We start from the raw sequence: 72,089 nt of genomic DNA, 5'->3' as shown, positions 1-72,089 counted from the left end.
TGGTATTTTTCAATATTTTTATAATATTTCATGAAGTCAAAATTTACATTGGATACAAAATACATGACATTGGCCTCCGGCCTCATCTCATACATGTCAAATACAATATAAAAGGTGTACTTATGTACATATTACATACATGGAATCAAATATATAAGTTTGACATAAAAAGCTACAATAAGGCATTTCATGCTAACATTTGCATGAAATGGAAACTTATAAGCTACTAGTCATCCACGGAATAATGAGCATCACGAATCAAGTCTTCATACCTGAACAAAACCCCCAGTAACTTCCGGGTGAGTAAACAAGTTTACTCGTAGAGAATGAACATGCATAGACTCGATTTCTTTAAAGATTTTTACATTAACTTGAAACAATTCAAAAGGATCATGCCACCTAACATCTATGTCAAAGGTGAGACTCAGGGAGCATCCTAAGCTACCTTAGATCATTCCTAGCATAATTCACATCCCTCATGCAATTCAAACAACATAGAAGCATGTTATACGAAGCAACAAGGTGTGATACCCTTCGGATCCGAGACACGGGTTGATCAGGCCCAGGCCCAAACCCGAGGGAATATCAAACAATTAATATTTTATAATGAACACGGAATACAAAATAAATTAAGAAATGAAATTAAAGCTGGAAGGAACTAAAAATAGAATCCGCAAAATATTATAATTATTAAAATTCATTAAACCCAAACTCCAAAACTCCATCAGTTTACAACTTGGGAATCCATCTCTAGTGGACCCCTATTAAACATCCAAACGGAAAATAGAACAACTGTAATAAACGTCCAGAAATAAAACTATAGAGAGAGCCCTACATCGTCGGAAGAGTGAATAGAGACCTCTGCTCAACACGAACACGTCTAAGCCTGGAACTGTCGTGTACCTGAAAAATAGAAGTGGATCAGGCCCACGCGTAAGTTATATACTACTACAATCCAAACAGAGGCCCGATACGCATGTACATCCTAAACAATTCAACAACAGCTAATAGTCCGTAAATATATATATAGTCACACTAAAGGACTCTCACTGGACTACAGGCCGGTCTCAACCTGAATAGAGGTAACATGCTAAAATGCACACGAAGTGGGCATATGTACCTATACCTAAACAGGGTACACCTCCAACCATCATAGCCAGCTACACATCCCGATGCATATACGCTCCCTAGCCATCGGTCCTGAGGCTCAAGCTTATACCGAGGCACCATAACCGTACATATATAAAATCCATCCAAAATCCCTGGTATTGCCGCTCAACAAGTAGTTGCCATGACAATACAAATCCACGGGACTTAACTTTTAGTTAATCCCATCCTTATTTCAAGTAGGTGGGTAATGGTATTGTTTTAAAAACCAAACCCATCCTTAGTATGCCACCGTCCCATACCGGTGCCTACTTTCCAATCCTCCAGTAGTCAATAATACCAATAAATCAAGTATATATCAACTAAATTCCAACATCCAACATTCAATGTTAGTAGTGATAAAATAAGCATTGATAAACAGGGTCACAACAACAACATATACATGCCCAATTTAAGTTGTTCCCTTTAGTCTGATATAAAGACAGAATTAATTAAAACTTCCATTTAACACCTTACAAATGACATACAGATATGTAGGGTATGTATCACAAAATCCTAACCTCCACAGTTGATACTAACTGTGATAATGTAAGCATCAAAATAATATTCACAGTATGTATGTAGACATGCTCAAATTATAGTGTTCCACAAAACCGATCTAGTGTTAAACTCAAATCCTCCTAGTATTTAAGTTCCAACAGTTGCTATTACAGAAGTTAAGATAGCTATCATTTAGACCCATCCTTCCAATAATTTATACTAGCAGTGGTAAGGAAAAACGTGAACCACAGAACCATAATGCATCCACAAACATGCTTAGTCTAGGTTAAACAAGCATACAACACTACTGTAACTACCAGTTTCATAGCAAAACAGATATCATTTTAGTTTGGTTTAATCTTCATTAATCCTGGAATCATTTAAGAGTGCAAAGAGTATGAAGCCTAAGGGAAAGAGTAAGGATAGAATCTTGCCTCAGAAACTTTTGTTCAAAGTTTCAACGTCGTCTTCTTAAAAAATCCCGGCGAGTTCCAAAACCTGGTTACTGTTCATGGGTACGAAACACTATTCCCAAACTCAAAATCTAATCTTCACCGTTCAGATTGTGCGACACTGAGTCATGAACCTATCCTCCAATTTTCAGCTCGATCGGACCACGGACGAAGCAGAATCAGATGTTTGATGAAATCTGGGCAGAATGGAAAAAAAACCTGTGCAACCCATTTACTGTTCACGAGTACGAATCACTGTTCCCGAGGTCAAACTCTGATCTACACCGTTCAGATTGTGCGTCACTGAGTCATGAACCTCTACTCCAAAATTCAGCTCGATCGGACCACGGACGAAGCAGAATCGGATGTTTGATGAAATCTGGGCAGAATGGAAAAAAACCTGTGCGACCCAGTTACTGTTCATGAGTACGAATCACTGTTCCCGAGGTCAAACTCTGATCTCCACCGTTTAGATTGTGCGTCACTGAGTCATGAACCTCACCTCCAAAATTCAGCTCGATCGGACAACGGACGAAGCGGGATCGGAGCTTTGATCAAAACTTGGCAGAATGTGAAAAACTGCGTTTTTCCTTCTCCACTTCCACAAAACGTGTGCTTTGTTTAAAAAAACCCTACACAGACGTCTACCTTATACTTATAGAGTTTTCCTAAACCCTAGGTTCATTTAAGTCCAACTCACAATCCTAACCGGCCCATCCAATTAACGTAGAAACCTACGACGGTAATAATATAAAACCCTAATTTATACTGTAATTAGAACCCTAGTTAGATGTATTTACCTAATTACCCTATTCACCATTAAATACTTAACAAATAATCTAATTGAACAAAATAATAATTAGTAAACCCAATTAAACCAAATAAGACACACATAAAATAAGACACACATAGAATAATTAAACCAATTACACTTAAACTATTAATGCCAATTAAATAATTAAAACACTAATAAGTAATTCCAATCAAATAACTAAACCAATTACACTTAAACCATTAATGCCAATTAAATAATTAAAACACTAACAAGTAATTTCAATCAAATAACTAAAAATAAATATCATTTAAATAAATTAAATCACCACAAAAGAAAACAATTAAGCACCTAATAAAAAAAATAATGACACATAATCAAATAAAATGCACTTAAATAATAAATTAAATACCATTAAATACCAGGAATATCCTTTTTAAAATTAGGGGTATTACACAAGGTATAAATTCTCAAAGCCATCCACTTGAAATCTAAAATACAAAAACAACAAAGTGGGTCATGCCACCTATCGTCTATGTTCCAAATGAATCTATAGGTTCATTCCTAAGTTATATTTGAACATTTAAAACACAATTCATCATATCGATGCAATTTAACCAACATTGGAACTTCCAACACAATGCATCAAGCACAAATTCTCAAAGTTAACATCTTGTAACTTAAAATGGGAAATCAAATAAGGAACAACAAGTTACAACATCATATAGTTATCAACTTGAAATGAAATGCGAAATCAAACAAGGTGGATACTTGGACATCACGCCGGATCAGACCGACACCAAAGTTACTTTAGGGTTACTAGCCCACGGGTAACCGCCTTATGTGCGCACTAGACTATAGGAGGACATTCCCCCATACTAGAACCATGTCCTAGCCGTAGTCAAACAACGACATCCCCAAGTTTCTAAAATCAACAAGTTGTGCAACAACGTATATAGCAACATGTATATATAAGATAATCAACTATCTACCATGCACAACCAAATTTGGAAACACATATAATACATGCTCTAAGTTCACAACTACTATGGCATGAAAAATGTCAAATGCAAGGTGTGCAACTCATTACACAAGGCAACAATATATCCCATAAAGAAAACATGCTCTCATGAATATAATAATAACAACAATGTTATCCTTTGCTCAAAACATAACCAAGTGAATATACAACAAGTCCAAGTCCGTGATTTGAATATAGAAACAATTTCTAAAATACAATTAGATCCATGGAGCCAATAGATACAATTTAATTAAACAACATAATTAAATTCTCTAGATTTCAAATCACTTTCAAATAACCTCAAATTATTATATATGTTAAACAACATATCATGCTCATTACATATATCAAATCAAAAGAGCAAAATGAGCAAGACATCATCATGTAGAATTTAAATAATTTAAATTAATTAAATCTCTAATTTTCAAAAGTTGTTCAAATGATCCCAATTTAATATATAGCAAGCAATAAGTCATGATCATACCATATCTCAAGTCTAAAATGGAATACAAGCAAAACACAATTAATTAGAATTTAAATCAAATTAAATCCATTTAATCTCTAGATTTGAAAACTCATTTAAAAGGTTCCAAATAATTATATAACAAAGATCAAGTCATGGCCATGCCATATACCAAGTCTAAAGTGAGTTACAAGCAAGCCATTATTAATCATTAATTTCTCAAATTGATATTAAACATGCATACAACTTGTATTTCATACAAAAGCAAGTAAAATCACTTGGAAAAATAAATTATAACACCCCCTACCTCACTAGAGAAGTGTCTCTCTAGAATCCAAGGCAAATCAACACAAAATGGTAAACCCTTCTAGGGTTATGAAGAGGAGGATAGGGGGAACAAAAAGTATTCCAAGCTTTATGGTCTAAGGTAAGTGGAAGGGCCTCAAAAGTTAATTTCAAAGCCTAAGCATCAAGCTCCTCTAATGGTGGCTAGGGTTTGTGGTGAGGAAGAGAATGAAACAATGATATGAAGTGTGAGTGGAGGAAATAGAAATCATCCACTCACTATGTGATCCTACACCTTGGTCAACACACACAATTCTTGGTGAATTGCACAAAAACCCCTCTTTAAAACCATAATCTCAAAATGGCCCAAAAATAATTGCAAGACTTAATTTGGAGCATACACTTGTCACTCATCTAAGCATCCATTGTAGGCTTAATCCTAAGCCTACACTTGTTAACTATCCAAGCCAACAAGTGCACTTATCCTAGGTCAACAAGTGGTTGAATCTCCACCCTCCACATGTCATCATCCAAGGCATCAAAGTGTTTCCACACAAATGTCAACAAGTGGACCAATGAGAGTGTGACACTTGTCACACTTTCCAAAAATTACAAAAAGGTCCTTTATGAAAATATCTTTCAAATTAAATTACAAAATAGTCCCTAAGATGAAAAATAATTACTTTACAGTAATTACACAAATGACCCAAACGAAAGAGAAATTCCAAAGAAGTATGCATCCACACCCCTAAGGAAGAAAGTACACAACTAGCATGCTTTTCTACAAAAGTAAAAACACACATAGCATGGAATTTAAATATCGTGGATGCATGTAAAAACTGGAATCAAATCTGAACATGAAAAGTGAGGTTGTGCCAACAATGTGACAAACGAAAAAAAGACGAAAAGTGAATAGTGTCGAAAAAGTGAAAATGCGGAAATGACTGAATCCTCAAAGGAAGTTGTCAATCCGAACAAAAGAGTCTCGGAAACCATTTCCAAGCACTTAGGATGACACCCAGTGATGAGAAACAGAACTCAGAAAGGAAAAGACAACGGAAAAAATTTATCCGTAAAATTTAAGAAAAAATGAAATGAAGGAAAATGACCGGGTCATTACATGCTAAAATATGCAACATTTGAGCACTTATCGAAGGGAATGAGAAAGAACTAGAGAGAGTGGAAGTGGCCAAAAAATGGAGGAAGAAGGCAAAGGGGGTTTGGTCTTGCAATTGGGTGTGTGGCTCTCCTGTGCCACTTATCACCATCCTATGGTTACTATCTTTAAGCAAGTTTACCATATTGCCCTCCCTCTTCTATCACAACACCATGCAAATCCCATAAAATATCTCCTCTAATATATAGATACATGTATATGTATATGTGGGTGAAATGCCAATAATGCCCCTCAATAAAAATGGCAAAACCAGGAACAGTTCCCGAGTCCGAAAGTTGTCCCGACTCCCGAAAATTCTAAAATCAATCATGTCACCTCTAACTAACTTAAAATAATTAAAATACACTTCTAGAACTCTCGGCTCAATAAAATGACCAAAATAACCCTCAAGACCCATGTGGCACGCAAAATAAATAAAGTAAAAATTTCAAAAAATTTCAAAAAAATCTGGGAAATCACAAACACCCTTACCTGTTGGGACAAGGGAACGTCATCCTAATCTATGTCACTGCTCATTTCATATCAGTGCCTTTTTGCTTGTGCCCTCTCCTGGGCAGATTCCCGAGCAGGTGGGGGGTTAGCATGAACAGTAGCTACAGCAAGATCAACCCTTTGGGAGCTCATGCTCCTTTCGAATAAGGGTATCTATAGCTCATTCATGCAGAGCCCTAAAAAGGAAATACTGTTGAGAGTTTCTACAGTAAGTAACCCGGGGGATGAAGGGATCTTATTTCACACTTTCTCCTCAAAGGTACGAAGCTTAGCCCTGCAAGTGCTGTAATCCAGCAATTCATATGGGATTTTAAGAAAATGGCAAAGGAAAGTACAAAGCGCGGAAGGCAAATCTTACATATACACTCACTCTTGTGGTGTTTATTCTAAACATACAGAGGGACTGAACATTCACCAAACGCGGTAAGGATGGGATAGTCCCTAGAAGCAGCGACATGCCATGCACTAACCGCTATGAAGTTCTTCTTCCAACCCCTTTCAGAATCGGGGTTATCAGTACAGATTGACTGATCGGTCAGGGGGAAGAGATGGTAATATCCAGCGTTCTACCTTATCCTATAGATCCTATAACAAATGAGAAGGTCCAGGATGTCCAATTCCAGATCCCTCTCTTGATTTAGGATTAGAAAAACTGACATAATCCTAAAGAAATTGGGATTCACTTGCAGTGAGGAAAGGTTCAACTTGTTAAGGACGAAGTGATAAAAGAGGTGTATGTAACGACCCGATCATTTGCCTTCCTTTCCTTTTTCCTGAAATTTTACGAATGAATTTTTTTCGTTTAATTTTCTTTTCTGAGCTCTGTTTCGTGTCGCTTAGTGTCATCTCGAGTGCTCAGAATTGGTTTCTGAGACTCTTTCATGTGAATTGACAACTTCCTTTGAGGACCGAGTTATTTTCGCATTTTTCGTTTTTGGACACTATGCGTCTTTCGTCCTTTTCCCTGTTTCGTCTTCTTCCTTATTCTGTCTTTTCCCCATTTGTCACGTTGTTGGCACAACCTCACTTCTCATGCTTGGAGTTGGTTTTTGACTTCACGTGCCTTCATCTTGAGTGGTTTCCTCGAAATACGAATCTTTACTTTTGCAAGAAAGTACTCTGGTTGCTCCCGGTGTCCATAGGGGCATGGATGCAAAGTTCTTTAAAATTATTTTCTTTTCTTGGGGTGATTTTCATAAATATATTTTGAAGATATTTTATTTCAGGGGTTTTTAAGAAAATATTTTTGGAAGATATTTTCATTCTGGGTCATAAGTGCAATTTTCACTTTTTGGAGGGGCCATTGTGCAATTAATGAAAGTTATTACAAAATGTCTTATTTTGAGCCTGGATCCTCGTATAGGATTCATTTTCATATTTCGTCGAGTTGTGTAGTCTTGGAATTTCCTCCTGGTCGATGTTTTCCAGTTTCAGGGTTTCTAGCCCCGGTTTGCGCCAAACTTGTTTTGGGCATAACTTTCTACTCGGGACTCAGTTTTCAACGCTGTTTCTTCTGTTGTTCATATTTTATCATTTTGAATCTTTTTCGTTCACAAAGGTTTGCCATTTGAGCGCGTCTGCTCAAATTTTACTTTTTCGGACCCGGCGGGACCCTTTCGGGGCACTTTTTGAGATTTCTATAAAAGGGGGGTGAGATATTTCATTTTTCATCTTCTCCCCTCTTCATGCACGACCTGGAGCTCCCATGGCAGCCCAAGAGGTGCTGCTATCTTCTCTCTCCTCTTTTGGTTCACTTTTCCTTGATGGAAAGTCTTCGGCCTTAACGTTTGTTGTTCCCCTCGCCGTGCTCTACCTTTCCCCCTTATTAGAATTCAGTTTTGACCATTTCTTGAGTTTGGTTTTAAGGTCAAGTTATGATTTTGATGGGGCTTTGATGGGAGTTATGCTCACGGCGTTGTCCACGACAAAACCTAGTAGTTTCGTCGGCTTCGGAGCCGTTCCATTTTGATGGCTTTTGAGATTTTCATCTCAAATTGAGGTAGAAGATGTTCTAGGTTTAAATTCTTGTTATATAGCATGCTTGTGATGCTTATACTACTTGTTTGTATGATTAAATATAAAATCTAGAGATTTTATTATTTATTTTTCTTGTACAGGATCTAATTTTCCCGGTTGCTCATGACTTGGTTTAAACATGTAGTATGATTTTATATTGCCCCTTGATATGCTCATTGTCGTGTATTAAAATTAGAACATTTGAATAAGTATTAAAAATTTTATTTAATATTTATCTTAGGTGAAAGATTAATTCACATGGCCTTAACTAGCTTGAAATTAATATGTGTTAGCATATTATATTAGGCCTTAGCACGCTCTTCAACATATTTGAATTTGAAAGTAATTGGAGGTGTTTTGAAAGTTAGTAATTATTAATTAATTTGTCCCGAGTGCACTATTCACTCTATTTAAATTCCGACTTGATATTTGACGACGGCCGTTCCAATACGCCAAACTAAATGTAGTGAATGTGTGGTTCAAGAAAAACCTTTTATGTCAAATTTAAATTTATAAAAACCACTACCAAAACCACTACTAACGTAGCAAGAGTGAGTAGGGATCATCCCAAGGGATTATACGTGTTAGAATTTCAACTTCGACTCAAGCGTACCAAATGATTGCAAAAGAGAGTTGGGTTGGTTGATTACTTCTAGAAAAGAATTAATTAAAATGCAATAATATAAAGAGTAAGTAAGAAGGAAAGGTCTTGGGGTGTAGAGATCACCACCAAACAATACTATTCCAAACCATAATCAAGTGACTAATGAGGGAAATGAATGTGTTGCAACAATGTTGTGTGTGTAAAAAACATTCAATTGGTAAGGGTGACTCAACAAGTGCAAATTATCTCAATCAACATGTTGAGGCCACAATACATCTATTGGTAAAGGAATATATTGTTTAGACATCATGTGAAGAGAACAAAATATCAAATCAAGTCATTGAACCTTTCATTAAGCTCATAGTCCAAGCAATCCATAAGGATGACTTAGTTAAACATGCATTATCTAAACATCATGTGAGAGGTACAAAATATCTATTGGGAGAGGAATAAATTGTCTAAACACATGTGAAAGATACAACATATCATAACTAGTCATTAATCCTTCATTAAGCTCACAATCCACATACAACACAATATTAGAGGAATATGCCATTTGGACTCACAAGCATGGAACATCAAACATCAAGAGTAGATTGTCCTCCCATCTAACATTACACTACCACTACATTAAATCTACACTACTATCATGAAAATAAAGCTATCTAGACTAGGGGAGAGGCACAAACCATCAAGAATAGGCATAAACCATCAAATGAACCAAAATAGCATTCATTAAGCATATCATCTTGATAATCTCTAGATCTATAGCATCGATACACATAGACATGCATCAAAAACACTAAATCTAGAGATAAGCACATGAATATCCTACTCTAGCATACATAGACATATGGATAGAATATAACAGTCAATTGGAAGCATTAAACCATACAAACCATGAAATAATCAAGATTTATATATACATGAATATCAAGATGTATCATACAACACTAATCCTTCAATAATACACAAGATTAGAGTATAGAAAGCATACTTGGGGCTAACTCTAGCCCCAAGAGGATGTCTAGCCACTCATGGTAGTGATGATCCAACCCTCAAGGGCTAACTCCATGGCTGCTCCTTGTTGGTGAAGATCTCCTCCAATGGTGCTCTAGCTTCCCTCCTTCCTCCTCTCTAAGAAGAGCCTCCAAGATGATTTTCAATGTGTGACAAGAGACTCTAGAGCCCTCTCCAAAAAGTGTATCATATTCCTTATATAGGTAGGTCAAATTCACCCTATGATGAGCTGTGGTCGTGCAAGGCATATTCTCCAATGATTGGATGAAGGACGGAATAAATGAGCTGGACTTTAACTTTTTCTCGCTGGAGGAAGTTCGATCGATCGAACCTTAACTTGGATCGATCGAAGATGGGTTCGATCGATCGAACTGCATCTTGGATCTATCGAAGTGGTCTGACTCTTCCGGATAAGGACAAGGCTGAGATATTTCGAAGATATTTATGGGGAAAAGGACAAAAGTGGTTGGTAGGCGTACAGCTGTGGATAAGATCAATCATTTGAATAGGACAAAATAGGGTTCGATCGATCGAAGGTGATGTTGGATCGATCGGACTTGGAATTTCAGCAAAGGCCAAGGTTGGATCTATCGAGAAGTACTGTGATCGATCATAGATGTTCGATCGATCGAACTCTAAGTTGGATCGATCGAACTTTTTAGCTGCACAACTTGATTCCTTTTTGCTCCTTTCTTTCTCCACTTTGCTCCCTCCTTTGGTTTATATCAGGATTGCTTCAATTAAGCTCTTATTTGGCTGAGTTAGCTCAATTTTGGGATTAGTGCCTGAAAATATAAATAACACGTAATAAGTCTAAAGCGGCAAAGTAAGATAGATAAAGGTACTAGAATGCTTAAGCTTAACGGGTTTAAATGCGCACTTTTCAGTGCTCATCACACCCCCAAACTTAAATATTGCTAGTCCCTAGCAATGAACTAAGAAGTAAAGGAATGAAATGAACAACTAAACAAGTATAAACTGGAAAGTAAGTAAAATGATAACACCATTTTCGTAGGGAACACGATTGCATTTAGCATATGCAACAAGCCTTTTAAACCCCTAGGTTACCCCTAGTGGACGAGTAAAGTCTCGTGAGGGTTTCCAGAAATGGTACCCACAAACATTAAGCTCATTCTTTCAAAAGAGGCACCAATATTGCAAACAAGCATTGGGAGAAAACTACCTCAAGTATGCAATTTTTCAACCGTTTCTAAGCAATCTCCCAAAATTTCAATATCAAGCAAGCAAGCATGGTCCTCCACACATCAAGAAAATGATCATGAAAATCGAAACAAGTCTAGAATCCATGTGAGAGGTCCGGCATCAAGTGTGTTGCTATCTTAGCCAACTAAAGAAGTAATCACATCCTTACCCTCAAACTAGCACACAAATTTAGTCCCAATCATCAAGACAAAAAGTGAACCTTTTATTAAAACTTTATTGTTCTAGGTGCACTTATTCTTTTCACTCTATTTTTTTTTTCTTTTTTCTTCTTCTTTTTTTTTATTTATTTATTTTTATTGAGGATCAAAGATGGAAATATTGTGCAATGTGTTGATCTCTTAAGCTTTCTAGAAGATTTATGTAGCGAGCTTTAGGTCAATGACTCCCAAACCAGATGGCTTTAGGGCATTAGGTGTTAAGACACCCCTACGGACTTACAAACTCAAATCAACTAGGCTACAAATCAAGACAACAACCATCTAATCATTTCCTACTTCTCACCTTTTGGGAGAAGTCCTCACTTTTATTGCTTTTGCAACTTTTTTTTATTTTTTTTATTTTTTTATTTTTTATTAATCAATTATTAACCTAGAGTTTGGGCCCTCCACCTTTCGGCGCGAGAAGTTCACTGCTTAATGAGGCAAGAATCCCGGCTACTCAATGAAAAGGGGTTGTTATCCACCTTTATCAAGAATGAAAGCTTTCAATGCACTACTAGCCCAATTGGGATATAACCAATTCAATAATCAACAAAGCATGTACCCCACAATTGAATGCTAGCGTGCGCCGGTGCTAGTGTAGAATCCTAGAATGAATCTCAAAATAATCACAAATTCAGAATGATGTGGACCACAAATGCAAGCAAGATATCAATCTTTCGAAAAATTTACTCCTAAATGGCATCCTCAAGGCATACAAGGAGTATTGGACTCTCAAGTCAAGCAATTTTTAAATTTTAAGCAATATAGTCCTCAAAAGATCAAAATCATAACTAACATCAATCTCAAATCTCAATCATGCATTTAAAGCTCAAATTTTAAGTAGAATGCAACAAGACACCTTACCCCCAAACTTAAACCGCACATTATCCTCAATGTGCAATGAGAACAATGGAAAAAAAGTGGAAAGAGTATACAGTGGTGGTGTAGACATGAAGCCCGGTCATGATCCAATTCGAAAGACGTCTTCCCCAAACTTGGAATTAACAACCTACTTGAATAACCACGCTAGCAAACTCACATCAAATATCAAATGGGATAAGAATAATCAAATCAAGCATTCTAAGGCAATGTAACACATGATGCAAGAGAGATATAAGATCAAGCCCTAACTAAAGCATAAAGTATGTATGACTACACATAAGGGCACAATGATGAATCTTTTTATATTTTTCATTTAATGAAAGCAAGTATATACAAAATGCAAGAAAAACAAAGAATAAAATGCATGAACAAAATATAAAAAGAAAATTAAATAAGGCAAAATGTAATGAAAGAATATGTTCAATGTAAGAAATGAAAAACAATATATGCAATGCAAGAAATGAAAAGGAACATGTACAATGCAAAAAAAATGAAAAGAATATGTACAATGCAAGTATATACAAAATTTTCTTACTTTTTGTTTTTCATTTTTTTTTTAATATATATGTGAAAACATGCAAAGAAAAATGAAAAATGTAAGAAATATGCAAAATGGGTGCTAAGTTTAACGTCTCTAGCAAGACGGAATGCTTCTTTGAAAAATCGTCTTTTTTTTATTATTATTTTTTTTAGACAAAACAAATATGTACACAAATAAAAATAAAAAGGCAAGTAAATAAAAATGTAAGAAAATAAGGAATGCAAAGATTTTTTTTTTTTTTTTTTTGATAAGTTAGAAGAATTAAAAATTAAAGTTAAACAAAATATTTTTGGATTCTTGAAAATAAGATAAAAGGAAATAAAATAAAATAAAAGAAAAATGTTTTTGGGATTTGATTTTTTTTTTTTAATTTTAAATATTTGAAATAAAAATAAAAATAAAGCTTGGAAATAAAAGTAAAAATGAAAATAAAATAAAAATCTTTTTGGAATTTTTGAAAATAAAATTAACAAAAATATTTTTGTGTTTTTAACAAATTTCCAAAAACTTCTTTTTTTTTTTTTTTTTTAGTCAAGAGAGAGAGGTAACTAAATGAAATAAAATAAAATAAAATAAAATAAATAAAATAAAAATAGAAATAGGAAAAAGTCAAAAAGTGAAAGGGTCAAAGGGGCAAAGTTGTGATCGATCGAAGATTAAGTTCGATCGATCGAACATAGCTGTGATCGATCCGAGATAAAATTCGATCGATCGAACATGTAAAATTTTGGAGATCCCGAGAGCATGCATTTTTGAAAAATGGATGAGGCCTGAAAATTTTTCTAAGTGTTGGGACTCATGATCGATCGAACCACATGTTGGATCGATCGAAAGGTAGTTCGATCGATCGAACTTTCAAAAATTTGGAGATCCCGAGAGCATGCATTTCGGAATTTGGATGCAGGTCCAAAATTTTTCTAAGTGTTGGGTGCAAAATGAGAGCTGGATCGATCGAGTCCATAGTTGGATTGATCGAACCAATGTTCGATCGATCGAAGGTGCTCTTGTGATCGATCGAACTGGCACCAAAAGCCTAATTTTGAACTGAAAGTGCAGAAAATCCTATGCTAAGCCCCAATGATGGTAACAAGAATGAAAATTTGAAAAATAGATAGAAGAATGTACACAAGAATGAAAAATAAAAAGAAATGATGGAGGAATAGAGTTGTGAAACTCTACGAATACTAGTGTTTAATGTCTCTAGCAAGACGTTAGGTCAACTCACTAATCAAATGAAAAAAAAACTGGATATGAAACATCCTTATTGACCCTCTTTTCACTTTTCTCATTTAATGTCCCACTTATGACAATAAAATCATCCTCCAAAAGAATGACTTGAAAAGAAATAAAAGAGATGATATTGTTCCTTTCATCCACGGTCTTGAAAACAAATCAATCATGGTTAGGCTTGCCTCTTTGTTGTGTTCTTGAAACACATTCAAATGATCATCCATATTGATAATTGGTGAGGTATTGTCTTTCAAAGACTCATTTGGATTAATAAGAAACACCCTCTCTTCATCCCTCTTCTCCTCCTCATAAATTACCATTTCCTCACCTTCTAAGTAAGCTAAGGAGTCCATTAGAGAGTTTATTTCATTTTTAGAGCTTTTAAAGTCAAAACCACAATTTTTATACATTTCCAAAAGACACTCCTCAAGAGGGTCATTAGAGATAATAGAAGGAAGGCCCTCTTCAACAAGTTCCTCCTCCTTCTCTCCTACCTCAAGTGTGGTCAACATCTCCTCACTCTCTAGAGTAGCCATATCCGAGATAAAATCATAATCAAAACAAGGAAAGTCCTCATTAATCATGTTATGTTCTATTGGATTAGCCACTAACTCACTTGCCACTTCCTCCTTTATACAAGATAGAGTGCTAGGCATTAGCTCACTTGTTTCATTCTCCTCAGTCTCATCATCCTCATCTATATACATTGAAGTTCTTGCCATTTTTTCATTTGCCTCTTCCTCCTCCTTTTGATGAGAAAGAGTACTTGCAATTTGTTCAACTTGAGCTTCTAAGTTGGCTAAAGTTTGAGAATGAGAATTAATAAGTGAAGTGTGTGAAATATGCACATCAAGTAAAGCTAACACTTTTTCTTCAAATCCGGGTGAGTACTTAGAAGGTGGTGGAATTGATTCATCATAAAATGGTGGTGGAGGGCAATAGTCATAAGAAGGATTAAATGAGTGATCAAGTCTATAATAAGATGATGCATGAAATGAATTGGACTCAATCTCATAAGGATTAAAACATGATGGAGGAGCATAAGGTGAAGGGATGTAATTCCCCCCCAAACTTGGATCAAACAATTCCTCCATTCACAATTAAAACCCAAATGCAAGAAAAAATTGGCCTCAACAAGGGCCTATGCTTGGACAAAAATTTAGCAATAAAATGAGCCTCAACAAGGGCTATCACAAGCATACAAAGAAGTGAAACAATTAAAATACAAGAGTGCCAAGAATTGCTCACAATGGTCCTTTAGCACTTCAACTCCAAATTTAGCTTTTAAGCTCCAATGATTGCTTTAAGTTCCAAAGTTCGCCTTCCTTGTAGTCAAGTACCTAATTGAACAAATAAAAATGAGAATCAAGGGAAAAGAATATACAATGGAAAATAAAATAAAAATAGAAGCAATCTAATGAACACTATTGTCTAGTTTAATTCCAACAAAACCGTTAATCCCCGGCAACGGCGCCAAAATCTGACGACGGCCATTCCAATATGCCAAACTAAATGTAGTGAATGTGTGGTTCAAGAAAAGCCTTTTACGTCAAATTTTAATTTATAAAAACCACTACCAACACCACTACTAACGTAGCAAGAGTGAGTAGGGATCATCCCAAGGGATTATACGTGTTGGAATTTCAACTTCGACTCAAGCGTACCAAATGATTGCAAAAGAGAGTTGGGTTGGTTGATTACTTCTAGAAAAGAATTAATTAAAATGCAATAAGATAAAGAGTAAGTAAGAAGGAAAGGTCTTGGGGTGTAGAGATCACCACCAAACAATACTATTCCAAACCATAATCAAGTGACTAATGAGGGAAATGAATGTGTTGCAACAATGTTGTGTGTGTAAAAGACATTCAATTGGTAAGGGTGACTCAACAAGTGCAAATTGTCTCAATCAACATGTGTGAGGCCACAATACATCTATTGGTAGAGGAATATATTGTCTAGACATCATGTAAAGAGAACAAAATATCAAATCAAGTCATTGAACCTTTCATTAAGCTCATAGTCCAAGCAATCCATAAGGACGACTTAGTTAAACATGCATTATCTAAACATCATGTGAGAGGTACAAAATATCTATTGGGAGAGGAATAAATTGTCTAAACACGTGTGAAAGATACAACATATCATAACTAGTCATTAATCCTTCATTAAGCTCACAATCCACATACAACACAATATTAGAGGAATATGCCATTTGGACTCACAAGCATGGAACATCAAACATCAAGAGAAGATTGTCCTCCCATCTAACATTACACTACCACTACATTAAATCTACACTACTAGCATGAAAATAAAGCTATCTAGACTAGGGGAGAGGCACAAACTATCAAGAATAGGCATAAACCATCAAATGAACCAAAATAGCATTCATTAAGCATATCATCTTGATAATCTCTAGATCTATAGCATCGATACACATAGACATGCATCAAAAACACTAAATCTAGAGATAAGCACATGAATATCCTACTCTAGCATACATAGACATATGGATAGAATATAATAGTCAATTGGAAGCATTAAACCATACAAACCATGAAATAATCAAGATTTATATATACATGAATATCAAGATGTATCATACAACACTAATCCTTCAATAATACACAAGATTAGAGTATAGAAAGCATGCTTGGGGCTAACTCTAGCCCCAAGAGGATGTCTAGCCACTCATGGTAGTGATGATCCAACCCTCAAGGGCTAACTCCATGGCTGCTCCTTGTTGGTGAAGATCTCCTCCAATGGTGCTCTAGCTTTCCTCCTTCCTCCTCTCCAAGAAGAGCCTCCAAGACGATTTTCAATGTGTGACAAGAGACTCTAGAGCCCTCTCCAAAAAGTGTATCATATTCCTTATATAGGTAGGTCAAATTCACCCTATGATGAGCTGTGGTCGTGCAAGGCATATTCTCCAATGATTGGATGAAGGACGGAATAAATGAGCTGGACTTTAACTTTTTCTCGCTGGAGGAAGTTCGATCGATCGAACCTTAACTTGGATCGATCGAAGATGGGTTCGATCGATCGAACTGCATCTTGGATCGATCGAAGTGGTCTGACTCCTCCGGATAAGGACAAGGCTGAGATATTTCGAAGATATTTATGGGGAAAAGGACAAAAATGGTTGGTAGGCGTACAGCTGTGGATAAGATCAATCATTTGAATAGGACAAAATAGGGTTCGTTCGATCGAAGGTGATGTTGGATCGATCGAACTTAGAATTTCAGCAAAGGCCAAGGTTGGATCTATCGAGAAGTACTGTGATCGATCATAGATGTTCGATCGATCGAACTCTAAGTTGGATCGATCGAACTTTTCAGCTACACAACTTGATTCCTTTTTGCTCCTTTCTTTCTCCACTTTGCTCCCTCCTTTGGTTTATCTCAGGATTGCTTCAATTAAGCTCTTATTTGGCTGAGTTAGCTCAATTTTGGGATTAGTGCCTGAAAATATAAATAACACGTAATAAGTCTAAAGCGGCAAAGTAAGATAGATAAAGGTACTAGAATGCTCAAGCTTAACGGGTTTAAATGCGCACTTTTCAGTGCTCATCAATATTCTTGATTTACATGCTATATAGTTTCACATATATTTGATTTAGAATATTCGGTTAGGTTTTGAAACCTTTTATTTAATTAAATTCCATGTTTAAGATTTAATCCTCATGGTAATATACAACTTGGAATTGTATTGTGGCATGTTAGAAAATTAAGCTTTGGTGTGGTTGTTCACATATATTAAATTGGAATTGATTGCATGAGAATTGCAACCTTTATTTTATATTTAACTTTAGTGAAAGTTTAATTTACATAGGTGTAACTTGTATGAAATAAACTTGTAATGTAATATTACATTAGTCCTTGGCATATTCTCTAAGATATGTTAAATTGAGAGCATTTGGTTAAGTTTAAAAATCTAGAGATTTTAATTAAAAGAATTAATTAAAATCTATTTTGTGGCCCCATTAGCTTAATTAAGGTTTTAACTTGATGTTTGTATTGGCCATGACTTGTTTACTAGTATATATTAATTTGGGACTATTTGAAGTTGTTTTAGAAGCTTGGGATTTAAATTAGCATGATTTAATTAAAGTTCTACTTTGTTGTTCTAACAACCTAATTGAGTTTTAGAATGGATATAGGTGATGACCTTGCCATGTCCTTTAACATGTGTTAAATTGAGGTTAATTGGAATTGAATCGGAATCTATAGAATTTAATTGTGTTTATCTATTTAAATTCTATCAAATTGCTCCATGATCTAGTTGTGTTTTAGAAGTGGTTTCTATATTCAAATCATGGACTTAGACTTGTTGTATATTCATTTGGTTATGTTTTGAGCATTAGATAACATAGTTGCTATGTTTATACTCATGAGAATATGTTTTCCTTATTGAATATATTATTGCCTTGTGTAATGATTTGCACATTTCGTATTTAACATCATTCATGCATAGCGTGTAACGAATCGCACACTAAAGATTCGACATGTGATGTTATTATAGTGCGTAACGAATCGCGCTCTGAAGATTTGACATTGTCATCCTATAGTAGTTGTGGATTTAGAGCATGTGTTGTGTGGTTACAACCTACTTGTGCATGAAGGTAGTTTCGTGTACTGTTTAATACGTATATAAGTTGTTAACTTAATTATTTTAGAGTCTTGGGACATTGTTACTGTGATATGGCTAAAGTTCGGCTTTAGTGCGAGAGGTATGAGTTCTCCCCAATTGAGATAGTGCGCACTAGGGTGGTCTTCCCAGCGGGTTAATGCCCGGAATAACCAATTTGTTCTTGGTTTAATCCAAGACGTGATGTCCAAGTCTTCCACTATTTGTTTTTCACATTCAATTCCAGGTTTGCAATCATGTTATATTGTGACTTGTGGTTTTGGCTATCGGCGATTTGACGTTGTTAAGTACATCTATACTAAATTGTTATATTTAGTTGATTTCACACTTTTAAATTTTTAGTTGATAACTTAGAGAATCTATGTCTTGATGTGTGGTATTAGATATCCTAATCATGCTAAATTGTTATATTTAGTTAATGTTGCATTTTAGACTTCAAGTTGATAACCTTGAGAACCACTACTGTTATTTTGTGCTTTAGATTCTAAGTTGATGGCTTTGAGAACTTAAACCTTGTTGCATTGTATAACATGCTCTTTTGTTGTTGAATTGCATGGATAATGTGATTCTTGTTAACTTGTATTCAAATATGCTTTTATCATGTTGTATGGATTACTCTAGACCTAGTTCAATTGTATTGAAAATGCAATTCATGTTAATCTATGCTCAAGCATTCTTCTTGTCGTGTTCTTTGGATTATTCCAACCATGATTCGTTTCATACACGTATGTATATCATGATTCTTGTTGCTTAGACTCTAAGGTAGCTTAGGATGCTCCCCGAGTCTTACTTGGACATAGACGTTAGGTGTCATGAGCCCCTTTGACATGTTTCACCTTAAGGTGATAAATTTGTAAAATGCTAGGTCGATGCATACTCATCTCCTACGAGTAGCTTTATGTTACTCACCCCTACGATACTGGGGCATATTTCAGGTACGAAGACTTGGTTCATGACGCCTAGCATTCCTTGGATGTCGTGTAGCTTTCAAATTTCTATTTCATGCAAATGTTAGCATGAAATGTCATTTTGTAGACTTATATGTCAAAATATGTATATTTGATTCCATGTATGTAATGTGTACTTAAGTACACTCCTTTCAATGTATTTGATATGTATGAGATGAGGCCGGAGGCCAATGACCATTATATTGTATTCTATGTACTTTTTAACTTCATAAAATATTGTGAAAATCTTGAAAAATCGCAAGTCATTGCTTCACTATGGTTGTATCGGGTGTGGGAATTCCGTTTTCATTCTTTCATAGGGTCTTATAAATCATGTTTGAAGTGTGGCCAAGGGCCAAACGGTCATTTGATCCCGTTTTGTATTTTTGGATTCCGAGTTTTCATTCCAAGTTCCATTTTTGCCTTTTTGCCCGTTGGGAGGTCGGATTTTGTATCGGTGATATATTTAAGTCGTGAACCATTGTAGCACGTCCAAATAGGTAAGTTATGTTTGCGTGCATGGTCGTTTCCGGGCAAAACCTTATCGTTTATGTTTTGAGCCTCTTGTGAATTCATTTTCGCATTTTTTTTGTATATTCTGATCTAGGGGCATTATGGACCTTACACGGTGGTTTTATTTTTTTCTTTCAACATGGTTGAATAGAAAACATGATTTTAGGGGAGGTTTCTTTTCCGTGTTTTTCCAGAAAATGTCGTCTTGATATCGAAAATCGCTTACGAAGTTCAGTTCTCAGTTTTCAAAATAGCAGCTTTTTGGACCTCCGTGACCAGATTTCATGGAGGGGCATTTCGGGCATTCTATATTGCATTTTTTTTTTAATTCTCTCGCGAGTCACGTAGAAAACTCAATTTTGAGGGGGGTTTCTTCTCTGTGTTTTTGCAAAAAAATTCATGTAGGCCTCCAAATTCAGCCTCTATTCCGGATTTTTCTGAAAAACAAACCCACAGCTTTATGGGCTGCTGCTGCCAGCCATGTGTGCACCGGCGCGTGCACAGCGTGCATGGGCGTGCGCACGGCGTGCATGGGCGTGCTCATGGGGCTGTCATGGCCCCTCGTCGGGCCGCCGCGACGTCAATTCTTCTTTTGGGCTTTTCTCCTTCGTCCAGACTCCGATTCAAGTGAATTTTTTTTTTAACTTGACTAATTCTTCGCTGTCTTTCCAACAGTGTACTCGGTTGCACCCAGTTCTTCCTGGATAATTACCAGTTTACCCTTTTTGCCTTAAATGCTTGTTTTTCTTCGCCATGCCGTTTCTCCTTCGTCCGGACTCTGAATCATGCGATTCTTGAGTCCATCTTGTTTAGCTTTTCATTGTCCTTCCAGCGGTGTGCTCGGTGGCACCCGAATCTACAGTTTCAGAAATGACCATTTTGCCCTTGGGGGCCTGTTCAGTCTTTTTCTGATCATTCGTTCCCGCATTAGTCCTTATTGAGTTCCACGACCTCACAGAAGGTCACTTTGACTTCTTAAAGTCTTGTTTTCTATTTTCGCTTCCGCATTCGGATCCGTTATCGGGTCAACCTTCGGTTCATCACAGGACACGCTGGCCTAAAAAATCAGGGTCGTCACAATGTAATGGAAACCTGACCACGCTCAGATAAAAGGCTGAGAAAAGGATCTCCCCCTCTAAGAGACCGACGCTGGTCTCAGGGTTGATGTTCCTAGGATAGTGTCTCAGGTAGATGTCGTTGGGGATCTCACACCGGACATAGAGGGATGCGAGATCGCCAACCATAGCAATAGCACAAGGGGAACCCCCCCAACAATAAACAAAAAGAGGAATGATTTTGTAAAAACTACAAGGGAGTTGAACTTACCTCAAAGAATGAAGCTAAAATACAGCCATTGGGAAGACACAGGTCGAAAGTTTCAAAGTTTCGCTAGAAAAGGACTCCTTTACAACCAGAAACAGAGTGAAGTTCAGGACGATAAAAAAGGCGAAAAGGACGAAAGAGAAAAGAAGGACGCGGGTCAGGAATTTAAAAGGTAATCGCTGACCGAGGCGACACAATATTTATAACGCCACATGTCCCAAAGTGCCAATGTCTAAGTGAATCGTCCACCTTCCCACGCTATCATTTCGAGCCATCACATCATAAAGTCCCATCCCTCATTAATCTCGCCATAATAAATTAAATAGAGGTTAGGGGGTAGATGAAGGGGTCGGATCAGCCTTGGGCCGGATCAATGAAGCCAAGAAGCGTTTTGGGCTTTGGGGCAGCCCAACAAGGACGATCCTGAGCCCAATCAAAGGCCAGTAGCTCATTAGGCCTCTGCTAGCTCAATCTACCCAACCAAAGGTGTTGTTAGGCCATTACCATGCCCAACTTCACCAGCATTTTGGGCGGGCTTCCCATATAATGTGGCCCGAGGAGAAGAGCCAGCCCAAAAAGGCCTAAACTTGAGAGCTAAGAGAGAGGTTTTAGGGCCAATGTAAACTTTTATAAATAGAAGTGGGAGAGAAAAAAAAAAGAGGCAGATTGTTTGGAGTGTGAGAAAATTCTTTCTGAATATAGAACGACATTTTCTCGCATCTTCACCGTTCTAACATAGATTCAAACTTATAAGAGATTCGGTCTACCAAATCTTCTAACTTTCACTCTTGAGAATGAATGGATTTTGTTTGATTTTGAGCATACCTATCTTGCTCGAAAGCCTCATGCAGATGTTTTCCATGATAGGCCTGTTTGCTTTGAGTAAACTTTTCAAACATATCTTTTTCTTCGAGTGCAACTCGTGAACTTTCCATTGGAAGTTCACTAGCTTGCATTTCATCCACTTCGGCAGGGTCTTGGACAGACTTACCTTGCCTTCTTCCACCAACCATGGAACAATCTTTCTAGAAGGTCCGGCGAGGCATGCCAATATGTTTGGCTCACAAAAAATGAGTCCCATTCAGGTGAGTGGAAGGGTTGCAGGCGTGCCAGGAATCACTGTCATTCCAATGAGAAGCTCCAAACAATATTCCAATGAATAATTGTTGGGATCAGGCGATTGAAAGGAAGCTTGGAATGACCACTTCCAGGGGTTCTTTTTGCCTTGAAAAAAGACTTTCTATAGCTAGTGGTAAGGAAGACGAAATTGAAAGTGCAGGACTTGAAAGTAGATGAACTATGAACTACTTGTTGGAAAGTAGGAAAAGAAAGTGCTGGACTTAATTTAAACATGATGTAAATTCATTGTTGGAATAAAAAGATACATGAATTGAATAGCAAAGTGTTGTATTGATTTATTGTGTGTGTTGAACAGGATTTGCTTACTGCACATAAATATCCTATTTATAGCAACGTGAAGATTAGGGGCATGAGGTATGGTAGGTACTAACATATCATTGTGGCATGCGCCCAAATCCATTCATTAGATGTTGTGCCGCTTGTGGAGGTGGGAGGGCGCACAATGACTCGCATCCACTTATCGTCAGTGGAGAGAAAAGTGGCAAAACCTGCATTCTTGGGCAGCCGTTTATTAATGTTAATTCCAATAGAAAAAGGAGCACGTACCGACCTCCTTGTAACTTCATTCTAGCATTCAAGAACATAATTTTCAACAAGTATGAGAAACATCAGAGATGGGGTCCCTGGAAGCTGCTTCAACGCGTAACACTTTTTGATCTTCAGAACTCTTAACTTTACGAAAGTAATGAGGCAACGTCCTTAGCTTCCCTTGCATTCACTGCATTCTTTTGTCCTTCAAGTTAGCCTTCACTGCATTTTCAAAATGTGCAGTGTTCCAGTGAGGTATAGCATGTTAATTCTTCAGTTCTTCAATTCTGTATCCCTCCTAACGACCAACCGAAAAAGTTTCCAGATTGTGTAGACTTGTTATGCTACCCATTCTTCGAGGCAGCATCCTGGAGCACTTGTACCAGAGAATATGTCATCGAACTCAAGGTGTCACAGGTGAACAAGGTTAATTAAATCCTTTGGTAACTCAAGAAACCAAAGGCAACCAAGGAGTTTCAAGGTTTGCAAATTGTGGAAGGCTACATATTGAATTGGGCACGACTGGGGAGTCTTGCCATTACGGTTATCACCAAAGCCAAGCCTTTGCCTTTGTGCACAAATATATATATATATATATATATATATATATATATATATATATATATATATATTTGTGCACACTCTCTCACACACACGTCTCCAATGAGGCTTTAATTGGTACTCACACACATGCCTTCACTAAAGCTTGAACTCCTGACCTCCCTTCGAAAAATAAGGGTCTTATACCTCTTATACCGCTGGATTACTGGCCCTACCAATGTCTTCTACCACACCTCTAGGATTTGAACCCAACCAAGAGTTGTAAGAAAAACGCATTAAGGAATAGTAACCAAGAGTAGTAAGAATCCTTATAGACATGCAGTGAAGGGTTTGGTAAATCTTCCTTCCATGAGCATTCTGTATTTATATATTTGAAGTTAAATACTTGCAATAGTAAGAATCCTTATGAAGAAAATGCGGAAATAGCCAAATAAATTATTGGATGTGTGCTAGTTTTAAGTGGTCGGAAGTTTAAAGATATCAAATTTCTGTAAAGAGAAACCCAAAAGGGAGTGTATAGAGCTTAACATTAAGAATGGTCAAAGTGGAGAAATATCCTTCACTCTTACCAATTGCACCTCACGTGGACTTATCTTTAAAGGTGCTATTATCAGGCCCACAAACTGACTAAAACAACCATTAACACAAATAACGTATGATGTTGTTAACAATCAGTTCATGTCCTCCTCCATTGAATTCACTGGTCATACACATATAAAAACATATCACCATCCATCTTAGAGGTGTACAAACTAGAAGGATTTTTGTACTCGGAACAAAAAAAGTTCCCAATAAAGGATAGCTTTACAAGTTACGAATAAAATTAGCAAAAACAATAATATTATATATATATATATTACAAAGAAAAAACATAGAGCTAGTCTAGAATTGGAAACGGTTATATGATATGGAAATTGAAGGAAATCTCAAGCTGATGTTGTGAATCCGTCATCTTAAGGTGCTTTGTGAACATTACATATACATTCTGGGTGTGGGTTCTGATAAAAGGATTCTTCAGTCCTCAATCGTGCTCGGCCTTTGATACCTGGAAGGGGGCCTCCCCTTTTCCTTGGAGCTCCTTGCCTGCAAGTGCAATCTGTTAAAGCTGCTTCTTGATATAGGGTCCTTGATGTTGTTTCAGTAATATGGGCACTTCAAACAATTTAAGCACTTAAAAGTTTCATAATTCTTTTCTTTTTCTTTTTCTTTTTTCGGTAAAAATGGTAAGCTTGATTAAAAAAAAATGTTTTTTCATTATGTTCTCTACAGAAATTTCAACCAAATAAAAATTGCAAACATATTACCTTTTCTTATGCAACTGCATCACAAGATATGACAAAGATGATCCTTCTTTAAGCAATCCAATTTCCAGCTTATCAAATATTTCAACTAGACCTTTCCTGCAAATAATTTTACAGAAAGGCATAAGAGAGAGGAAGAAGAAAATCAGAAGAAATAAATATATCACACGAAACAGTTTTGTCCATTATGGTCCCTTTAGGCAGGCAGTGCATTACAACACCGCAGATAAATTGGCACCATCAGGCAACATGCTATAGTCTCAACATAGTAGGAAAAAAGCCCAAGTTTCAAGGAAATGCAATTACTTCAAACTAAAGTGGTATAGGCAAATATTAAAGGTTTAACAATGGAAAAATATTTGGGGACAAACAGAGATATAGAGCAAGAGTGCAAGACATCCAATTCTTTGGAGTACTTAGATATTGGGGTGGAAATTTTTTCAACCACTTTTGTACAGGTAATAAGGTAAACCATGTATCACCATAGGTTTGCAGTTTAAAAACTACAGATGTATCACATATATTTCCCAAGGAATTACTTTTGTTGCAACAAATGAAGTCCAAGGGAAAAAGGAAAAATGCCTATCCCTGGCAGTGACTTCCATGCAAGTAAAACTCTTGAATGTAGCAAAGATTGGTAACTTATTGGTTGATTTGAAGGAAAAGTTAAATAATTGCTATCAGGATTCAGGAAGCCCTACAAAACACATTCCATTGATGTTGCGTTTGGAAACATTGAATCAGCGCTTTGGGTTTGGAAATGGAGGAAATTCAGTTCAGTGTTCGAACTAAATTTCATCCAATTCTAAATCCAAGGCACCGATCCGGTGCTCCCAAACATAACATGAAGGTTTTCTCAAGGGTATACTGGAAAGACCAACTTCCTATTAGAAAATTCCATCTTGGGCATGAATGACATGAAACCAAGGGAACAGAAGTTTCAGGTCAAAAAGGCCAGGACTTGAAATATCAAGTATAAAAGCTAACCACGAGATCAATCCAATTGTATTGTCAGCTAGCCCGATCATTAGGCTGTCCAACTTTCACCTTAAAAGAATACAGAAAAGATCATCTTTAAATCAACTGCATACCTGTCTGGAGTGATTGTCTTCCTGTGACCTAAGAATCTGCGGTGCCCTTCAACAGCTCTTGCCATGTTACCTGAGTATGAGGGAATGAATACGTCACTCTCAATAGAGATGATATAATCAAGTGCTGCAGTTTGAGAAGCATGTTTGATGAATGTTTTCAGTTCTTCTTTGGTCGCCAATGATTCCTGTTACCAATCAAAAACCCAGTTTACAGTTGTACACAGTTTGTGGTACTAAACTATTTTGATTTTTGCCAATGCAAGTAAGATGCAAGTGTTGACAAACCTTGGAAACCACATTTGGAAAGCGTGACGTGAGCTCTGAGAGGTGAGTGTTACCACCATAAATTTCCCCAGCTGCAATATAAATTAATGTTGATGGAGGATAACCAAGAGCCTGAAGAAATATTCCCACCTCCTTGGGCGTCAGCGGACAAAAGCCTTCAATTCTCTGTTCCGTTGAGTTTATTTTCTTCATTTTCCAGTGGCTTGTGCTCTCCCTATTGAGAGAGAGAGAGAGAGAGAGAGAGAGAGAGAGAGAGTGAGATAAGTCATCGATCTACACACTATGCCATCAAAATTAGAAGTACAGCAACAGAAGAATGCTTGACTCAGGATTAGAGGGCTGGAATAAGCCAATTTTCTCTCCCCACTATGGATGGTCCTAATTATCTGATCTACTGCATTTTTTAAACGATTGCACCATACAGTTAATAATACAAATGAATATCATATGATTCATATCTAACATATCAGAAATAACTCTTGCAAAAGAAAACAAAAATTATCATCATCGTTGCCTTTATCCCATATGGATGGGTCGGCCACATGTATTCTCTTTTTCCATTCTGAATTCAATTATATTGAAACATCTAACATTCAGACTTGTTCAAAGAAATATAATAATAGTATGAAGACGATTTGAGAATTTATATATATATATATATATATATATATATATATATATATATATATATTGAAATTTCAATGTCCTATGTCAATCTCATTCAGTAAGCAAAATTCATAATGAAGTCCACAATCCAAAAAAACTTGCTAATTCTTGAAAGGATGCTTAAACTGCTCATTGATCGAGTCATGCATAGTCGCTTCAAAGGGAACTAGTGAATAACAATTATTGCAGAAATTTGGGCTCCCCATATCACCTAGACATCTATGTTTGTACATATGCATGAATGTCTGCTGTCTGTATTAAGTATATTGTTGGACAGACTTTCACCTCATTATTCTCAACTCATCAGATTCCGCATCAGTAAGACCATAAGTACAGCCAGTGAAAGACAGCATGTCTTTTTCATATCTCAGATGAAGAGCAATGTATCTTCCTCCACGTGATCTCAGCCTCTCCACCAGCTTCTGTGGTGTCAGCGTCATGTATTCTCAGAACCTAATTTAAAAAGAATCCCCATAGGAGACTTCTCAAATGCATCCGAATGAAACCAAATATGGAAAGAAAAAAAGTCATATGCATCATGTTACGGAAAAAAGAAATGTGGATACAGTAGGTTTTTAAACCCTAATGTAATTGGAAATTTTTGATGTCCCATTTTAGCGCTACAAAATTTTATGCATATCAAATTTTTGATCCGTCATAACTTCCATTTTTTTAAATGTTCCAGCAAAAAAAATCATCAATACTACAAAAACTATAACAACTTCAGTAGTTTCACTTAATTGCAAATGGAACAAGAATCTATTCCCAAACTAGAATCTACAATACTAATTATGGTATCAGGTAATTGATTATGAAGAAATGGTAGTTCAAACCTTTCCCAGGTTCTCAATTGGAGGAGAAAAACGGAGAGCATGATATAGAGCACGGCATCTCAATCTTTGGATATCAAGAGGGAGATCATTGTTTGCAAGCCGAGAATCTGATTTTGCAACATGAATTACCTGAATAAATCGCCCCTCTAGTTCAAAATCAAACTTAGCAATCAAAGACAAAATGATCGATGGTTTAAGCTCAAAAAGCTATTTCCGGCAAATTAATAGCAACAAAGACTAATTATATTACTAATTTAGTAGGTGTAGTAACATCATAATGAAAGGTGCTTCCTCAGAAACCTACTGATTCATTTATCTTAAATATCATTCAAAGAAACTTCCTTTGTTGAATGAACTGGAATTTGGGGGGAGAGAGATGATGTGGTGTTTCAACTACCGTTTACAATATTTTGGCAATGTATTCATGAACTCATTCTTCCTTTGTTCATCTTTCTTCATGAACATCATTATATTTTGGGGAGGGGGCAGCAAGCAGTTACCAGTAGTGACTCTATTCTAGTTGAAGGATTGGAACATAAAATGGCTCTTGATGACATAATCTAAACAGATGATGCACAAAACATAAAATAACAAACCTGATAGTCACTCCATAATTTTGTCATCTCCTCGTAGTAGCTCAAACCAGACCAAGAAGTGAAGTGCTTCCGGGCACGAGGAACAGATTCCAACTCCTTAGGAAGCTCACTGATTACCTTCACATCTCCTTCTAAGGTTGAGATAAAATGATGTTCATCAAATATATCTGAAAATGCACTGCACAAGTCCATTGAAATAGAAAGCGTAAGTAGGCACTCTAGAAAACTGAGTATATTTTAACAATCCATACATGAGAAGTAATTGCACATGAGAGAATAGCAGTCGTAGCATATTATTCCAAGATGACCTTGAATCTTGCCAGAATGAGCGTTTATCCAGTTGAGGTATTACTAATGTTGCATTCATTATGCGTGCCACAGCCACCATATCAGATATCTATTGGCAAAACAAGGATAGCGGATTTCAGTTATCAATAAAATAAGATAATATTAAAATAAATTGAGTAGCCGGATAAAAAAATCCTACATAGTCAAATACTTGCAATGACGAGTAAAAGAACTCTTATGCTCTCACAAAAGTGTGCCTTTCTACATGCACATATGTGAATCCAAGCATGCATGTGGCATGCAAAAAATATTTTCCAATTTCAAAGAAACATCCAAATGCCCTATCATGAATAAGAAAATCTTAGCCTTTTTGTTTTCTTTTAACTTAAAATACAATAAGAATTCCAGAGGCTAACGATATGAGATATGGACACGACTTGATATAGACATGGTGAACTGATAAATACAGTTCCAGCGAGGGCAGAATGATAAATGCATAATTATTAAGATATATACATATCTATGTAAAAATTTAGGATAAATTACACCGACACCCCTTGAGGTTCGGTCATATTTCAACTAGATGATGATTTTGGTTTAACTTTCACTCACACCCCAATTTACTTTTTGGCCTCTAACACATGTGAATTGACCTTTTTACCCTCATTTTTTTAATACTAATCTTAAATGACAAAAATGCCCATATATATATATATATATATATTTAGAATTTGGAAGGCACTGTGACACCTCGAACCCTGTAAAAAAAGCTTTAGCTGAATGAGTTTGCCGGGCATCTCAGAGGTGTTCATTCAGCATCGCAAAATGGAAGTGATCTGAGAAATCGGAAAGCTCACCTCCAAAGTTTCCTGAACATATCATTATCAAAGAAAGGGGTTAGCAGAGGAGTTTCAAATAAATGGGTCAAAGTCACCGACATTAGCCAACAGAGTGAGTGGTGAGGGAAGCAGAGGCTGATATATATATATATGGGTATTGCTAAAGCAGAGGTTGTCCGCTGTAGACCCAGAAGTTCAGAAGACCAAACACTCACAACTCTCTCTTCCTCCGTTTACCAAATCAGTGCTCCATTGAAGACCAACCGACGGCTCCGATGGCAATGGTGGATCGCCGAAAGCGATGGATTCGCCGGTGTGTGGCGGTGAAGAAAAATTTTGAGTTGTCGAGATGGTCTCTGCATTCTGATTCGGCAAAGACGAGGTGATTCTGCAATTCTGATCCGAAATTGCTTTGTCGTGGCGGCGATGAATTCTCCGGCGAAGATGATGCGATGGTTGAGAATCCCACCGCATTGTCACAGAAAGGTTGCCTCGAGACCAGAGAAGTTGACGGCGACAACCACAAGGGAGCCAATAGTGGTGATGAATCATTCACCAAAGTGACAACGGAGTAATGAGCTTTGGCGGCAACGCTACGATCCCGATGGCAACAGAGACAACGTCGGTGGTGAACAATGTTTGGTGGAGATTCACCCCAGCGAGGATTGCAGAGGAGATTAAAAACCCCTATCAAGCATGGAAACTATGTTGCGATTCGGTGAGAGGTGGGTCTTATGATGAGAACCTCTCCCGGCTGTGAACAACTTTGGGTCTTGGGTTTGGCTTGATGTTCGATTTTTCTGCAACTAATATGTTGGTGGTGAGGGCAATGGAGCGGTGACAGTGGTGTTCAAGTGCACAAATAAGTGGCATTTTCACCGGACTGAAAATTCTAATAAAAAAAATGAAGTGACCCTCCATCTATTTCGAATTCTTTCTAACTTCCAAGCTACTTAACTCAACTCAATGTCTATGTCATTTTCACCTTCCCTTTCAAAGGTTCACTCACCACCTCACAGGCACAGTTCGGGACTATAAAAGAAGAAGCAAAGAGGCCGACGAAGCTCTTAACCATTCTCATGTATGGATTGGGGCTTCGAGCGGTGATGGAGAAGGATATGGGTCTACAGGTTACAGAGAGAAAGGATATGGGTTTGTAGGCAAGTCCATGTTGGAGGAGAGAAAAGATGGTTATGTGTAAATTATTTTGCTTACATTGGTGCATGTTGGGATAGTTTGGTCACAAAAATAGTCAACATGAGGTCAAAGGGTAGTATAGTCATTTAACACCTCAAAAATACCAAAAATTGACATGTGGGGTGCAAGTAAAATGTAACTAATTCAAATATAAGTGAAATTTAAAACCAAAATGTTAATCTAGCTGAAATATGACCCAACCTCGGGGCGGCCGCGGCGCCCGGGGGGGGGGGGGGGGGGTTGTGGCCCAAAAATTTAAGATAATAATTGTTTTTAAGGTTATATGGAAAATTCCTTTTCAATCGACAATCAACTAAATGACCACTCATGGGGCTGTGGGTCTCACAATGACTACTTATGTTATATATATCGTGACTAACTTTCCGTTTGAGTAAAATGTGACAAAAGGAAGCAAAATCCGTTGGCCGACCCATCATCTGATACAGCTCCACTCTACAGGAAAAACTAGATCACCCCTAGGACGCCTTATAAAAAAACTTATAACTAACATGCTGTGAGTTCTGTTACATGGATTTTTTTATAAGTAAAATATTCATTAAAGAGTGCTCAAAAAGGAAGTGCACTCATATACAACTGCACAAAAGACAAAACCACTAAGCTCTCAAGCTATCCACAAAATTTACAAAGTTTTCCCATAGGTTTACAATGCTACCCTTTGACCCAAAATAAATAGAGAACTCAAGATGGAGTGTTTTAACACCCAAATAGAAGCTTCCTTCCATCAAAGGATGTCCTAATCCTCTCCCACCACAAACCCCAAACCCCAAACCTATCTTTAGCTATCAATAACTCTTGTTAATTGCAAGGCGAAGACTTTAGCTATTAGCTATTAGCAAATGTTACCCAGCAACGTACTAGTCTAAAATCCTTTAGTTCTATAGCACCACCCTTCTTAGGGATATGAGAAATGAAGAGGGCGTTGAATCTCGCCTCAAACCGATCATCTATATTACCTGGACTCACCATTGAAGCCCAAAGTGTCTGTTTTGACACGACACAACACCGATGCGCCAGACACTCTCTACAATCTATCGAAAAAAGCTACAAGTGAAGAAGCTTTGCGGAGGACTCTACTCGCTTGGTGTTCTGTTTGCTGTAAAAAATCTCGATCTGAAAATGGAGATTTTTAGAGGTTGAAGATGTTTGGATTTTCACGTGCTGGCTTCCAGGACTTTTTACCGACCAAAGAGTGGCTTTCATGTCCTTTTCTGATTTATAACACATGGCTTGATCAAATTTTTAGAAGGTTGTGATGTTTACACGTTGACATTATTTATGAGTTGTCTACCACTTACCTTGGTCTACTTTACCTTTTCAACTTCTACAATTAATTATTCATTCTGGAACCTGTTATGACAAACGCAATGAACCCAAGTCGAATCAAGAATCACGACAGAAAAGTAAACACGCCACACAAAAGATTTATACGTGGTTCGGCAATAGCCTACGTCCACGGTTGGGATCCAGCGAAAGTTTGCACTATATATCAAATCGGATATTACAAGTTTTCTGTACAAATTTCAGAGACTCTCTCTTTCAGCCCTCCAAACCCTAAGCGCCCTTATATATTGGGCTACAAGAGATTAATTAGGGTCCACAAACCATGAGCAACAAAGGGGTAAAAAAAATTTCCTCGAGGCTCAAAGCTCAACCAACGGGTCGTTGGATTATAAGCGGGTCGCAACACGACCCAGAACCAAATTCAAGCCACAATATCACGGAACCATTACCTCAAGCTTTATAATTGAAGTCTTCTGCTTTAATTGGAAAACGTGCATGGAAGACATCCATTTATCATATATCCCTACAACTTCTTATTTGATTCAATCTCTTCAAATTCTTTTAATACTCCAAGTAAATATTAACAAATACAATACATCAATTTCTTATTACAGAAGAAAAAAAAAAAAAAAAAAAAACATAGATATGACAAAATCACAAGTCGACTTTTTTTTCGTTTTTTTGTGTTAGAAAGTATATAAATATAATATTTCGTATAATGCAAAAGAAATTACAGAAGAATGTAATAGATAATTACATGCAAATTAGTCATTTTCAAGTCAAAAAGCAAATTGATACAATAACTAAGAAAAAAGGATGCATAAAAATCAATAAGTATAAAAATTAAACTTGTTCTAATAAAATTGAAATTCAAATGATCCATTCTTGCATTTGTAGCTGTTCCATTTAGAACCTCATATACATGTTTTCTAATACAAGTTTCAGGAATTGCTATAAACTTAAGTATGATGATAGACTTGGATTATTTAATAATTTTACTTACATTTGTATACGAATTGTAAATTATTTTAATTAATACTTTGTATAGTGCCAAGTACATGTGTTCAATTTTTGGACATTTTGTGTCCCCGTGTCCTATAATTTCATAGAAAGATGAATCCAACCCATGGATACACACCCGTGTCTGCAGTATCTGAGTCTAGGTAAATAGGCTATTATGTCCATGGAAGAAGCTAATAGTGGAAATCACCTCTTTCCTAAACCAGCCTCCCAAAATTCTGTTGGAAAAATGCCATGGTGACACCGTATGACCCCAAAGCCTCATCTCCATTGCAACTCTTCAAGACAACTACCATCTCTTCCTCCTCAAATGGTCTTTCCAACCAAGCTCTATCTTCTTCAAAGATGTTTGCAAACTCCAACCCATTGAGCAAGGGGGGTCTTTAATGAAAACTCTTCAAATACAATGTAATTCCTCTTCTAAAATCATCCTCCTTAGTCAACAACTCACCGCCAATAGGAATTCTTCGGATATGATTACCCCCTCCGATGGGCATTTGCCAACCGATGGAAGAATTTCGTATTCCTATCCCCTTCCTTGAGCCACAAGGCCCTATACTTTTGACGCCAAGAGATCTCCGAAATAGCAATCTCAGCAAGCTCCGCCTTGTACCCCTCCCTTCTATGTATTTCCACTTTATCCAACCCCACCACCCCTTCACTACGATCCAACTCTGAAACCTCCATTATAAGCCCTATTGATAGAGAACAGTGGCTGCAGCCTTTTAAAGTGTATAAAAGGTGTGGCAAGGAGGGTTCTAAGGCTCAAGCCTTAATTTGGCCCATGCTAGATGATGAGAGGTCCACTTGGAGACTTGCCTAATTATGGCGTTTGGTCAAATTGCATAATTGTGGTAACTTGCATCAATTATGATCAAATTGCATCAGTTAAGATTAATTACTTTTATTATGCCTAGAGTCAAATATTGATCACCCCAATTATGGGTAATGCTAGACTCAAATATGAATTACCTCAATTATGGGGTGATTACCTTTATTATGCTATAGAGTCAAGTATTGATTACCTCAATTATGGGGTAATCTAGGGATCATGAGTTGCACTCACATAATGCTATAAAAGGGGTAGAATGTAATCTTGGTGACTTGGCGATAGAGCGTTTCGAGAGAGAAGTTGGCTGGGTGGAAAAAGCAATATCTTTCGAAGAGAGGGAAAGTTACTTTGGTGAAGAGTACTTTGTCCTGGCTTCCAACTTATTTTCTTTCGCTTTTCCAGATCCCCTCCTCTATTGTCGGAAAACTTGAGATGCTTCAACGAAACTTCCTCTAGGAGGCAGGGGGGAGGAGTTTAAATTTCATCTTGTCCGGTGAGTGCAGGTCTGCAGGCCCTTTAAGTTGGGCAGTCTTGGGATTAGGAGGTTGGCCCCTTTCAACAGAGCGCTCCTAGGCAAGTGGTTATGGAGATTCAGTAGCGAAAGACATAGGTTATGGAGGAAGGTTGTTTCATGTCGTTTTGGAGAAGAGAGGGGGATGGTCATCTAGGCCAGTCAAATCTGCTGTCGACGTGGGGGTGTGAAAAAATCCATTGGGAAGAGGGATGAGATGAGTTCTCTAAGCATGTTAGATTTAGAGTTCAGGAAGGAAAGGACGTCCGGTTTTGAGAGGATACTTGGTGCGAGGATCGCCCATTGTCTTGTTTGTTCCCAATGTTGTTCAGGATTGTTGTTGATAGACATGCTTTGGTAGCTGACTGTTATCGACTCAATAGCGGTAGGTTCTCTTGGGATGTGCAGTTCCGACGATCCTTTCAGGATTGGGAGTTGGACAACGTCACTGGCTTACTGGACCTTTTGTATAGACAGGAGGTGGATGGTACTAGTTCGGATTCCTTGACTTGGGTGCCTTCTTCGCAGGGGACTTTTCAGGTCCGTTCTTTTTTATTCTGCCTCTCCGGGTCTCACGGTTCCAATTTCCCGTGAAAAACGGTTTGGCAATCGAATGCTCCTCTTAGGGTGGCCTTTTTTGTTTGGACTGCAACTTGGGGCAAGATTTTAAGACAATTTGAGAAAGAGAACACAAATCATAGTCAACCGATGTTGTTTGTGTAAGAATGATCGACAGTTTGTATATCACCTTCTTTTGCATTGTCCCGTGGCTCATGACTGCTGGAGTCTTATTTTGGTTGCATTGTCCCGTGGCTCATGACTGCTGGAGTCTTATTTTGGTTCTGTTTGGCGTCCAATGGGTTATGCCTCGGACTTCAAAGGATTTAATTAACGTATGGAGGGGCAAAAGGGTGGGGGCTCATGCTCATGACTATTAGAGGGCGACGCCCCTTTGTGTTTGGTGGAGTCTTTGGAAAGAGCGGAATATAAAATCTTTTGATGGGGAGGAATCCTCCATTGGGGCGTTAAAGTTTTCTATTATTTGTTCTCTTTTAAATTGGGTTATAGGGAGAAATTGTCTATCTTTAGATGAAATCGTGGACTTTTTGGATTCTTTGGGTCCATAAGACTCCCTTTTTTTTATTTCGGTATTTGTATAGCTCTTGGGACGCATTCCCCTTTTGAAAGCTTTCTAATATAATTTTACTTATCAAAAAAAAAAAAAAATTTCTCAAATCCTTTATCTCTACTAACACATCTTGAACCATAATATGTTTCTCTGACTTCCAGCCAAAATTCTTATTTGTTTTCAACTATTTGAGGTTGTTCTTATCCTACGTCAGTTTTTGGTATCAGAGCCTGAGTTGACATCATGTTGACACAATCAGAAATGAAAGATCGCGTGGTAATCAACAAGATGAGCTGCTATTTCAGATTGTAGAACGGCTTAATGGGTTGAATGATCGATTCAATGAGTTAGAAGCTCGAATGTGTCAGCCTAATTACAATTTTGCTGCCGTTGAACAAGGAACTGCATCTAGTACAAATGATGGCAAAGATGGAGAGCAACAACAGCCTTTAAACACACAGCAAAGGTGTAATGAGAGGGCTGATCTGCCACCACATCCAATGTTTCGGTTTCCTAGAAATCCATTAGGAGTGACTTATCATGAGCCACATGATACTGCTAGGGATATTACGAAGAAAATTAATATAGAGGTGCCAAATTTTGAAGGTAAGGATGTGGAAGACCCGCGGCAAACACTTGCAAGATTCAAGGCTGGTCTAAGGTCTGATATCAGAAGGGAATTGCTTCACCAGTCATTATATGGTGTCGAACATGCTTTTCAGGTTGCACTAGACATGGAGGAGTACTAGAGTTATCAAACGGCTCGAAGATCTGGATATCAAACCTGGGAGGCAGAACCTAAGAAGCCCAGTGATAGAAATTGCAGCACACAGACAGCAGCAACACAGCAAAATGGTGGTAATGCTGGATCAAAACTGTCCTTTCCTAACATGGCTGATCCTAAAGGAAAGAGTATAATTGTCAGCGAGGGTAATGGGAGGGATAGCAAGTGCTTCAAATGTGGAGAAACAAGTCACATGGCATACCAGATCGTGATAAAGTTAAAGTGATTCTAGATTGGCCAATTCCCAGCACATTGCAGGAAACACGGAGTTTTCATGGGATAGCTTCATTCTATCGGCATTTCATTAGAAATTTCAGTACAATAATGGCCCCTATCACCAATTGTATGAAGAACAATCAGTTTGTTTGGACCAAGGCAGAAGCACAAGCTTTCGAAGAAGTGAAGAAAAGAATGAGTGCAGCTCCTATTTTATGCCTTTCAGACTCTCGAAAGTGTTTTAAGTACCATGTGATGCTTCACAGGTTGGAATTGGAGGCGTGCTTAGTCAAGAAGGCCATCTAGTTGCATATTTTAGTGCGAAACTTAATGAAGCAAAGCAAAGGTATTCCACTTATGACAGAATTTTATGTTGTGATTCTTTGTGTTGTACTCTGACCACGAGGCCTTCATAGATATTAACTCCCAAAAGAAGTTAAGCCACCAGCATGGGAAGTGGGTTTCATTCTTGCAAGAGTACTCATTCATCATCAAACATAAAGCTGGTGTTGAGAATAAAGCAGCCAATGCACTTGGCCGAGTTGTTCATATTCTTGCTTCTATGGTTATCCAAGTTCTTGGTTTTGATATGCTTAAACGAGACTACTTATCTTGCACGGACTTTAGTATCATACATACCGATTTGGTAGCTGGACAGCAGGGTACATATCCTGATTATTCAGTGTATGAAGGTTATCTCTTCAAAGGAACTCAACTTTGTTTGCCTAAGACGTCTCTTCGTGAACATGTGATATGGGAGTTGCATGCTGGTGAGGCAACAAGTCATTTTGGAAGAGATAAGACCATTGCCATGGTGGAAGATCATTTGTTTGGGCCAAGTTTGAAACGGGATGTGGCCAAAATTGTTGCTCATTGTAGAACTTGTCAAAATATCTAAGGGAAGAAAGATAAATACAGGTTTATTTACTCCGCTCCCTGTCCCTCATGAGCCGTGGCAAGATTTAAGCATGGACTTTGTTCTTGGGTTGCTAGAACAAGTCAAAGGCATGATGCTATATTTATTGTTGTGGATCATTTTTCAAAAATGGCACACTTCATTCCTTGTTCTAAGACATCCAATGCTGTCCACATTGCCAAACTCATTGCCAAACTTTTTTTTCAATAAGTTGTCCGGCTTCATGGATTGCCAAACACCATTGTTTCTGATCAAGATGCAAAGTTTATGATTTATTTTTGGCGCACATTATGGAAGATGATGAATACAAGGCTGAAGTTTTCTTCTTCTTTTCACCCATAAACTGATGGCCAAACAGAGGTTATTAATCGCAGCTTGGGTGACTAGCTTCGTTGTCTTGTTGGTGACCATATTACAAGTTGGGACCAGATTCTTCCTCTGGCAGAATTTGCGTACAACAGTTCTGTAAACAGATTCACAGGGCCCATCCCCTTTGAGATTGTGACGGGTTTATGTCCTCGGAATCCAATTGACTTGGTGCCTTTACCAATTGCGGCACGCCCTAGTGCTGAAGCTGATACTTTTAGTAAGCATATCGGAGATATCCATGCAGAAGTTCGAAGGAAGATTGCAATGAGCAATGAGAATTACAAAACACAAGCTGATTTGCTGAATTTGAGGACAGAGACATATTATGGTGCGAATAAGACCGGAACGCTATCCTAAAGGTGCTTACAAGAAACTTCACGCAAAGAGCGCTGGCCATATAAAGTTCTCAAGAAAATTAGCTCCACTGCTTACGTACTTGACCTACCAGAAGAGATGGGTATCAGTAAAGTCTTCATCATCGAAGATGATCTCACCTTGCATTCAGGCCATTTTGCTGATCCATTTCTTGATGATCCTATCACTCGCCTTCCGCCATCCCCACGTTTAAAGGAGGAAATAGAAGATATTGTTGATCACCAACTTGTTTCAACAAGAGTAGGCGGTTATCAAAAATTCCTCGTTAAGTGGAAAGGATGATCACTTTCTGATTGTACATGGATTAGCAATAGTAAGTTCCGACACCTAGCTCTGGACCTTTATGAACAATTTCATGCCTTTACCCGCCAGGGGGACTTGGCAGAGACCAGTGACAGCAACCTTTTAAAGTGTATAAAAGGCGTGGCAAGGAGGGTTCTAAGGCTCAATCCTTGATTTTGCACATTTTGGGTTTGGGTTTTTGTGGTGGGGCGGGGGTGGGGGGGTGGTTAGTTGCATAATTATGGTAATTTGCATCAATTATGATCAAATTGCATCCGTGAGTATTAATTATTTTTATTATGCTAGAGTCAAATATTGATTACCTCAATTATGAGGTAATCCTAGAGCAAATTTTGACTACCTCAACTATGGGGTGATTACTTTTATTATGCTATAGAGTAAAGTACTTTTCTTTTTTCTTTTTTTCCTTGGCAATAAAGAAAAAGCCAAAGAGGCTAATACAAACACCACCTTTCTGAAACAGTCCACAACAGCCCTACAGATCCCCATCCCCTACACTAAGACAAATCCAACCATAGAGAAACCATCATACATGGGGGAAGAACACACACAACAGCCACGAACAACCTAAGCTAGGCCTACCAATATACACAAAACGACCATAAACAAGCTCAGGCACTATACAAAAAAATCCCCAACTGAAGCCACAAAAAGAGGAGGAGGAGAAGGAGCCAAACCTTCAGCAAAATACACTACCACGCCCTCCAAACTTGGCAGCGCACACACCCAGCTTCACTGTTCCTCTGGAGGCCATGGGCGACTAACCCCCATAAGCCTCGCCATCTCCGTGGCAAACGAGTGAGAAAGAGACGAGTCGCTATGAAGAGAATCGCTGTTAAGAGTACCTCGTGGACTAGAAGGACGAGATTGTCGCCCAACACCTTCAAACGACTCCAATTGCATAGGTTAAATGCTCAACCCGGGGCTCACCGCAACGGCTTTCAATTTCTTCAACCTGTATTACGAGCTTCCTGGGATCCAGTATAAATAATTTGGCATCGTTTCCTTCCTTTGCGCGATGGAGATGAACTCTGACTTATAAAGATTTCTGGGTTTGATGTCGTCTTCCTACCTTTGGGAATTGCCAGTCCTTTATCTTTTGTCTGAGGAGAAACCAAAGGCATCCCATCTAGCCAGAGGTAAAATCTGGCCTAGTGCTTTTGAAGATTCAGGGTCACAGTGCATCCTATCCTGAAGATGGTTTGGAGTCACCTGAGGCGGATAAGAACTTTGCACAGATCTATGTCTTCTCCCTGCACTTCACCAATTGAACATTCACCCTTACCTGAACCCACCTCTTGGATTTGTGCCCCACCCACTACCGACAAAGCAAATAGGTCATTTGATTTTTGCATCTGCCCGACTGGGAAGTTGAGGATTATGCATAATTCAAGACGTGGACATCATCTCTGGCGATCGGAAAGAAGATGAACTGGATTTCTCAACAGACCGTCCATCACCCTCATCGGACTCCCTATCATCCACATACAACCAATTTTTTGCCATTACTGTCCAACAAAGCACCAGTCTCACCATTTTCCGGATTCCAAATATCCTTTCCAAGGTAACCCTCCACCCCTAACCAAGAGCCATACTCAGAATTCTCTGGGTTATATGCGTTGCCAGCAAAAGGACAAGTTTTCCAGTTATGGCCAATGACACCACACGCATAACAAATTGATGGCAATTTTTCATATCGAACCTGAGCCCAAAACTCCATACCATTTGGGCGGTTGAGGACATTACGGCGAAGAGGTTGAGATATGTCCAATTCCACCTTTAATCGAAGAACTCTACTACCAGCAGTCACTTTCCCGCAACCTTTCGACATACTTTTATCCCGTAATTCCACTTTCAAGCAGCGACCAGACTTGCTGGCAATACATTGACCCACTTTCTAGGATAAAAAGATCAGTGTACACATCTAAGACTTGAATCCAGAAGGGAGAAAACAGAAACTATGCATCAGAAAAATCCATACCTTCCTCCCATTCAAGTATGACCAGCAGATGATGATCAAACAGCCAAGGACATCCACTGGTAATCCTTTGACGGATGTGGAACTCTGGGATGATCAACTGGAAAATATTCTGACCTTAACAAACCTCAAAAAAATTTGGCGTAATCTCCAATTGACGCTCTTTAGGCCACACAGTTTATTAAACATTTTTCCAAACATATGCTTGGTGGCTCCTGCTAGCGTTATACATTTGGTGGCCCAAATCTTCCTAAACAGTCTGGTTGTACAAATATGGATACTTTGAGCGGTGTCTTCAACGGAGAGTTGGATCGGTTCTCTCTCTGCAGGTGCAAGGGTCATGCCCTGAAACACATATCTACTATTTGTGTATTCATATGACAGGATATTTTTTGGCTAGTAAATAAAGATTGAAAATGAGCAAAAAATGACGTAGAACAGCTCGCTCACGATTATCTAAGCATACAGGATCATCGCAAATCAGGGAAGCTGAAAAGGTAAGGAGAATAGAAGGGAAAAAAAAAAACAAATAAGAAAAAGTCAAAAGGAGATTTGGTGTAATTGCCAATAATAGAAGATATTATTCTCCATTGCAAGATTTAAGGCGGATTCTACTCCATCAAATCTCAGATTTCCCCTTTAATATTATTTCACGCATGCTTTCTTTTTTCTTTCTTTTTTTTGACTTGCCTATATAAAGGCAAGAGATGCAAGCCTATAGACATTATCATTATCAATATAATTTCAGTCTCTCTCTTGTAAGTGTGTTCTTTGTGAGAATCAAGGGTTTAAACCTGTTCTTTATCGTTTCCGCTACGTTAGTTGGTATCAGAGCAAAGTTTCGAATCCAAGATTCGCCTTCGTTTTCGATGGCCGGTTCACGTGATGGAGTAGCTCTTTTGAGGGCTGAGATTACTGAGTTCCAGACCAACATTAATCGAACCTTGCTTGATATGCATGAAATTCTGCGTCAAGTATTGGCGAGATGGACAATGGTAGAACTTAACCGCGAGAACAACAGGCTGCCCAACGACGGTGATCATGGACGTCCTACTGGTAATTGCAACCCAAACTCACTGAATAGGCAACCAGCCTATAAGGAAAATGTCGGTTTTGGTAACAACCGAGCTGTACAGGTGTTTGGAGATAATCGAGGTTGATGGGAAATTGATGATTCCAGGGATTTTCGTATGAAGATTGACCTACCCACCTTTCAAAGTCATCTTCGTATTGAAGAATTCTTGGGTTGGATTAGTGAAGTTGAACGTTTCTTTGACTATATGAAAATCCAGGAGGAGAAGCAAGTCAAACTCATGGCCTATAAGTTGAAAGGCGGCGCATCAGCATGGTGGGATCAAGTGCAAACTACCCATGCACGTGAGGGTAAGGATCCGATACGTACATGGGTTAAGATGAAGAAGTTGATGAAATCTCGATTTTTACCCCCTGATTACGAACAGGTTCTTTATCAGAAATATCAGTCCTGCACGCAGAGAAGTAGAACAATTGTTGAATATGCTGAAGAATTTTATCGGTTGTCATCCCGTATCAACCTGGTGGAACCCGAATTTAGCATGATGCCCGTTTCAAAGGCGGGTTACGATGGGATATTAAAGAGAAAGTGGTGCTCCAACAGCTATTCAGACTGTCTGAGATTGTCACAGTGGCAAAGAGAGCAGAATCATTACTGGAAAAGTCGAAGAATCGGTCTCGTGGTTTATATAATAGCCCACGTCCTACACATGACATGGGTAAACAGACCGCGGTAGACCCTGTTCCAATGACATGGCGAGCCATTGGAGATGGTCTAACAAAGGCCAAATCCACAGCACCCATAGGCCCTACTAGAAGGGGAGCCCTAGCTGTGAGAGAAAATTCCTATGCACACCCAAGTATGGGCAAGTGTTTTCGATGTGGAGAACCTGACCATAAATCCAACAATTGCCCCAAGCGACTGATAGTAAATCTGGTCGAGCATAAGGAAGGCGAGGGTGAGGAAGGTGAGTTCACCTTTGAAGAAGACGAGGTGACTGAAGGAGACAATGGCGAGTTGTTGTCCCACTCTTTAGTGGTGAGGAGGTTGATGTTCACGCCAAAGAAGGAGCACCCGCAGCATCATATTGTGTTCCGTACATGTTGCATTGTCAACCATTAGGTTTGTGACGTTATTATTGATAGCAGTAATAGTGAGAACATTGTTTCCTTAACAATGGTTCGAAAATTAGGGCTTAAAATAGAGAAACATCTCCATCCATATAAAATTGGATGGATCAAGAAAGGCTCATAAACGCGAGTGACTGAAACTTGCACTGTTCCATTCTCAATTGGGAAAGCATATGCAAAGGAGGTGCGTTGTGATGTAGTTGACATAGATGCATGCCATATGATATTGGGCAAACCATGGCAATTTGATGTCGATGCCACTCACCATAGTAGAGACAATGTGTGTATATTCTATACAAGAATGGTCAAAAGATTGTTTTGGGTCCGCTGAAAGAAGCCGAATTTCCCAAAGGGTTTGGGAAATTCAGTTATGTTGTTCAACAATCAAGAGTGAGGAATTTCCTGGCGAAGTAACAACTTCCCTTGAAATCTTTGTTGTTGTGTGCAAGGGGAAAGTAGTTGAACAAACTCCTTTTACAGTACCAGCAATAGTGCAGCCATTACTACAAGAGTTCAGTGAGTTGGTGCCGGAAGACTTGCCTGATAGTCTCCCTCCCATGAGGGATATTCAGCACCATATTGACTTGGTGCCTGGGGCAAGCCTGCCAAATCTACCACATTACCGGATGAGTCCCAACGAGAGTCAGATCTTACAAGAGCAAGTGGAAGAATTACTACATAAAGGGTTGATTCGGGAGAGCATGAGCCCATGTGCTGTGCCGGCCTTGCTAGTACGGAAGAAAGATGGCAGTTGGAGAATGTGCGTTGATAGTCGCGCAATTAACGGAATCACTGTCATGTACAGATTTACCATTCCACAGTCGGATGATATGCTAGTTATGTTGGCGGGATCAAAAGTCTTCACCAAAGTGGACCTCAAGAGTGGATACCATCAGATGATCCGCCCTGGGGATGAGTGGAAAACGGCGTTCAAGACAAAAGAAGAACTATACGAGTGGTTAGTCATGCCATTCAGATTATCCAATGCGCCAAGTACTTTCATGCGGTTTGATGAATCAGGTACTCAAACCATTTATTGGTCGATATGTAGTTGTTTATTTCGACGATATTCTGGTTTATAGTCAAACAGAGGCAAAACACCTTTTTCACTTGAGAGAGGTATTAACAACTTTGCAGAAGAATAATATATTCATTAATCTGAAGAAGTGTAGCTTTGTGACCCCAAGCCTAGTATTCATCGGCTATGTGGTTTATAGTGATGGCATTCGGGTAGATAAGGAGAAGGTGAGGGCATTCGGGAGTGGACTACGCCGAAGAATGTGGGAGAAGTACACAGTTTCCATGGCTTAGCCACGTTCTACCAAAGGTTCATCAAGAACTTCAGTAGTATTGTGGCTCCCATCATAAAATGCATGAAGAAAGGAAAATTCCAATGGGGAGAGGAAGCTGAGATGAGATTTGCCTTAATCAAGGAAAAACTGTCAACAGCCCCAATCTTAGTCCTTCCAGATTTTGAGAAGTTATTTCAGGTAGATTGTGATGCCTCAATAGTGGGAATCGGAGCAGTTCTATAACAAGAAATAAGGCCAGTAGCGTTTTACAGTGAAAAGCTGAGTGAAGCACGCAAGAAGTGGACTACCTATGAGTTGGAATTCTATGCGGTGGTGCAAGCTTTGCATACATGGGAGCATTATCTTACCCAGCGAGAGTTCGTGCTGAAATCCATTAACAATCAAAACAGCGGAATCGGATGCACGCGCGATGGGCAGCTTATATCCAGCTATTCACCTTCTCACTAAAACACAAGTCAGGCCAACAGAACAAAGTTGCAGATGCACTAAGTTGGGCTTTCTTAGAGACTATGAGGGCTGAAATCACAGGGTTCAAGTGCCTGAAGGAGTTATATGAGGCTGACGAAGATTTTGGCCAAGCCTAGGCAGCGTGTAAAACAAGCCAATCCTTTAAAGGGTTGCACATGCAGGAAGGATTTCCCTTTAATGGCAATCAGTTGCGTATTCCACAGAGTTCTTTACGAGAGCAAGTGGTTCGTGAATTGCATGAGGAGGATTAGGAGGACATTTGGGGCGTGATAAGACGTGAGAGCTGGTAGAAGAACGGTATTATTGGCCGCAACTCAAGCATGACGTGGAGAACCATGTGCGGCGGTGCTCAATCTGCCAAACTAATAAAGGCCAATCTCATAATACACCACTACCTATTCCAAATGCTCCATGGGAGGATTTATCCATGGATTTTGTTCTAGGGTTGCCGAGGATGCAGCGAGGAGCAGACTCTATTTTTGTGGTGGTCGATCAATTTTCCAAGATGTCCCATTTTATTGCATGCAAGAAGACGAACGATACAGTCCAAATGGCCAATCTGTTCTTTAAGGAGGTGGTTCGTTTACATGGGGTGCCAGAGTCCATTACCTCAGATCTAGACTGATGGCCGAACAGAGGTGGTGAATAAGACTTCGCTGTATTTCAGGAGAGAAACCAAATCAGTGGGATCTTGCTCTTGCCCAGTCAGAATTTGCTTACAATTGCATGGTTAACAGGTCCACTGGCAAATCCCCGTTTGCGGTTGTGTATTGCTGTCCTCCAAAAGTTGCTTTGGATTTGGTATCCTTATCGAAGTTTTCCAGGGAAGAGTGTTGTTGCAGAGAAAATGATTGAGCACATTAAGTCCATTCAGGAGTGTCAAGAAACATCTAGAGGAAACTTATGCCAAATACTTTTTTTTGATAAATAAGCAAATTCATTCAAAAAAACGTTCAGAAGGGGAACGTGTCCCATAAACAACAAAGGGAGACTAAGGTCCCAAAGAAGAAATAAAATCAATCATCTCCTCCGGTGAGGAGCAAAACCTACCTGAACTCCAAAAACATAAAGATGAAATAAAAGCTAACTTAAGAAAAGCAATCGATGATTCCTTTCCTTCAAAGGATCTATTATTCCGCTCCCTCCACAAAGAGCACCATAAACACAAGGGCGCCATCCTCCAAAACCCACGAGCATGACTTCCCACATAGCACACTCTCCAAGCCTCCATCAAACCTCTCATAGATTGAGGCATAACCCACAAAACCCTAAACATTCCTAGCAAAAGACACCAACAATCCAAAGCCACTGGACAATGCAACAAAAGATGATCCACCGATTCCCCATTGCACTTGCACATACAACACCAATTAACTGTGACATGTCTTCGCCGCCACAAATTTTCAAGCGTCAAAATCTTGCTCTACACCACTATCCAAGTAAAGAACACCACTTTGAGCGGCACCTTAGATCTCCCCACTGATTTCCACTGAAACATAATCCCTGTATTATCGAATAGGCATCGAAAATATGATCTCACTTCAAACATTCCCCGAGAAGTAGGTACCTAAACAAGCGAATCTCTATCCCTGCCACGGATCTCATGCCGATACAACCGATCTAGCAACCAACAAATGTCGTCCAACTCTCAATCCTGAAATGGTAGCACAAACCGCACATCCCAAGTAACCCTCCCGCTATCAAGCCGATAGCAATCAGCAACCGAAACATGCCTATTAATAGCAATCCAAACCAATCTGGGAAATGCACAAGCAAGAGTACAATCACCACACCAAAGATCCTCCCAAAACCGCACATCCCTACCCTCCTGAACTTTGAATCTGATGTGTTTTGAAAACTCATTCCAACCTTTCCTAATGAATTTCCAAACTCCGACACCAGCAGGAATCCTCACCAAACACGAGCACTATCCCCCCGTTTCTTCCCCAAATCAACACAAAATAACCCTCCTCCACAACCTATGACGTTCCACTCCGAATCTCCACAACCACTTGCCAAGAAGAGCCCTGTAAAATGGCACCAACCTCGTTATCCCTAAGCCTCTGGCCTGAATCGGCCTACAAACCTGCTCCCACCGAACAAGATGATATTTAAATTCTCCTTGAAGTCCACCCTATAGAAAATTCCTCTGAAGCCTCTCAATCAAACTAGCAACCCCAGCTGGTATCTGGAAGAGGGATAAAAAATAAGTAGGAAGACTTGATAGCGTGCTTTTCAAAAGAGTGACCTTCCCCCCTTCCGATAAATACAGCTTCTTCCACCCTGCAAGTCTCCTCTGAACCCTCTCAATCACTAGATCCCAAACACCCACATTCCTCAAAGAAACTCCCAAAGGTAACCCCAAATATGTAATTGGAAAACTACTGATTCCACATCCAAGCACAAAAGCTAATCACCAATATTTTGCACCTCCCCTACTAGAATCAAGGCACTCTTCCCTACATTCACTTTCAATCCTGACGCCACCTAAAAACAAATCAGCATCGATCTCAGATACCTCATCTGGGAGACCTCAACCTCACAAAACACCAACGTGTCATCCGCAAACAATAAGTGAGATCTCTCTATATAATGAACATCACCCCCACCCACCATGAACCCCTTAATAAAACCCAACTCCACCGCCCTCCCCATCAACTACTAAGAGCCTCCATAACAATAATGAACAAGAAAGGAGACAAAGGATCCCCATGGCACAAGCCTCACGAGCTACCAAAGAACCAGGTTGGGGACCCATTAACCATCACAGAAAATCTAGCTAAAGATATGCAGGCCTCAATCTAACACCTCCATTTATCTCCAAAACCCATTCTATCCATCAAATACAACAAGAACTTCCAACTCACAGAATCATAAGCTTTCTCAACGTCGAGCTTACAGAGAACCCTTGGGACACCACTCCTCAATCTCGTGTCCACACATTAACTAGCAATAAGAGCTGAATCAAGAATCTAACCCACCTATAAAAGCGTTCTGAGATTCCTAAATGATATCATCCAGAACAACCCTCAACCTTAATGCTAGAACTTTAGCTATTAAATTATACATGCAACCCAGCAAACTAATAGGTCTAAAATCCTTTACATCCGAAGCTCCCCCCTTCTTTGGAATAAGTGTAATAAACGATGCATTCAAAGAGTTCTCAAACCTCCCCTGAATATGGAAGGCATGAAACGTAGCCATCACCTCTCCCCTAACCACCTCCCAACTCTCCAATAGAAAGCTCATAGTAAAACCATTCGGCCCCGGAGCTTTGTCCCCGTTACAACTCCTTAGCGCCTTCAGCACTTCCTCTTCAAAAAACGGAATCTCCAAACCATCTCTATTAATTTCAGAAATAGAGTCAAAATGCAGACCATCAAGCCAAGGTCTCCATAAATAAGGCTCCGTAACTTATCAAAAAAAAAATTAGGCTCCGTAAACAAACCGTGATAAAAAGAGACAATCCTCCTGCTTACATCCTCCTCCCTAACCAGGACTTCCCCATCAATAGAAATCCTCCCAATGTGATTGCCTCTCCTATGAGCATTAGCAAGCCGATGAAAAAACTTAGTATTCTTATCACCTTCTTTAAGCCATATGGCTCTAGATTTCTGCCTCCAAGAGATTTCTTCCGCCATTGCAATCTCCTTCTGGCACACATCCCTCCTACTTTTCTGGCCCTCATCAATACCACCCACACCTTCCCGCCTATCAATCTCAGCAATCTCCGCAAAAGCCCTATTCTTCCTCCTTATTCCACCTTTTAATCTCATGTTTCAACCCCTTAAGCTTTTTTGCAAGAAAAAAGCTCGGATTACCATCCACCCTAATACCCTCCCACCAAGTCCTCACAAATCCCTAAAAGTCCTCGGCTCGTAACCACATATTTTCAAAACGAAAAGGAGTTCTCCTCATTCACAATCCACCACAATCTAACACCACAGGGATATGATCAGATGTCAGTCTAGCCAAAGCTGCCTATACCACGTCCGGAAACTTCTCTTCCCAATCTCCCGAAAGAAGAAACCGATCCAATCGAGACAACGTAGGAGACTCTCTACTACTCCCCCATGTAAACATAGCTCCCTCCAACGGTAAATCATACGGGTGGTGACCGTCAATGAACTCAGAAAACTGCTCCATAGCTGGTGTCCATCTTCCTCCTGTTGACTTCTCCATCGAGGATCTAACAACATTGAAGTCCACCCCCCCCAAGTCCACCCCCCCCCCCCCTAAAACACACACACATACACCCCCACCCACCCACCACAGCAGACCCCACTACTCCTTCACTGCCCCCTAACTCCTCCCACAAAATGTACCTCTCTCCATCCTCAACTGGGCATACACACCAGAAGACATCCAGCAAAACCCATCCTCCTCCATGGAAAAGCACACGAAATAGAAAACCTCCCTCTCCACACCTCTGTTCCAGACCTATCTCCTATCCCACATCAACAAAATACCCCCAGATGTCCTCCCCCCCACCCCCCCCCCCCCCCCCAAAAAAAAACCCCACACAACAAACTCCTCATCACCCTATCTGTCATGGCAACCATCTTTGTCTCCTGCAAGCAAACCACATGCACACCCCACTTCTTCACAGCCATCTTCACCACTTTTCTTTTGTCTGGATTATTCAGTCCTCGAACATTCCAAGAAATAATTCGGCACTTCATCAATAACAAATGGATAATCCTTCCCCTTCCCTTCTGCCTCTACAGTCTACCCCTTTCATGCTCCTCTCCCTCCCAGCCCCATTACTCCCCTCATAATTCACACCAGAAAACAAACTGCGGACCTCCCTTCCCCCTCTCCACGGAGTCAACCTCTTTTCCCTACTCCCAGTTTGTTTCCTGCTACTCCTCCCCTCCCCAGTCTTCCCCTCAACAACTGAATGCAAAACCATACAAGCCTCCTTCTCCTTTGGCTCAAAGGACACCCCCAACAAACTACTCACACTATCAATAATCTCCTTTACCCAATCCACCCCACTATCATCATGAGCTGCAACAGGAAAACCCCCCCAACTCCCCTCCGGTCGTATCTCTGACAGTGGCTGAATACACTCCAGAACCTCGGCCTCCTCCCTTGAAATCAACTCCCTGTCAAAGAGCACATTGTCCTTTGTATCCCTACCTCTATCATCCTCAGTAGTGCTACCCACTCCAATACAAGTAGGAGTACCTACATTATCATCCAAAACCTCCCCAATTGCATCTGAACCAAAATCCAAAATTCGGTTCAATCCATTCAGCGCCTTATATGCGTGTAGCTCCTTCACCAGAACCGAAGCAACTTCATGACCAAGCTTGAACCTCACATTTCATCCCACACACACCGTCACCCCATCAGCCTCTTCCACAGTCAAACCTCTAAACTCATCCTCCCCAAGTGTCGCACCCCTTTCTGACAACCCAAGGCACCCACCTCCGTTCATCCTCCCATCCTTCTCCTCATCATCAGCCACCCCTTCCATTACCGGCGAAAGTCTCCGATTTTTCTCCCCCACCACCCCCCTCAACACCCAACAAGGAGTAAAAGAAGAAAGAAGAAGAAGAAGAAGGGGTAGAAAGAATGTTTTGAGATTGCACAGACTGAGACATACCAAGTCCACCTTCTGTGTGATTGCGAATAGCCCTTTTTTTTTTTTCATGTCGTGACTATCGCCTTTCATGACTCCACTATGAAGCATTAGATTGACCGTTACCCTCAGAAAGCTCAGCCACTAAAAAGAGAGGCCCGAACCTGTTCTCTGAAGCACTCTGATAACACTTATCATGCTGAAAAGTCTTCCCTCTTGCACCCAACCCAGTTCTGCTAACCTTCACCCAATTGCTCTTCTCTGCCGCCGACCATTGTCTCCCCTCATAACCATGATGCAACGAAGGTGCCGAGGTCCTCATGTCTCTTTGTGATGCTGAAAACACATTATCCTTCACCCCTCGCATTTCTCTATCCTTCGCATCAGTAAAAGGGTTGGGCCGGCCTTTTAAAGAAATGGATAGCCCAATATTGTCGGACTGGACCACCCTCTTTCTACCTTACAAGTCATCAACTCCAATCTGGCCCAACCGTCCTTTAACCTTGGGCCTATTGAGCCCACCACCAGTATCATACGCTGAAGGAGCCGCCCCTGGACCAGCTTGTCTGTGGGCTACCCCAAGCCCAAATACTTATTGTGGAAAGGCCCCCCTCTACCCACAGAATTAGATGGACCAAGCCCATACACCGGCCCATCATCAACAATCATATTTGATTGAATCTTATCTTCTCTGATATGTCCACGTGGCCTTGCAAGCGTACCAACCCTCTCTTCCCCAGTCGCACTCCGTGTCATGAATCTGACGCGTCTCTTTCCTTGCACCTAAAACTTGAACTTGGAGCTTCGTTCTGTCCATAGCTATACGGTGCTTTCCTCCCCTCATCTCCTCATCCTGACATAGATCGGTACACTTCAGGAAAATCCACGGTGTTGCTTCTTTTGTCAGTACAACCTTAAAGGCCACCCGTTGATCCTCGACGAACACCACCTCTGGAATTACACCGCCGTCGGAGACGAGAAGGACAACTCTATCTCTGGCAGTCGAATTATCTGCCTCCACTTCACTAAATCCACCTCACAGATCGCCTATGGCTTTGAAGAGCTTGAGACACCATAGATGTAAAGGGAGCCCGTACAACACCACTCTTCTTTTTCTGTTCCTCAACCTCACCGCCAAACAACCGACTGCGAAATACCACACATCCATTGACAAACAAGCATCACCCCACGTCCTTTTCCCATACACCAGAGCCCGTCGTGCCTCGGATTTCGATGGAAACCTAAACAGGATCAAACCATCCGGCAAAGATGACACCCTCACCCCATAAGAAACCCTCCAAGTTTTTGATACCCACTCCTCAGTCCTCCCAAGACAACCTACGTCCTTGTTGAATCGTCCAACCAGACACGATTTGAGCATGTCTTCGCAAGCCACCGTACTGTGCACATCAACCCTAAAAACATGCCCCTCTGTGATTCGGAAGGAATTAATATCCTCGTTTGTCATGAGGCAAGGCAAGTTAGCCGTCCAAAGAAATCCATCCAAAGAAATCTGAGCCTCGATCTGTGTGTCTACAGATCAGTGCTCCAAACTTACACCAAATACAAGGCTGCAGCTGACAAGAGACAAAGGAAAAGAGTATTTGAAGAAGGGGACCTGGTTATGGTGTATCTAAGAAAGGAGAGGTTTCCAATGGGAACATACAACAAGCTAAAGGGCAAGAAATATGGTCCGCACCAGATTCTAAAGAAAATCAACGACAACGCCTATGTGATTGATTGACCTGCTGACATGGCCATTTCTTCTACCTTCAATGTGGATGACACACATGAATATTATCCGCCAAATTCGGGTAACTTGAGGACGAGTTCTTTTTACACAAGGGAGACTGATGTAGAACAACTCGCTCACGATTATCTGAGCATACAGGATCATCGCAAATTAGGGAGGCTGAAAAGGTAAGGAGAATAGAAGAAAAAATAAATAAATAAATAAGGAAAAGTCAAAAGGAGATTTGGTGTAGTTGCCACAATAGAAGATATTTTTCTCCATTGCAAGAATTAAGGAGGAATCAGAAAATAAAATAAGAAGATTTGGTGTAGCTGCCAATAATAGACGATATTATTCTCCATTGCTAGATTTAAAGAGGATTCTACTCCATCAAATCTCAGATTTCCCCTTTAATATTATTTAACGCGTGCTTTCTTTTTTTATTTTATTTTTGACTTGCCTATATAAAGGTAAGAGATGTAAGTGTATAGACTTTATCATTATCATTATAATTTCAGTTTCTCTCTCGTGAGTGTGTTCTTTGTGAAATTCAAAGGTTTAACCCTGTTCTTTATTGTTTTCGCTACGTTAGAAACACGGGAAATAGAGTCAGGTATTGATTACCTCAATTATGGGGCAATCCAAGGGTCATGAGTTGCACTCACAAAATGCTATAAAAGGGGTAGAATGTAATCTTGGTGAGACAATCCATGAATAAATAATAATGGCCCTGAACTTTCTTTGCGAGTGATTCACTAGATATGAGGGCGTGAGGCCTTCCCTGGGTGTGATGCCTAGACTTATTGGTTTGATTCCTATAGGTTTTTGTTATTCTCAAATCCATTATCTATACTAACACATCTGGAACTATAATATGTTTCTCTGACTTCCAGCCCAAAATTCTTATTTGTTTTCAACTATCTGAGGTTGTACTTGTCCTACATCACCTAATCTTGCACCATTCCAGGTTGCCAAACACCTCTCGATTCCACTTCTTGACATCCTCCTTCAGCAGCTAAAGTTTGTTAGCTAAAGTAAACACGGGCTTCCACTCGCAACATAACCATCCCACTAGTTCTTTACCTTCACCTTAAAATCATCCACTCTAAGCCACATGTTCTAAAATCTGAAAGGGGTTTTTCCTCCAAAGCCCACCACAATCCAACAGGACCATAATATGATCCAAACTGGTCTAGCCAAAGTCATCTGAACAACATCTGAAAACTTCTTTTTCCAGAGATAAAGAATCTGTCCAACCATGATAACATAGGAGCCTGCGTATCACTTCATCAGGTGAAGGAAGCACTCTCCACCGATAAATCAAAGAACTGCCACCCATCTATAAAATCACAGAATTCCTTTATGGCCGAACTCCACCTCCCTCCAGAAGATCTCTTGTGTTACAATCTAACCACATTAAAGTCCCCTCCCACACACCACGGGAGCTCCCATCTCCTCTGAGCGAACCTAAATTCCTCCCACAAAGAACCCCTTTCTGCGTCCTCAAGGAGACTATACACCCCAGAAAAGATCCAATGCAAGCCATCCTCCTCTTTTTTTTTACAAGTCAATGTCAGCAATCCTCCAAAGAGAATATGCACGAAAGTGATAACCTCTCCTTCCAAACATCCACCTTCAAGACCAATCCCCTATCCCAAAAAATAAAAATACCCTCACCCAAGCTTATAGCATCAAGAGCCACCCAGTCTACAAAGCGCCCACCCTAAAGACTCTTCACAATCCCATTAGAGGAAGTAACCAATTTAGATTCCTACAAATACACCAACCAGCTGAGCGCCCCACATTCACAATGCAAGTTTACCACCCTCCTCTTGTCCAGGTCATTAAGACCCCAACATTCCACGACACAACTCAAAGCTTCATGCGCACACTGCACACTACCTTTGCTCAACCCCTACCTCCCTCCTCTACCCTTGTTCTTCTCCATCCCACTCCTACCATCGAAATTCACATAGGAAATTATGTTTCAAAGTTCCCTCTTCTTCCTTCTTGACAGTGTCCATTCATTATCAATGGAATGGAATAGTATTGGGCCCAGAATGATTTGGTTTTCTTCATATGGAACATCTGTCATCCCCTCCCCACTGGCCCTGAACGGAGAGTCATCAGGAGGGTGTACTATAGCCTTCCTCGAAAGCCGACTCCACTGTCCTCGCGGCTGATTCCTCTTGAGATCTCTTCATCCCCTCCATTCCACCAACAATGCAGTGGCAGAATCCTTCCTCGGCGTTAATTGTATACCCTTTCCAACACACAAGGTAATTGCCCCCTCAAACTTACCTCCCGACAACCCACCAACTTTCATCGTGGTGTTCGTCTCTTTCTGAACACTGCCCAACAGCCCCCCATCTCTCTAGCAACCCTGCAGTGCACATCCATACCACCCTCAGCCTCTGGAAAGGTTCTCCACCTTTGGCAACTACTCCCCAATTCCCCCAGTGATTCCAGAGTAGAAAAAGGAAAATGGAAGAGTTGGGCTTGGATGAACTTTTACTCACCTTTAGAATAGATCCGTTTTGAGAATTGGGCTGCTTGGTGGGTCAATTCTCCTTAGCCCTAGTCCACTTCCTTCTTTGAGTCTGTCTGATTTTGATTAATTTGTTTAGTTTGGGCCTGGCCAATCTGGACTGATGTATGGGAATACTTATGGGTGTTAATAATGTTGTGTGAGATCTTAAAAATTCTATTCAGGGTAATCCACAGATCATTAGTGATTGTATCAAAAATCTCATGCAACAAGTTCTCTTGAATGCAATTCAATGTTTTATCAATTGATAAAATGTTCTTCCATACTTCCCCGGTTTTCCTTTAAAAAGTCAAAGTTCCAACATGATTGAAGTAATATAAGTCTTTACCTTGGTAAGGCAATTGTTTTTCTCTCTGTGTTTTCCACCAAATTTTTACCACTAAACCACTAAAAGGCCTTGTGTCTATTGTTCAAAGTACTTTCAAATTATAATTTAAAATGGCAACTCTTATAATTTAGAATGAAGAAAAGATAAATTTGACCATCAATATAAATATATCATGAAATTTAACATACATGGGAAGAAAAGAAAAAACGTGTATATGGAGACTCAACAAAATGCCATATTCAATTCAAGCAAGAATAGTTGTCCTGATTCTTTTTGTTTTGTTTAGATAAGTAGGGAGGAAAGGAAAAGTAGACAGCATTACTTAGGAGAGAGAAAAAAGGGAAGGAAATGATAGGATTCTTGTTTGGATAACAAGGGAAAGAACAGATATTACCAACCCCTTCATATTGTTTGGGAGAAATTATGAAAAGAAAAGAAAAATATATATATTTTATCGTGCTAGTAGAGAGAGAGAGAGAGAGAGAGAGAGAGAGAGGGAGGGAGGGAGGGAGAGAATCCACTTCTATAAGATAGGGACAAAACATGTTATCACTCATTCCCTTCTCCTTCCCTCCATTTTCTCACACTTGTCAGAGGTAGTAAAAGCACTATTTAGGGGATTAGCAAATCCCTTCTCCCTCATTTTCCTTTCTACCCCTCCTCTTTTTTAAACCAAGCATGAGAATAACATTTCTTCCCTTTTTCTTTCATTTCCTTTCATTCCAACTCCCTCAATCCAAACACACAATGATTATGCACATTTTAGAGGCATATAAGAATAAATATAAGCTATCAAAAGCCAAAGATATAAATTTTAGTAACTTACACCAGTGCGCATTTGATTTAATCCTCCATTACTTCTGACAGTTAAATAGCGATCCCATCCTCCGGCATCTGGTATTGTAAATAATACTCAGAGAGAGAGAGAGATAGAGAACAAGAGAGACATATATAAATGTATAGAGGGAGTGTGTGTGTGTGTGAGAGAGAGAGAGAGGAGAGAGAACTGCATGCACTTTACCAAGTCAACATGTAAAACTTAAAAATATAAGAAATAAAGATCTACTCATAATTCTGAGAATTAGTGGTGAAAAAACTCCACCCAGCACTTAATCGAAGGAAAATATTAGAATTATAGAAGGGATGGTATGCTCTTGTACTACGACAAAAAAAAAAAAGAAAAAAGAAAAAAAAAGTATTGCTCCTACAAAATTATGATTATGCAAAGATAGAAGGGCCCAAATTTCAATGCAAAAAAGATAAAACTATGGGAGAAACCTTTATATTTAGAAGAAGGCTTGACACAAGGATGTAAACCACGGCTGAAAGGTACTTCCCAAAGTTGTTCCTCTGGAATCTGATAAGATGGAAATAAAGTAACAACCCCATTATCCACAAAAATATTAAAATTATCAACTCAAATCATTTGAAAGGGGGAAAATGCCTACTGATGCTTATAGTTAAGGAAAATGCCGATAAATAGCCCATTTTTAGTGCCAAAAAAAATGCAAGAAAAGGCAAAAGAAGCTTGTACCCTTTTTTCGAAAGGTAAAGAAGCTTGCACTTAATTTAATAAATAGTCCTTTGAACATAAAAGAAAAATAGCCCATTTTAATTAGAAAAGTTGCTGGCACCAAAGTAATTTTTGGTTTGAGGTGGTAATGTCAAACAAGGTCTCTGCGTATGTTATAGAAAAACTGTTCCTTTTTCAATCTGTTGTCTCCCTAAAATAGAAAATTCTTCCGGTGTATGGGCTCAAAAGAACTACCAGTAAATGAGAAATTTTCCGGAATTTTGTTTGCACCTTGATCTCCTAATTTGTTTTTGTAACTCTTAAAAGATTAAGTTCCATATTTTCCAATGGAAGAGATCCAATTCCTAAAAATCTCACATTTGTAGATCCCAAAGAATTAAAGGATCAATAAGAGTCTGCAAAATGAATATGCAACTCTAAGGTATAACAACACCAAAAAAGAACTAATCATAGACAAAAATAATGGAGGATGAGATGGGTCTCTAGATGCCTGCCACATGATAACTCATACATAGTTTCGGAACTCAGAATTGGAAGTAGAATATAACCTTTGTATTGGAACAAGTGTTATCAATGAAGTAATGGTGTCTTGGATTAAGACTTAATATATTTTAATTACTTAGTGGTATGTACTTGGATTGCATCAATATTCAATAGTTGCTGACAGCTGAGATGCAAGAAGTAATACTTAAAAAATGTAAGATAATTTATCAGTTTTGAAATTTTACTGATATATATATATATATATATATATATATATATAAACTTTTTTTGGTGCATTGATATTGGTGTTTGAATGTTATTAACTAATAACTAACTGTGGGATTACGTAATGGGAAAATACAACACACCTCTATTTGGATTTTCTTTTACTTACGTCTATCTGGATCGTAGTTAACAATTTAAGAGTTCTTAAACGAGAAAGGGGTCACAACTGGCCAAGTCAAAGTCAAACAGGTCTAGGGCAAATAATATTAGGTTCAACTGAGATTATCACATGATTAAGGAAAAATAAAACGGTCAATCAAAACTCTAATATAATCAGGATGGTTTGAGTTGAGTTAGTTGGTTTACATTGTCTTGTCTGTCTAATGACTTCACCTTAACCCCCCTCCTTCCCCCAAAAAGGATAAACATACAAATGAAGATGTGATTACAAATTCTGCTAAAATTAAGAATCTATGGAGACCAGAGGTTTCTGTTTATCTTCCCATGTATCTCTAATAAATATGAAGATGAAAGAAAGCAGAGATTAAGATCATTTTAAATCTAAAAAATGCTGCAATCAATAGCTTTCTCCCATCTATATATTACAGTGAGCATTATGCAGAAGTAAAATTAAGGGTCAAAGGCAAGGATTAGATATAATTTGCAAGTCAATGGCAAATATTAGATATCATTTGTAAGTCTTCACCGTCAATAAATTTCTTGAGTGAGATATATTAGTGACCCTTTGGCAGTGGAACCTGGAATCGATAATAGGAACTTCAAAAAATTGAAAAAGAGGTTGAGCATTCCCATAAAGATCAACTTCCAACTGGATTTCAACTGATCCCAACAAAACGGAAGACGGCCAACCAACACCACAGTTTGTTTAGACGGAAGACTAGTTTGTTAAAACCCATCTCATGCTTATTAGATGGTCCAAACTTATCACTTAATCCTGAAAACACTATATACAAAGAGAGTAAACCTAATTGGAGCAGTGCACATCAATGTTCTAGTTTAGGAAGAAAACAAATATGTCTCTCCTCTTTGAAGCCCCTAATCAATTATTATACATACTACTATACAAGCATTAACACTCGCATCTCTTTAAGTTTGGTTTATTCCAACCTCTTAAAGAAGGTATGCTGTCTCCAAATTTTTATCCTGAAACATGACATGAATCTAAGGGACCAATGAACAACATTTCCAAGCCAAGACCACTTAGTTCTTCATCCAAGCTTTGTTATATACTGTAATACCAAAAAACTTCAAAATTCCTTGACGATGGTAGTAGCATTCTTGTGCCAAATATCTTTCCAGGAAAAAACCATTTCCCTAGACCCACACGACTCCTTCAGCACAGTCATCAGTTTTACTCATCAAACTTCCCAGAGACCAACTTCATGCTTCGCTAGGCCTCTCTAAATCCTCGCAAACCAATGACTTATGATTGATAGGATTCTTGAAAGGACAAATCAGATAACTCAGATGATTAAAGAGATTACCATCAATTAGAGAACTTTTTCTCACTTAAATGCATCCAAATCCAACCACTTAATATTTTTTTAAGGCTCAAATGTAGAGCATTGACACCAAAGTTGTTCAGAGAAATATCCCAAAGGAAATAACGATGTAGGAAAATGAGAATTAACCGAAATACAGGCTACATGATGATCATGGGATGCCTCAAAATAAAATATACACTGGCACCCTGAGTTGCTTCCTTCTTTCAACAAGAAAATACTCCATGTCATTGGCATATCAAAGACAAGATATAACTCCAAAACTTCTACTGCCACCCCCCACCAGCACAACCCTATCCCACCCCACCCAGAAAAAATATATATATTAAAATTAGTCCCCATGCTTTGACCAATTCATGGAGGGTAATTGTGCCTAAAAGAAGAGAACAGAATTTTGTAGTGACAAAAGACGAGGCTTTACCACAACTTTGCACCTATGTATGTGTGAAAATGTCAACGCATCAAGGTGATCCAAAATTTGAGACACCTTTATATATATGAAGCAAAGATGCATTTTAAGAACAAATATCGGGCTATTATACCCTGGCATAGCTGCAGATGTCTACTGGACAGAAGCAGTGGCACTTCTATAACAAAACTCTTTTGAAAAATAGATTGACTAATCTATCGTTTCTTTTTTCTCTCTTTTCTTTTTCTTTTGAAATGCAAAAAATTAGTTATAGCATGGGTAAAAAGCAGTCCTACTCTATACAAGTTTTAGTGATGTAACTAACAATTTTGGCACCAGTGCTATTAAAGGTCTTTTGGAGCCTAGGCGCGAGGCGCACAATGAGGCGCGCACCTGAGTGAAGTGAGTCGCACAATTGAAAATTTAAACTACCAAAACATTCATATCTCATAAGTCATATCAATATTCTAAAAATTAATATCAAATATAAAAAAGTAAATCTATCAACTAAACAAGCATTCAACAACCATAAAACAGAGCACAAATTTGTTTTCTTGAAAGGCAAAGAAAATTTTGTTTTTTTGAATGGCAAAACAAAGCACAAAAAGAAATAAATCTGTTAAATATATATATATATATGTTAACAAGAAAAGAAAAGAAAACACAGAGCCAAAAAAAAAAGACGCAGAAACTGAAGAAGTAGATGAAGAGAGAGAAAAGAGAAAGAAAGTGTTAAAAGAAAAAAAGGAGAAAAAATAGAGCTCCCCCCCAAAAAAAAGACTTAGAGAGATGAGAACTAGACGAAGAGAGAGATGTAAACAAAGATAAGAAGAGAAGAGTAGAGGACAAGAGAGAGAAGAAGAAGAAAGAACTACCGTGAAACTTTGACTCTTGGGCTTTCTTTTTGTTTATTCTTTTGAACAAAAGTTTCTTCTCTCGTATGCTTGGCCTTTCTTATTTGTTTATTAAGTTGCCAAAAGAACCTTTTCGGCTTAAGAAATAGAATAATCATAGTTTTTTTTTTTTAAATGAGCGAGGCACGCCTGACAAACAAGACGAGGCGCAACCGAGGCGCGTGCCTAGTAAACATCAGTGAGCTTGGGATGACAACAGGAGCTAGACCTGCGCCTCGAGCCTAGGCGCGACTTTAACAACACTAATTGGCACGTATGCATATGGGACAAATAACCAATAGGCACATTGCAATTCATTTTGTTTACACCCAACAGTGAGCCATGTGCTTCTTGCCACTAACTATAGAGAGAGTTATTCAACCAGCCAGATAAGGAATCTACCAGTGAGGGGTAAAATAATCATAACATGTTAGCTGGTCCCTAATTTTTGGTTTTTGACTGTCACGTATTCGATTCTCACTCATTTCTCCAAGAGAAATTTACATCCAATCAACAAACATGTGAGAAGATGACAGCCCAATTCCCAAGGCTTGTTTTGGTTAAATAGAAATTACTGGCAAGGGAAGGAAATTGAAAACTTTTTAACAATTTAGGAGTATGGATAGCAGAAAAAAGAAAATTTTCAAGAAAAGTAATTCTTCAAAACCAATTATCTTTCCCGTAAATGTTTTTTGGCAAAAAACACAGGTTTATTTTGCTTTCTTGGGAAAGTTATGCGAATTTATAATTATGCCCTTTCTTTTTGTATATCTATTATAAAATGTTTTTTTGTGTAACTTTGTAAAGAATGCTATAATGGTTTGTATCATTGTATGTATTTCACTGTCCAAGAAAATTATTTACTTAAATTATTTGATTGTTTTATTTTTTGAAAAGGACCCAGAAAATTATTTACTTGGGAGAAATTTATTTAGACTTGTTATCTTATTTAATAAAAATAAGAACAATTTACATAAACAATAACATCTTCAAATCTCTCACTGTCCAAACTATTTGATGAAATTCTTCTACAACTTTCTAGCAAAATTTCATTCTAACCAAATAGATGTTGGAAAACTTATTTTGCTTTCTTTCAATTCACATCTTATTACCTTAAAGCCTAATGTTTGCATGTTGGAATATTTGAAGAATAAAATCTGAAACACAATCCCTTTCCCCAACAAGTATCAAAACCCAGAGTCACCAAATCAGAACAACCCATTTGAAAATACAACTCCAAAAGCAAAACCCATTTCACCAAATCAGCAAAATGAAATTTTTACAAACACCAAAGCAAAAAGAAGCCTGTTTGTGGCAAAATAGTATACAATACTAGAAATAAAATACAGTTCTCTAAATTACCAAAACAGAAAGGAAAAATATTTTCAACATTGGCTTAAAACTTTAGAAAACATACCTGCTGGGATCGAGATTCTCCTGAAAAGGGTGGCTTTTGTCCATCTTCAAATACATCGTTACTATAGAAGATAAATATAAAAATTGAAAAGCCAGAGAGGAGGATCACGTAGATAATGATCGAATAAGGAGATGGTTTCCTTGGGAGAAACTTGGCTGTTCGGAAGTGGGAAGAAACCCGCTTATTTACCATCTCTCTCAGTCATCAACAGATCCGTGTAGTCTCTCTATTTACTCACTCACTAAATTCAACGTTTAATTGAGGCTGGAGGTATCTTCACCGCTACTAATTCTCCCATCTTCAATTTTATACATGGAGACCGCGACGTAATAAATTACTTTAAATATATACAGTATCTTTTAAAATGCGTTAAGGTCAAAATTTTTTACAGAGTGAAAGTAAAAGAAAATAAAATCAAGTTTCTATTATGCATTTGGTTAGTGGTAAATATATTGAAGAAAATTGTAAGAAAATATTATTTGAATAGTTTGGATAGCATGAAAAAGAAAAGAAATAATTTTACTTACCCAAAATACCGTTATAATTTTAAATAGTAAAAAAATAAATAAATTTATGTTTGATAAATATTATTTATACTTAATTATTTATTTTAGTTAGGAAATAGTGAAATATGGAATAGAATATTATGTGATATCATAATATAATTTTTTTTGTTTTCTCCTCTCTTTATATATATTCACTTGTTCCTGTGTAAACTTGCATTCTCGATCTTTAAGATAAGAAAATTAAGTTTTTGGTAAAGTGGACTATCAAAGTTTAAGTATTTATTTCCTCTTTATGTTAGTTTTAATTTTATTTTTTATTATTTATTTATAAATGATGTAACTGAATACTAATATCTAATTACAACTTTCTCACCGAGAAAATAAAGTCATAAACAGATTATGTAAACTATTTATGAATCATCAATTATTTATTTCAATATAATGTTTGATGTTATGTATGAAACAAATTGTGTTAAGATAATGTAGACTAATTTTTACCTAACACTCTTGTTATCAACAAATAGTTATGTATATATATAATAACTCTTAATCATTATCAATTATAGAAAAAAATATTTTACTTATTTAAGACATTTAAAAAAATGAAAAAAAATAATTCAGTAATAAAAGGAAAAAATTAATTAATTTTGGATGCACATATAAAAAAAATACAAACAATTTAATTAGTAATACATGATTTTATAAAAAAGAAATTTACATAAGAAATAAACTCTCCTTCTCAAAGAAGTCTAAGTAATTAAGTAAAGAAGAAAATAAATAACTAATATGGGTATAATAGGAAAGTAATATACAAAGAAGTATTCAAAACCATAATATATTTTAGATTGCATTGAATTTCAGTTTTTATAAAAACATAATTACAAAATCACAATTCTGAAAGTATTCAAAACGTATTCTTGTCATGTCCCAGCCACTAGAAAATAAATTATTTAGATCCCGTTTGGGGGAGCTTTCTCATATTAAAAGTCCTTTATTGATAAAGTCCTTCGTAAAAAGGAATTTTGTCAGAAGGAATTCATTTTAGCGAACACATTTCTTAAATTTACTTTAACTTTTAGATTATTTTTTCTTGATAATAATATCCTGTATCCATAACAATCATTGCAAGCCTCCAATAAAAAAGTGCGAAGGCAACAGTGGTAGAAGGTGATGGCAATGCTAGTGGTGATGGTCACAAAAAGCAATTGTGATGGTGATGGTGGTGGTGGTGGTGGTGGTGGAAAGTGATGGTTGAGCGTGGTGGTTGTGGAAGGTGGCGGTTGAGCGTGGTGGCAGCAGCAATGGAAATGGTAGTAGTGGATGTGAGGACATGTCCCTTTTTTATTTTCACTATTTTCTTTATCAGTCATTTTCAGGTCTCGGGTCAAGTGGGACCAGATCGGGTCAAGTGTTTGGACATTTTTTGTTAACACTTTGCATTCATTGTTTTGAGATATATGAGTCATATATATTTCATTTGGGACGCTTTAGACATCATATTTTATTTTGGGCCATTCGCGTTATTATTTTCTTATTTTTGGGCCCTTTTGCAATTTTGGCTTTTGTGGGGCACACTCTTGACTTTTGAGCCATGTAGCTAACATATATAAATATATGCTTAGAGGAGAGAGAGATAGGGATTGCAACCAATCGTGGCGCCGGGGGGGGGGGGGGGGGGGCAAGGAACCCTCTCCCCCTTTTCAATTTCTTCTTATTTTCCTTTCTCTTTTGTGTTCTTGGCTTCAAGGGCGATTTCACCTTGCATATGTGAGATTCGTGAGTTGTCGTAGGAAAGTTTTATGACGGGGACACCAAGGGCTTCAAAACCCTTATCTCAGGCATTACAAGTTTTTGGGGCCGAGTTTAGGTTTGGATTTGGAGGCGTCCGTAGGAGACTTTGTCGTTCCCCGTGCCTTCCTTGTTAAACCCTTAAAGTTGTAGTTTGTTTAGAGCATTTTCGTTTTAAAGGTTTTGGGATTTTCATCTCAAATAAGGTAGGGATGTATTGTGTATATAATACTATGATTACTTTGTGTTTAGCGAGTTTGGATTGGGTTATGTGTGTGTGTGTGTGTGTGTGTGTCGATTATGTTAATTCAATGTCATAGTTACTGATTGCATGCCTATTATGATTATTGGAATCTATATTGCGGTAATAGTTGATAACTAAGGTGTTTAGTTGATTTCATGAATTATCTGTGCTAGTATACATGTTATACTTGATTTGAGGTCTTATGGATGACATTGAGTATATGCGTCATATTTGCTTGAGGCTATGTAGGTTCCATTGTGTATAAGTGATGCTTTCGGAGATGTGATTCTAGGTTGCCAAGTAAATTGTTATTGATAAAATGCTCCCATGATTACATAGAATTGATTATGATCATGTATTGCTTTAATTGTTATCATTGCATTTATGAGCATGCCTACTGGCATTGGACTATAGAGCATGATTTGTATCGGAAGCATGAGCTTATGTGCACTTGTGAAGTGCAATTTGGCTATATATTGGTATATACTTGCCTAGTGGATTGTTGTTCACTTTGGGAGATACTCGATGGATAATGCAGTTTTATTCTGTTACTTTAATAATGCGAGGGCTTGGCGTTCGCGGGCGAAACATGAGTCTCCCCAATTTATAGTGGTCACCTATGAAGCACGGACACTCCTCCCAGGGGTCCCGTACTAGTGTCGAACACTTTTCGGACACGGACACTCGTGGTCGAGGCTCGGACACATGTCCGACACTTCTGTGAAGTGTCCAGAAATTATTTTTTATTGGACACGAGGTGGACACGGCTCAGACACGTGGAGGACATGAGGTGGACACAGCTCGGACACGCGGAGGACACGGGATGGACATGGCTCGGACACGCGGGGGACATGGTGAGGTATATTTTGTAATTTTTGTTTAAGATAAATAAGGTACCTAATGTAATTTACTAATTTTATAAGTTTAAAAGTAAAATTTTGGAGGAAAAAAAAAAAAAAAAAAAAAACCCCCTATAGACAACAGAGTATTACACTGAAAATTTCTTTTCTCTTACTTCCTCTCTTAGTCTCTCATCTTCTTCAATTATCTCTGTACATGAACAAGACATTTTTTTTTTAAAGTTACATGAACAAAAGTTTGTGAAAGATTGAAAGTAAATATTGTAATGACTCGGTCATTTTCCTTCCTTTTCTTTTTCTGAAATTTTACGGATAAATTTTTTCCGTTGAATTTTCTTTTCTGAGTATGGTTACTCATCACTTAGTGTCATCTCGAGTGCCTGAAAATGGTTTCTGAGACTCTTTCCTTTGGATTGACAACTTCCTTTAAGAACCGAGTCATTTCCACTTTTTTATTTTTTTGACACTATTCACTTTTCGTCCTTTTCCCGTTTGTCACTTTGTTGGCATAATCTCACTTTCCATGTCCGGAGTTGAGTTTTGACTTCATGAGTTTTCATTCCAGTTGATTTCCTAGAAAGGCGTAGCTTTTCTTTTGGAGAAAAGCTCGTCGGTTGTCTCATTTTTCCGTAGGGGCGTGGATGAAAGGATTCTTCAGAAACATTGATGTTTCTTTCATAAATATCTTTTGAAGATATTTTATTTTGGGGGGTTTTAAGAAAAAAAAATATCTTTGAAGATATTTTCATTTTGGGCAGTTTTGCAGTTATCCCTTTTTGTAGGGGCCATTGTGCAATTAACAAAAGTTATTGCAAAATGCCTCGTTTTGAGCTTGGATCCTCGTACGGGATTCATTTTCACTTTTCGTCAAGTCGTGTACTCTTAGAATTTCCTTCCGGTCATTTTCCTTAGTTTTAGGGATTTCGGCCCCAGTTGCTGTCGAACTTGTTCAGGGTATATCTTCCTGCACAAGACTCGGTTTTTGACGCCATTTTTTTCGTTGTTTATTTATTTTTATTTTTTTTTGCATTTTGGTTCTTTTTTGTTCACGGTGTTTTACCGTTTGAGCGCGTCTGCACGAATTCCACTTTTCGGATCCGGCGGGGCCCTTTCGGGGCACTTTTTGGGCTTTACTATAAATAGGGGGTTATAAAAAAAATTAAAACATTTCCTCTTCTTCTCCAACGTTCCAGCAACTGCCATGGCAGCCCAAAGGGGGCTGCCACCCTTCCTCTCTCAAATTAACCCTCTTTCCCTTTGTAAAATGTTCTAGTGCCTTAGCTTTTATCGAAGGCCTTGGCGAGGCGGACCTTTCCCCTTTATTAGAAGCCAATTTCAACCATTTTTGAGTTCGGGTTTGGATTTTCATGGTGCCTCAAAGGTTAAAGTTGTTTCCCTCGTAATCCCCGACATAACCGAGGAGTATCGTCGGATTCGGAGCGTTTTCGTTTCAGTGGGGATTTGTGATTTCATCACAAAATGAGGTAAGGAATGTTTTAGGTTTATATTTATGTTGTATTGATTATTTTCTAAGCATATACAACTTGTAAGCATGCCTTTGTATTAATTCTAGAATTTAATTTAATTTTTTTTTTTATATAAGATTTAATTCTCATGGTTGTATATAGTTTGGAATTAAATTATGACATTCTATTAAATTAGGCCTTGATATGTTTGTTTACATATATTAAATTGAGAATATTTGAATAAGTATTGAAACTTTTATTTAATCTTTCACTTGTATGAAAGTTTAATTCATATGGTTGTAACTAGCATGAAATCAACTTGTAATGTGATATTAAAATAAGCCTTGGTATGTACATTAACCTATGTTAATTTGAGAGCAATTGAAATTGTTTTAAAATCTAGAGAAAATTAATTAATTAGATTAATTAATTTTATTTTAAGTGCTTTAGTCACTTGAATGGATTTTTAACTTAATATTGTTGATGAGCTTGGCATGTTCTATCATATATACTAAATGAGAATAATTGGATAAGTTTTGATAACTTTATTTATTTATTTTCTTGGCATTGAGTTAATTTACCTAGTTGTAACTAGTGTATAATCAACTTGTAATGTGGTTTTAAAGTAGGTTTTGATATGTTCAATAACATACCTTGAATTGAGAATATTTGAATGAGCCTTGAATACTTTGTTTAATTATTTCCTTGTATGAAATTTCATTCACCTAGTGATGCATAGTATAGAATTAACTTGTATCATGAAATTAAAATATGCCTTGATATGACCTTTAACATATATGATTTGTAGAATTTTTGGAGTTACTTTAAAATCTTAAGAATTTAATTACTTAAGTTAATTAGATTCCCCTTTTATGCTCCCATTGAGGTAATTAGGCATTCATGCTATATTCTTGCTTAATTTGTGGTTTAGAACTATGGTTATATGATAGTATTCCATAAGTTGAAGTTATGATTTAACTTGTAAGTATTCACATTTTATTTATATGACAATTACTATGCCATTATAGCTTGAATGCCTAAGGCATGTCTTGTGTGTATTCCATGACTTGGTTGTGTGTGGTAATTGATTTAGGGGGGTTTCTTTTTCGTATTTTTTTAGAAAAATGTGATTTTAGGGGGGGTTTTTCTTCATGTTTTTCTAGAAAAATTCGTTTAAAGGTCCATTTTTTGCCTCAGTTCTGAAAAAAAATTAGAAATGATGCTTGCTGTCAAAACACTATTTACTGCCCAGATTTTTAACCCGGAAAGTTAATTTTTATGAAACTTTGAAGCTTCATATCTTCTTCGTCCAGACTCCGAATCAAGTGATTTTTGAGTCTAAGTTTATTAATATTTTCTTGTCTATCCAATGGTATACACGGTTGCATCCAATTCTATCTGCAAGGACCATTTTATCCCTTGTCAAGTACCCTTGCCGCATTGATTTGAAACCCAAAAGTCTAATTTTATAAAACTTTGAGACTTCATATCTTCTTCGTCTTGACTCCGAATCAAGTGATTTTTGAGTCTAAGTTTATTAATTTGTGCTTGTCTATCCAATGGTATGCACAGTTGCATCCAATTCTATATAAAAGGACCATTTTACCCCTTGTCAAGTACCCTTGCCGCATTGATTTGAAACCTAAAGTCTAATTTTATGAAACTTTGGAGTTTCATATCTTTTTCTTCCGGACTTCGAATTAAGTGATTCTTGATTTATTAATTTTTTCTTATTTATCTAATGGTATGCTCGCTTACATCCAGTTTTGTTTGGAAAGACCCTTTTACCCCTGGTCAAGTACCCATCCCATTTTATAATGTTAGCTTCCGCATTCGATTCTTTTGAGTTCCGTGACTTCATAGAAGGTCACCTTGGCATCTTAGGAATGTCGTATATTCCTAGAGACCTTGTTTTGTTTTTGGTTCTGCATTCCGGATCTGTTTCGGGTCATCTTACGGGTCATCACAGGATGCACCGGCTTGAAAAACCAGGGCCGTCACATATATGTTTATTCATGTACATAATTTAGCCCATTATAGCTATGTCTCTTCTGCACATCTTCATTTAGAATTTGGATCAACTTTATTTTTCATTTATTTTCTATTTTGTCTTGTCTATGTTTTTCTTATAACAGAGATGAAATTATTGAAATCGGTCCTGTTATTTGTTGTTATTTTATTTGTAATTTTGTATTTATATATACTTTTTTGTTATTAGGAAAATAAATGTGCAAGGTTCTCGTAATTATATTTTGAATATATAATTTTATATATATAGTATTTTATAGGCGTATCCCCACCGTATCCGTGTCCTATTTTTTTGAATTTTGCCGTGTCGCCATATTCGTGTCATGTCGTGCCTGTATCTCGTGTCCGTGTCCGTGCTTCACAAGTGGTCACTTAGGTCCGAAGTCGGGTCCTCACTCAAACCCAAGGACATATAACGGTACTATGGTCATACCGCGTCATTATAGTAGTTTTTGGGCCCATGAGGGTATAACAGTCATTTGGCATAGTCTACAGTGGATATAATCACTTAGTACATTTATTAAGGCTTCAAAACCCATAAAGGGTAAAACTGTCATTTATTATGGTTATTCTGTGCTTTGAATGAAGTCTAGGGGTAATTAGGAAATTACACTAAAGTTTTGGGTCAAATAATAAAATCTGGTCCATCTAACCGATCAAATGGCCCCACCTGATTGATCAAATGGCCATTATAGTAAGGGGTGCATAGGCTGAAGGACCATCTAACCGGTTAGATGAAGGATCTAATTGATCAGATGATCTCATCTGATCGATTAGATGGTGAACCAGAAAACATACATTTTGCCAAGCCTATCTAACCGATTATATGGGAGCATCTAATCGATTAGATGGGTCCCAGATCTGATCTAACCGGTTAGATGACCACTTCTAACTTGTTAGATGATGTCTAAAAGTGAAGTGATCGATTAGATCACTTTCTGAACTTGCTCAAAAGCTACCCAAGTGTACCAACATGAAAATATATCCACAAGCATCATCTAACTTAACAACGTTGCATAAATTCATCAAAATATACCCATTCATACATCATTTAAAGATCAAGGAAGCTCCATAGTTTATTACATACATTTCCAAAAAAAGATAATTCAGGTCCCAAAATAATATGATTTACAAAATAAGGAATAAGACTTACAAAATAAGGCCACCATGGCCACAATTACAATGACTTCACATGAAGCCAACAAAAGAATAAGGTCATTTACATTTAGTCACTATCAAAGTAATGCCTTTACAAAAGATAACAAAAAAAGAATGGTCATTGAAGTACAACTAAACTTGTGGAAGGACATCATCCGCCACTTCTTTCCTGTGTCTTGAAAATGTTAGAATATAGGGTGAGCACAACAGCTCAATAGAGATATCCTAAAATACACTTTTTGTAACCTCGTGAGTTACACCCAAAATAAAGGATGCCAAGAAAAGGGATCATGCAATGTAGGGGAAAAACAATTATACAATATATGCTTGAACTTCATGCTTTACAAATGATGAAATAGGATGCAATGAAATGCATGTTATGTGTCAGTTTATTACCACTCGCAATAACACGAATCTTTGTAGGATAGTACTATATAGAGGGTGTCGATCCCACAGGGAGAGGAGTTTTCTTTGCTTTGCTTTGAACTAATATATTGGTTTACAGGTAACTGGTTGAATTGATTGATTGGTTGGTAATCACAAACATAAAATAAAATTAAATTGAATAAACTAAAGTGATCAGAGAGAGATATCTTAGGGCTTTGACTTCACCACAACTTTTGACACGCCCTAACCCAATTTACAATATTTAATAAATTGAATAATTAGAATGTATCTAACCATCTGCATTAACCTCATACATACGTGACGTCATCATATATCAGAGTGCCTGCTTAAAAGTTTACAATTAAAAAAAAATAAACTATTAATCCACCTTGCAAGTTATAAGAAAACTAAACCGTTAATTACAAGTCACAATATTAAATTTTATTATAATATTTACATTTTATACAAAAGACGTTCCATTGTTTTCCCCAGTCACACTCAAGATTCTAGACCTGGTAGTAACAATCCAACTTGATACCTGAAAAATATAGATATGGAAGAAGTGAGCTTAAAGCCCAGTGAATGCAACACTACAACATCAGCATAATATAAACAAATATTATTTAACAACTTCAATTAAACTACATTAACATATAACTTCCAGCTTTACAAACATTAAATATAGTACTCTCCTTCTAGGTCAGAGTATGGACCTTATATAATATAATACTCTCCTTCTTGGCCAGAGTATGGACTTTATATAATATATACTACTCTCCTTCCAGGCCAGAGTATAGACCTTACATAATATATATTACTTTCCTTCCAGTATGGACATTACATAATATATAAAAGCATTTCCACATCAAATAAATATCTTCGATACTTCAACATAGCCATTCAAGTATAAACTTTCAGTGAGTACACTCACCATGTCTACTTTTCAATTTATTTATTTGTCCTACAGTCATGTCGATGTCATCTTTTCCATCTCCTTGCCTGAACAATATTATAATCATGTTATATTTGTTTCTACATAAAATTAAATAATACTCATCACCTCCAAAATAAATCTTAAATCCTCAGGAATTGTAGTCACAATTTCTAATCATAATAATTAGATTAAATCTCACCCAATGGACTTAAATCCAATTACAATTGTATTAATTCACGCAATAACACAATTGAAGCAATTAATTAAGAGTAGAATAAATGAAATATAACTAAAATTTAAATAAATAACTTCTACTATAGAATAAAAAAAAATACCAATTTCCTCACTTCACTACTTCTGTACAAACAGCCCAACAACACTTCTTCTTTTCCTTTCTCCCTTTTCTCTCTTCCTTTCTCACTCTTTTCCCACTCCCTATTCCCTTAACTGGTCCGACTAAGACTTCTCTAAGCTCGCTATTTTCTATTTTTCTTTATCTTCTTCGTTACTCCTTGGTTCTGTTGTGAAGACTCATCACCACCTTATAATAAACTTCTTAAAGAAACTTTCATATACCTATTTAATATTATTATAAATACAATTATTGGGCACCAAACAAGCTTCCAGCGAAACTTTAAAACCAACTATATATATAAAAAATATTTATATATATATAACACCAACACTTATCTATCATATACCAGGATAATTCACATTCCTTAACTACCCACCACGCCAACACGTGTCCATTAGTTATATGGGTATATATATCTTTAATAAAAATAAGACTTTTGGAGGATAAAAAGGCTGCACTACCATTCTTCCTTATCAATACAATATCTATATACATAAATACGTATTGTGTGTGTGTTAGTGTTGGCCACCCACTTGCAATGACAATCTCACTTACCAAAGAAGCTTTATATCTTAACCCATTACAATAACAAAAAATGCCACAATTACTAAAACCATTAGCTTACATTTTATCATATACCCACGTCACAACTTACATTAACCACACACTTCATATATTCACTCACACTTGACAGTTGTTATATGTATATATATTCCTTCTCCAATTACTTGCTACTAGTTTATTTAATAAATTTCAACACAAAACAAAAACTTCACAAAGCCACATAGTTCATAAAATATTCATATATAAATCACATTTAATTAAATTTAAATTATGCTAATGAAATTAATTTTGTATCGGGGTCTTACAACTTTCTTACTACGGTTAACTATTTCAACTCTGGGGATTTAATGAACAGTTATATCTAAGACAAGGTAATGAACATTTATATCTAAGACAAGGTAATAACAATTCAAGAACTATTAAAACTTTAAGGAACCAATTGAGCTGTCTCAATTGCTCATAATCATGTAATCAAGAAATATAATATACATTAAAAACATCCCGGAGTTAAAACAATCAAACCATAGTAATCAGATAGGTTACATCAGTACCCTAAGAGAAGAATTAGCTACTTATGACGATGCAGAATATCATCTGTGTTGTTGTCATCTTTATCATCATGGACTGTAATGACCCGGTCATTTTCTTCTTTTTCTTTTT

General features: G+C 37.9%; 1 protein-coding gene across 2 annotated transcripts; it reads right to left on the bottom strand.

Annotated features, from left to right (window-relative positions):
- Positions 1–24,344: 24,344 nt before the first annotated feature.
- LOC132267327 (O-fucosyltransferase 38) lies at positions 24,345–61,422 on the bottom strand. 2 transcript variants are annotated; one of them, XM_059768473.1, is made up of 11 exons: positions 61,140–61,422; positions 55,934–56,012; positions 55,482–55,549; positions 28,766–28,854; positions 28,458–28,635; positions 27,862–27,990; positions 27,314–27,450; positions 26,363–26,576; positions 26,078–26,262; positions 24,990–25,085; positions 24,345–24,768 (listed from the first exon to the last, which is right to left on the bottom strand). In XM_059768473.1, the coding sequence occupies exons 1-11, from the start codon at positions 61,329–61,331 to the stop codon at positions 24,639–24,641; spliced, it is 1,497 nt and encodes a 498-aa protein (XP_059624456.1). In that variant the 5' UTR covers positions 61,332–61,422; the 3' UTR covers positions 24,345–24,638. The 2 variants fall into 2 exon arrangements, with proteins under 2 accessions (XP_059624456.1, XP_059624457.1); XM_059768474.1 differs by lacking the exon at positions 27,862–27,990.
- Between the last annotated feature and the right edge of the window lie 10,667 nt (positions 61,423–72,089).

The sequence above is a fragment of the Cornus florida genome, unplaced genomic scaffold (genome assembly GCF_030987335.1).
Source record: "Cornus florida cultivar Cherokee Brave unplaced genomic scaffold, ASM3098733v1 CherokeeBrave_3.0.0_Hap2_Chr07, whole genome shotgun sequence".
NCBI lineage: Eukaryota > Viridiplantae > Streptophyta > Magnoliopsida > Cornales > Cornaceae > Cornus > Cornus florida.
This window is presented reverse-complemented; position numbering and strand designations above follow the sequence as displayed.

Coding starts and splice junctions, on each gene's coding strand:
- LOC132267327 (XM_059768473.1), bottom strand. CDS start 61,331: ATGGTAAATAAGCGGGTTTCTTCCCACTTCCGAACAGCCAAGTTTCTC. Junction 55,550..55,933: donor GCCTTCTTCTAAATATAAAG/GTTTCTCCCATA, acceptor TTACAATACCAG/ATGCCGGAGGATGGGATCGC. Junction 27,991..28,457: donor AATTATGGAGTGACTATCAG/GTTTGTTATTTT, acceptor CGATTTATTCAG/GTAATTCATGTTGCAAAATC.